Genomic DNA, 53,889 nt, shown 5'->3' on the forward strand with positions numbered 1-53,889 from the left:
AAACCTACTGGCGATGTATCCGAATCGAAATCTTGAATTGTGCGATACGTTGAATCAAATACCATTATCTTTCTGATCTATACGACGCGAAATGAACTGTTGTGGATGTGACATTCACAATTACAAACTCGAATCACAAACAACACCATAGCTATCCACATAGCACGTTCTGTGTAGTACCGGTGATAAAATGTATGCTTGTAGCGCAACGTTATGTTACCGCCGAATACTTTGAGAATTGAGAAGTCGATAAGCATTTAGATTTTCGGAATCAGTATGACAGTCTCATTCGATTAATATCAGTTATAATAAATCCTAAGCTACTTACGATGAATTAAGCTACTTACGATGAATTGCGTTATCATTGGTGAGGCTTGGCCCGTCCGCGTCTTATCTCTCGTTTCGAGCTTTATATTTGGACAATAAATACAAGCTTTTACAAAGGAAATGTGGCGCACACGAGGAATCCAATGTAATGAGTTCGAATAAGTACTACCATGACGTCACGAATTTCCAATTGTGACGTAACAGTTGTTCGGCATGTATGGCTCTTTTGGAGTTGAGATGGAAAAAATAGGGTCAATATGGCTCTTCGGACAATAAAGGTTCCCGACCACTGTTGTATGTATTTTAGTGGTATTGCGTTCCGTTCCGTCAGGCAATATATCTTTAGAACCCACAAGCTACGCTCTGGTTCAACACTAAAAGATATCCCGTCAACATACCCTTTGTAATTGAACACGCCCGTTAGTCCTATTTGCTAGGAAATAAAGTAAATACATATCCAACCAAGAAGTATTATATATATGAACTCGACTTCATTTATTATGACCAGCACGCAATATCTGGCAACGTTTCGCAGCAGCCAAGGATTATATATTACGCCTGATTGATGGTTGGTTTCTTGCTGCCAATATCTCTTCCATACATGCTCGTCTGACAGTCGCAACCGTGAAGCAGATTTATGTGTTTTCATTCACGTATGTATCATTTTCAAATCACCACCCAGTTAAGTTCGAGACCAAGTCAGGGTGCAAAGGGCAGCACAGTGCAGAGCAGTGATTCCCAAACTGTGTGCCGTCACAGATTCTCATGTGTGTCCCGAATATATTTGTATTTTTTGGAAATTAACTTCGTTCATTTTTTAATGAGGCATATATGCTAGCAAATGCGACTTAAACGCGCTCCAACTGCTTCGCAGCTCATAAATAAGCTAAGGTTACCAGACGTCCTCTTTTAAGAGGATTTGTCCTCTTTTTTGACATTTTTGAAAGTGTCCTCGGAGGACGTCCAAATATCCTCTTTTTTGAGAAGTTGTCCTCATTTTGATATTTTCGGTTAAATGTATGTTCAAATTCAACTGAGATATAGGAAATCAGTACTCAAGTAAAGTTCCGGCGGGAATTTCTGGAGTTGAGCCAGAAAATTGACCTTTTTATTTTGATTTAGTCAACCAACGGAGAATTAAAAAAAAAGTCTAGGCTATATTTCAGGAGTCGAGTCGAAATAATGACCTATTTTTAGTCAACGAACTACAAACTCCCAATAAAGTTACCAATTTCCGGTATTGTAAGTCAGGAAATTTTTAAGAAGTGTCCTCTTTTCGGATGTCCAAAATATGGTAACCCTAAATAAGCACATGTGACCATTATAGTGGAAAGAGTCGTGGCATTGCCGATGAGTTGGGTAATTGTACCGTCGTAATTGGGCTCTTATGTTTCGAAGATAGTCTTTAGTTCGTTTCACGCTCCTGATGAATAAGCTCATAAGCAAATAATTACTTTGCATAACGTCCTGAGCACATCTGCCTGGACTTCAACTTGTGATGCAATATTACTTCTCACGATTTGTTGTAGGCTACACAACTTCAGATAGGTAGTTAATCCGTTAAGAAGCAGTGAATAAAAAACCGTCTTGTAGAAAAACAGCAGATTGGTTTACGAAACGCCCGTTTTTAAAAATGCTATTCCCACAAAAATGAATGAGTTATGACTCTCCTTCCAGATCCCATATCATGCTATCAGACTTATATTGCCATTTTCATCTCCATGACTATGTGAATATTATAGACTTTTAATGTTTTCATTGAAATTAAAAAGTTGCGCATGAGACAGACTATAGTTATGGAATTGACGACGAAATGAGGGTATGTTTGTCAACAATGCAACATCGTTTAGTCCTATATATGTTCGTATAAATAACCATACACATCGCAATTTAGTTTTCAAAGAGTAACGTCCTTGTGCTGCGAGTGTTTTATTACTTTTCTATTCTACCACAAGCCAAAAACGTTTGAAACCTACTGGTTCCAATGGTTCCAAGTCATAGTGCTCACTATTCAGTTTCTGGCCCAATTTTTCAAGCTCCGGTTCTGATTGATAAACGAGATACCACAATTTGGTAACTTTACTATTCTTCGTAGTCACAATGAATTGCCTGTATTGGCCGTATAATATATCACCGATTTAGGAAAAGTTAATTTGTAATGTCTATTTCAGTCTATCAGTTAATTTGTAGACAGTATACAAATACATTGCTTTTATCATTGGTCGCCAACTCAAAATGGGAACTTGATTTGATGCCGCGGCCTAAATATTTCAATATCACTTCAGCAGAGTCACAAAGATTTAACGTCAACTCACCCTTTAATGTTAGTTAAAACGTGCGATAGTGCTATATGTGCTATGGATGAAAGGAAATAAGAATTCAACAAAAGAAGCAGTATAAATGTGTTGCTGGCGGCCAAACTTTTGAGCTCGCGGGCCGCATTCAACATATGAATCCATTGGCGGGCCGCACTATATAAAATTGCGATTATAAACCGAAACGCAATATTGGTATTTGATTATATAGTGAGGACATGGATATGATATATATGCTTATTTGCAACAAACCAAACATTGCCTTGATGATATCATACACGCGTCAGAAACAGTGGCGAGATTTCATAGGCTGGACGTCCCTCAATAACCAATTTGTTAAAGCTATAGAGCTGAGAGTCGGTTTTCCCGATTTTTAGAACAGAATTGAAATTGAAATCTGTGAGCAGCTATCTCTTCATAGATTTACTAATTCCACTTTTGATTCAGTTTCAGGACACACAATGCTGACAGCATCGTAGCCATGTTAGCTTCAAATACGCTTCTACTGTTATGTGTAGATAAAATATAAATACCCTAATTATATGCATACAGAGAACGAATCTACAAGACACGCGCGAATCGCTTTTATATGCACATCACTGAAATAATTAAAACTGGAGTGGCCAATCTGAAATCAGACGCGTGATCCGAATTATGTCAATCACGTTCAGTGTTTTTGTGATGTTTAGCAGCTGAACCCTATCAAACTGCGCGGGGCTTGATATCGGGCTGTCGCGCCAGAAATTAAACATAAAAATCAATCGGAAGTATTGACCTTGGAACAGTGGTTCTCAAACTATTCAAGTCACGCCCCCTTATGATGGCGAAAGTGTTCGCCCCCCTCATCGTCATATCACAAAACCCACCCAGGATGCTAGTAAACCTAACGGTTGTTTGATGGTATTGAAGGTTACGAGTGTGGATGAAAGATGTTTTTAAATATGAAATTCAGACTAAATACAGAGCAATAATTCCTAATTGAACGTAAATCGCGCGAAGAGCGAAAAAATTCTCAGTAGAGCTCCGCTTTGCACCCAACAGTTTGAGAACCACTGCCTTAGAATTGTCACGGTGAAATATACCAAGAAAATGTTTTTAAGAAAATGAAGTCCCTGCATTAATTCGATTTTTAGTACGCATTTCATCAATATTTAAAATAATTTCCTTTAGTCTCTCGCGGGCCGCATGCGGCCCGCGGGCCGTAGTTTGCCCACCCCTGGCCTATGGTCTATGAGCAAAGCTTTGCTAGTGTGACATCATATTGACAGACAATGTGCTCATAACCCATTTTAAGTCCACTAGTGGGCGTTAAAGGGTGTCTGTAATTTGGGTCACAGAAATATGGTAACCCTATATTAGGCCATACATTGCAAAAATATTCATTGAAGTAATTTGCGATGGCCACAAGATCCGTCAGATTATCGCCGGTAGTCGAGTTCGTGAATTGCGAGACAGGCCTGGGGCGATTTTTCTTCTGCAAGAGTAATTTAGGTTTTGTGAGCAAACTGCAACAGCTCTTTTGCCATTTTCAACCATATATGGATTTTCAACTCAGACGATGATCAAAGGACTTATCGCAATAGACTTCAACCGTAAGATGACATCAGATATAGGCCATGACAACCATAATCCCGGAATTCGATAAACTTGCCAAGCAAGTTCAAGAACAGGGCTCTCATTGAGTGTGTGTAGACTGTAGAGTGAAAAACAGTGCTTGCGTTTTTCGTTGATACCGTATTAAGCTCTTTAGGATAGAAATCAAAAAACCTGTTTTTCGATAATATCTAGCTTGAGTCCGCGGAAATATAGATAAGCTTGAGAAGAGTCCGTGGGTAAAAAAAGTTGAGAACCACTGGTTTAATAGATAGAATGTTTTTGTGTCCGAGCGGAATAAAGTTTATATTGTCGCAATCAGTACCACGGTAGCTTTCGTTTGCTACTCGTTTTTATCAATTTTCGCGGTCGACAAGCTGGTCAAATATTACCGTTAAATTGCCTTTAGTCAAATGGGAAGTGTGGCGTGGACTACTTTCAATGGGCCGTGAGATTTGCTTGTGTCCACACCATATAGGACACTATGGTCACAGACGGTGGTTGCTATAACAAAAAGTCACGTGACTTTCGAGTCCATATTAGTCACTGAGCTATATAATGACGGTATTGTGTTCCATTCCGGGTGGCGAAATCCCTTTAGTATCCACAAGCTAGGCCCAGCACAACACTCCAAGAAAAATGTCAACACACTCTTTGTTTGAACACGAGCGAATAATAGTCCTAGTTGCTAGTGACAAAGGAAATACAATCCAACAAAGAAGTGTTATGTGAACTCAGGGATATGGAGAAGTTCTTTAGAGGTAGTTCTATATATCCCTGTATGATCTTGACTTTACTTAGTATGACCAGCACCCACAGACATGGGGTGATTACTTCATGAATTTAATCCATTACGATTACGATTATTCTGAACCACGCGATTACGGTTACGATTACGATTACAGCAAAATCAGGAAGTAGTCGATTACGATTACATTGTAAATGTAATGGCGATTACTCACGATTACATGGTATTGGAAGACAATATAAGGATTGCGACGAAAAGGCCTAACGGGATAACAACTTAATTTATAGATGATACGTCATTTGCTTGTTACATCATAATGTTCCGACTGCCCATTGTCCAACTTAGCGGACGATTTTTCGCATCACTAACCGATTTGCATTCTTGCCAGATCCGCAACCACCACACCCCAAATTCTCCAATAGGGTGGGGAGCGAGCCCGAAGGGGACTAAAAAGTATTTCGTAAATCAACATAAATTATCGAGTATATTTTCGAGAGATATAATTAATTTGAAAGTTTTTGCCGAACTTCGTGATTTAATATCTCTAGATAGCTTGATTTTGAAATGCATATACGTCTCCCCCTCAAGAAAAAAGCACTCCTAATTTATAGGAATAGGCATTTCGGTATCGCGCGGTCATTACCGCTCCACGAAACACCATAAGACATATGCAGTTTCGGCCAGCATGCGACTCCACGAATTGTGCTACCAAAAAGACGTAGGCCGAAACTTTAGGTATGAGTCCTATGTCAATAGCCAGGCTGGATTGGCGTGAAGGGTAGTCTTGTCATTACAATTGGAGCCCCTTAATACAAATGCCACCTGGGTCACACACAAAGGGATGAAGACAGGATAGTTTGTGTGTGCGTCTCACGAAAGTTTTAGTCTGTTACGTTTGAGCGACTACAGTATCTATTGATTATATAACAGACGGGGAGGCCACGAATTAACTATATACAACAAAGTAATTATAACAAAATATCAGATAATGAATTACGTGCTCCCAGCGCTACACCAGTAAATCTGAGCATCGGCGGCTGAGAAAGGATTAAAAATGAATAATTATATAATGCAATTACCAATATTACTGATGAAATTCAGTCATCAGCCTGAAAATGCACCACCCTATCGGGCCCAAGAACAACGTTTTGAGTGGGGGACGAATTGATGTTTTGGTCCTGATTCTAGCAGCAACCCGAGCTAACATGGTATAAAGCGGGGTGCTATAGCGGAAGGTCCAAATGTTAAGTAAAGAATTGCGAAATAACGATTGGCGCCCGTTTCAAGTACAGTCATATGAGAAAATATAAAGTGAACATAAAACTCTGCCTTACAGATACTGCAACCTGCGGTTACAAGAAATGACAAAAATGGCTTGGTTATGATATATATATATGTCATCAGCTGTTGGTTTTAATGCTTCATTGTGGAAATCGTAATATTTCATTTAACGAGTACAAAATTTTAAATCCCTGTCTGGTGTACTTACATACGTATATAGGCCTACTGTTCACCAAGCAACAAGGGTCGAACTGTATTTTACTAAGCATAACCAAACATCAATACATAAGGTACTCTTTAAAACCAGGCAGAGTAGTGATTATTATCCTGCTGTGAGGTAGTGGCGGCTGGATTGTATTGATAACCTGATATACAGCATGACGGGTGTTCTTACAATCACACTACAATGTACATCGAATATCTATTTACTAAGTGTGAATACTTCTTACACAATGACGAGATAAGCTGATACTTCTGACTTAATTAAGAGCAGTGGCGTTTGAAATTCAATAAACATGGTATAATATATCTTCCTTGTTCACGAATCTTCATTGTTCAGCTTATGTCATAGTCCTTTTACAAATAAAAAGTAATGGTTATTTCACAAAGAAATCGTTTAGATATGTGAAGTAGTCGATTACGATTACTTGAAAACGCGGTAATCGTCGTAATCGATTACGATTACTAAGCGCGATTACCCCATGTCTGGCACCCAATGTTTGGAAACGCTTTGCAGCAACCAAGGATTATACAATTGAGCTTGATTGATGGTAAACGGTTTCCTAGTGACGAACGGTATGAGTAGGGCTGGGCAAAATCGAGTACATGACTGATTCGATTCTGAATCATGTATTTTGCTTCGAGTCAAATAATCGAGTATCACTCATTACATTACATTTTTTCGGTACACAGCAAGAACATGGCGCAATGTGGAAATGATTTTCCCCAAAAGAGTCAAACAGCATATAGCGATAATCAGCCTGGTCTCTCCCCTAAAACCAGGTAAATACTACTTTCCAAACCCCCTAGGTCTGCAAACTTCACCCGAGGAATTGCAGAAAAACTCACTTTTGGTGACTTTCACAAAATCAATAGCCTGAAAAAGGTGACTCAGTGAAAATGTAATTTTCGTCGGTCTCGCCTGGGCATTCCTGAAATGGGAAACTGTTTCAAATTTATACGACAGAATTAATGAAGCGATCATTTACATATTGTTTGGGAACGGTCGTGCTTGACAGGGTTAGTGGGACGTATTGCTTGCAAGCCATTCTGTCACAGATAACGATGAGATACAGCTAACGAATTATATATCTCTTTGTTATGCAAATAGAAGAGAATAGAACCGAACTAGAAATAAATAGTTTATAGCATGTTTTTTTAAATCACTTCTTTCCATTTTTACGCAATATTTTATAAAAATTGCAGTAAAAATTGGCATGGAAATAGAGAAAAGTTGCAAAAAGTTGAACTATAAAATTCTTCCAATCATCTTAAAACATGACAGTACATAGATTCTGAGTATTGTGGAAGCTGTCTGAAGCTGTAAAAAAAGTTGCAAAAGTTACAAAAACTTGCCCTAGTTATTACCCTTCTATGCTTTTCCTTATCTGTAGGTTTGTTATTGCGGTTCGCGACTCAGTGTGCTTTGTCATTATTACACCACAAAGACAAAATTATTTATATATGTCAAATTTCGTTTACCTCATTTACTGACGTTGGATCCCCAAGAGAGTTAGTGGAATAAATATGACATTTTGAATATATTGCTTACTGCTATATTTAATTCGAAATATAATAATACATACTGAATATACTAATAAATAATGTCAAGTGCACGAGAGTCGCGAACCGTAGAAAACAACACGTATATACGGTATAACAGACACAAATACGGAATATGAACAGGGTATAGAGATGTTCTTTCTGGCAGAAGACGATCGGCTTTGGCAGCTTTATCATGGTAGATTCAAGGACCTTTAAATGAAAAGAGAACAACCACAAGCAACTGTGGAAAACTGATTGCTATTATAATGTTGCAAGATATGCTGCCCGATGGCGGAATTACATACAAAAAGAACAAGGATGAACTGTACAAAAATGAAAAAACCGAAAATATCAATATCAAACAAATTAGCATCCTATCTGTTCATTACATCACATTGTGTCTTGTGTATCGCATTGTATATTGTGTACGTATTGATCAGATGAATTTATAATCTAACGATTATTGATATTACGTGACGGATATTTTATTTTCTAAATATGAGCTGAGCTTTAACACGGCGTAAACTAAATTTCTGAGATTTGCCACGTTTCAATTTGTCGCAGGGAGTGTAGCAACGTAAACAATATTCAAAGTAATTTACCCGTGAAATTTCATTAAGAACGAGATCACGTAGTCGATACAATGGCAAGTTGTAAGGGCGTCGTGGCAATAGGTTGCTAAAATTATGGGTGACTATGAGGTAGCCTATACACGACACACATCCATTGACTGTCACCATGACGTACCGAATATTACACGGGGTGGGCATGAATAGCTTAATTACTCCGCAAATACTTCTGTAAAATTATCTGAGAAATTGCTAGAAGGAGAATTAGCGGACCAAGTCAGGGTACAAAGGGTAGAGTCAGAGTCACAGTGTTGAGACCGCAGTCCAAGTCATGTGATAGTGCTCACTAATCAGCTTCTGTCACTATTTTTCGAGCTCAGATACATATATAGGATGGCTACTGCTGTGTTGCTGAATCCTCCTCGGAATCATACCAAACGTCAAGAGCCGCCACAAACGTATTTTCACAGCTCATCTTCTGAAACAGCCGAAGAAGATGTGACTGCAGTTGACATGCCGAGAAGTAAGAAACGAAAAACAGGTACAAATTACGTATTAGTCAGCGAGCCTTTGTCTTCGTAAACGCACCTACAACACATATATGGAAATACTGTGATGGCACAGGTTGAACGAATCAGGAGGCAACCGAAGCCGATGAGTATCTTAATGGGGAAAAGTGGGGCACATTAGATACATGGGCACTATTAGGGTTGCATTTAAAGCAAGTGGTGGTATAAATACTTCGTTTAAAACATGTCCCGCGGACGGAAATGTTTTAATCAAATGCCACATGAAAGTTCAATAATTATGAAATGAAATATTGTGCAATTACTTTCTAAAACCATACATTAATGGGTTGAGTAAGAACCTTCTTACGACCTGCATTAACTTTGGTCGAAAGTGCTGCTTTTGAGAACGTCCTGATGTCGGTGTCGTTCCGTAACGTAACGATTAAAAAAAGGTCATCACTTCGGATTTTTTGTGCGCAACTTAGATTTTCTGTGCGCAGAGACCGTGCGCAGCTTAGACGGAACATTGCTTGCAACCCAGGTGGAGATGCATTGTATCACCACACAATAATAAACTTCATTCGACTGCCCATACATTTCATTGTGACGTCATAAATTCGTATTTTTGAATTTTTTGTTATGGCTCTTTTAAAGCTAAGAATTTTTGATATGCGGCTCGTGAAGGAAGCAGGTCTGCGATCACTGTTAACTATACCAATCAACTGGTGCGTATCAATGAACGATTCTTGACGTCATTGTTGCACAAAGTCGAAATTCACTACATGGAATTCGTCGTGTGTGGCATGTTTTTTACGTGAATGTTGGGCATGCTCTTGACAATTATTCCTATGCGCTTGGAATTAGCTCACTTGATTCAGAAATCGCAAGACTTCCTAATGAACTTGAATCGAAATATTGCTGAGGAGAGATGAGCTGGTGAAATCGGTGCCAATGAAGACCAATGTTCCCTTCAATTCTCCAAATTGTTCGATTTAAGCGGAGTCGACTGTATATTCAAATATTCCCATGAAGCGCACAATAGATCTGTTTTTTCATTAATATCTCGAGAACATATTTTAAGTGACTCCTCAGTGAAATCATGCGTTTTCTGTCGACCTTGAAGCCGTGAAAATCTCGTAGCCTGATCCTGACTCCCAATCACTCAGACTTTGATGACACATATGTAACTGAAGTATCTGTTTTCAGATGATAGAATGAATTCCCCAATATATCGGAAAGTTCGTAAGTTTTCGGTAAACCCTGGATCCACTGTATTGGATTTGTCATATCTGCCACTGGATGAGAAATATTTGAAAGATATTACAGAAACACTGATAAAAAAAGGAGAAACGGAATCATTGATTCTGCGAGGCTGTCTGACGCCAGGATCGATTTCGCAATGGTATCCACAGTTTGAACACGAACGGCCTGTAAAGGTGTGTTCACTACAGTAATAACTTTATTTAGCGGCCAATCTTTAACAAGATATATTTTGTTATTTTATAGAACGCAGTAAGAATTAATCGAGTTGATGTGAGCTTAAATCGTAACATTGGCATTGATGATGCGAGATCACTGGGCATGTTGCTGAAAATGTGGAACACGAAGTACCTGGATTTGAGCGATTGTTCGTTGCAAAATCTGGAAATAATTGATCTCAAAAAATGCTTGAAGGAAAATTTTCAGGTACGGTTACCCTTCTCACAGTGACGTGCGGCGAGGTTCAACACTGGGAATGCATATTCTCTTATAATCAGATTCACAAATACATAGAACTCAAAATGTCACCTATGATTCAGTTGGTGACTTGTTTGTTATAACATTATCACTCTTAAATAGCTGGTTCGTGGTACAGAGCTTGAATATAGCTTTCAATACAACATCCATTGTAGCAGTATATTTATTAAACTCGAAGACTTTTCGGGTGCCTCTTTTCAAGAATTATCGGCACACTGAAGGGATTTGAACAGATTTAAAAGCAAAACCAAAAAGGCAAAGTATGACGCAACAATCAAAATCACAGAGCATGAAATTCGCATTGTATCAATGGCAACAATAACAAACTACGAAGTATTAGTATACGGACATACGGTACTATGGTTGCCAGTAAACTCGCCCCAAAGTAAATTCGGCCCAGGCAAATTCGGCCATTACATCAGTAAATTCGGCCCACCGAGAATATTGTATTAAAATGTATTACCAACCGTTAACATGAATTAATTACATAATTATACTATTATTAAGTGATTTGGATGTCAGGGTATGCGTAGATCGCGTAATCACGGGTCGCGTAATCACGATCATATGCGCATGTTTTTGACCGAATCAATTTTGGGATATGCTGCTTAATACGCTCAAACAATCTTTGAGATGTACGTCCTACAAACCTATTATCACAGTGGCACTTGTATTGGTAAACAACATTACTTGCATCAAAGGCAGGAAGTACATCTTTTCGAGAGTTGGGTAACAAGGGTTTCGTCGTGTACACTACATGCGTGTTAACGCTGTAATAGCAACGGTGAACAGCCGATTTAATAAGCTTTTCAAATCGGCTAGACACGTTACCTAGCCAAGGTAAGTGTAAAAATGCCGGGCATTTTTCTGGGCCATATTTTGGAGTTGTATCCGATTTTTCCAATACCCTAGAGATAGAGCATTTTAATATGTGGTCCGGATAGCCATTTTTGGAGAGAATCAAGTGGATATCATCCAATTCGCGTGACAGTTTTTCCGGTGAGCAGAGGCGCAAGGCGCGATTAACGAGAGATGAAATGAGGTTTAATTTACGCCGCTTCGGGCAGAATGAATCCCAACGAATATAATGACCAGTGAAAGTTGGTTTTCTGTACACCGACGTTAAAAACGTTTGTCCTGATCTCTCTACTAAGACGTCTAAAAAGGGAAGAGCAGCATCAGTTTCCTTTTCCACGGTAAATTGTAGAGCTGGATGGAGACAATTCAATTTGTTTAAGAAATTATTACACTCTCGCTCATTTTTAAAGGCAACAAAGGTGTCATCGACATATCTAAAATAGAGGAGAGGTTTTGCGACGTTTTCAAACAATTATTCAACCTATTTTATGTAGACAGAAAGATTTCCTCTATAACCTACAAATTTCTCATTAGTGCGTGTTGTTCCGTGCGTGTAATTGTTTATTTACAAATTGTGCTGCTACTATAGTACCGTATGTCCGTATGCTTCGTAGTTTGTTATTGTTGCCATTGATACAATGCGAATTTCATGCTCTGTGATTTTGATTGTTGCGTCATACTTTGCCTTTTTGGTTTTGCTTTTAAATCTGTTCAAATCCCTTCAGTGTGCCGATAACTCTTGAAAAGAGGCACCCGAAAAGTCTTCGAGTTTAATAAATATACTGCTACAATGGATGTTGTATTGAAAATTATCACTCTTCACACGCCAGCGACGTAAGACGGTGTAGGGGAGATGTGGTACCGATGGATCGCTGGGACCGAAAATACTTGAAAAATTCTCTATGATAATTCCATGATTACACTCCGTGAATTTGTCTACAATTGCATGCTGACAGAATCTTTCCTCACATGCAAAAAAAAAATCAACCTGCGTGAGTTATGGGGTCTGTGACGAATGATTTACGTTTTAGGGGGTGTTAAGTAAATTTGGATCGACATTTCCATTTTTCTATATCACCTTTCAGACTAACAGTCCCGCCATAATTTTTGATGTGAAGTATAGGGCTTGTATCAGGGTGTATAATGGCACATATTTTTCGAATCAATAACATCCTCGAGTGGACGATTTTCAAGTCAATTACAATATTTATTGGGTGGGGGACCTATGGTACCATAGCCAAATCAAGCAAAATAGATAGAACAACTAATCACTTAACAACACAAACTATTCTACGTGTATATAGGCTGTAAATCAGTGGTTCTTAACCTTGCCCCCAGCGCCCCCCAGGGGGCGCTGGCGATTTTGAAAGGGGGCGGAAACGCTCAGGGGGCGATATGGGGGGCGCTGGGCTCAGGGGGGCGGTATGGGGGCGCTGGAGAAAAATGGCTTCGCAGTAGATTATGTGGTGATGGGACATATCCTTAATGAGTATTCAGAGCAAATTAACACCGAAAACTTCGTTACATATAGCCTTCATTCGAGCATTTGGCGAGCTACCGTGCGGACGTGTCTGATTACGCTCACGGGACTGACAATCAAAGGCGTGTTCTCTATCAAGAACTGTTAGAGTATGTCTCGCTCAGGAAAGGTCGTATTGAATGAGGAAGAAATGATAAAGAAGATATTGCCTTCGCTGCTAGAAAAGCTAACAGGAGAGATCAACAACATGCTGCAAAAAAACCAAGATCGGCTGTTAGAGGAGATTGCCACCATCAAGAGCAATACCTCCGAGATATCTGCTAAAATGGACAAACTTAATACGAGACTAGATGCGCTAGAAGAACAGGTTCAGAAGAACCTAACAGATGTGGAAGCCAATCGAGAAAGTATCGAGACTGCATTTAGTCGCATTGACGAGCTCGACCGCATATCTCGCCTCGATTTACTAGAATTTCAAGGCATTGTGAAGAAAGAAAACGAGGATACAAAGAAAGTTGTTATGGATATCTGTAAAGCGATCGGGGTAAGTCTGGATGAAGAGGACCTATCATTATGCTATCGTAAACCTCTCCGAGATGCTACAAAAACAGCCCCTATCATGGTCAAATTCTTCGATCGAACTATCCGAGATGAGATCTACTTTGCAAGATTGAAACTTCGCGACGTTTCGAGCGCAAAGTTGGAAAATTGCAGCTCAATCTTCATCGTGGAAAATCTCACCGAGAGGACCCACAAGTTATTGTATGACGCCCGTCAACTGAAAAAGAAGCAAAAATTTGATTTCCTTTGGACCAGACATGGGAAGATCTGGGCAAAAAAGAACGTTGACTCATCAGCATTTCTAATCGAAAAACATAGTGACCTAAAGAAGATCCTGTGAGTAACTATTCTCCCTCACGTAATCTATTCATATTAAGCGCATTATTTTTCATTCTTTCATTCATTATTATGCCTTTGCCCCACTATTCCTTTGATCTTGCTAGTAGGCGACATGACAAACACAATATCAATGCCTCGGACTGTTTGCAATCTCAATCAGACCTCCATGAAGGTGCTGATTTGTCCCCAGAAAGCTTCAACTTTAACAATGTCAAGAAATGTGAATATGTTTGCCTAGATAAATTGACTGATATCTTATCGGGATCCTCCAACCAAGATCGATTCACAATATCTCATTTTAATATGAGATCCCTCCAGAAGAACCATGATGATCTTTCTGAAATTATAACGTCGCTGAATAGTATGCCTACTCTCATCGCTATTTCTGAGACCAAACTCAAATCTGATCCGACTTCTAATATAGCATTGGAAGGATATACGTTCCTGCACTCACCGACCCGTTCCAATGCGGGCGGGGTAGGCCTCTATATCAAATCTAATCTGCGATTCACTGTGCTAACGGCCTATAATCTTGCGTATCGAGACTGTGAGCAGCTATGGGTCAATTTGGAAGATTTCCAGCATAACAGGTCCCTAATCATTGCGATCATATATAGACACCCTAGATCTAGCGTGGATGATGTCACCGAATTCACAGAAGAAATGAATCGAGCCTTATGTAAAATTAACGAAAAGTCGAACGATTGTTTCATCATTGGAGATTTTAATGTTAACCTCAAAGCAAAAAATAGCCCGACTGTGAACCGATATATCAATATGTTACGATGCTGTAACTTCGTACCATTAATTTCCCAACCGACTAGGTATTCGGACAGTTCTAGTACTCTTCTTGACCATATATGCACGAATTTAACCACCCGAGAAATCCAACCGTGTGTTTGCTCATGTGTAATATCTGACCACTTGCCTGTTTTTGCGATAGTTGATTTGAAAACTAGCAAATGCAAACCCTTGCGTTATTATAAACGTGACCTCGATGGTATCGATCCTTCCCGTCTAGCAACCGAATCTCAATATGTGTTCTCTAGATTATTTGACAAACCCTTAACCTTGAGCAATTTTGAAGCATACTTCGATGCTTTCAAGAATGCCATTGACGAGTTATTGAACAGTCATGCTCCTCCGATCACACTCAGCAGGCGCGACCGTAAATTACTCCGCAAACCTTGGATATCGAAAGGTATTCTGATCTCTATCAGACGGCGTAACACAATGCATTATCCTCTTTTTGTTAAGGGCAATGCTGAGCAGAGAAAATTTTATAAAACTTACTCGAATAAGTTAACTCGTATCAAAAAAAGGGCTAAAGAAAACTATTTCTTGAAAGCTTTCGTAGAGAATAGAAATAATCCGAAAAGGAGGTGGAAAATGATCAACAGTATCATTCATAGGGATTCTAAAACCTCGAGTAAGCAATTGAGTATCACTGATTTGACTGGCGAGATGATGATTACCCCGGGTGAGATTGCTGAATCGTTTAATGACTATTTTTGCACGTTAGGTCCATCGCTAGCGCGCGAATTGCCATCGCCGACTGAGCGCCAGTCATTTGCCTCGACTTCCTCGAAATCCATTTATTTGAGATCCACATCGCAAAGAGAAATTGTACAGACTATAGCTGGCCTTCGCAGCAATAAGGCTAACGGTGTAGACGGCATCCCTGCAGCTTTTCTGAAATTAATTTGTCCGTACATCTCTCCACTAGTTTGCAAGATATTCAACTTCTGTATAAATAATGGAATCTTTCCGAACCCCCTAAAAATAGCGAGAGTAGTCCCAATCTTCAAGCAAGGAGATGACACCAACAGAAGTAACTACAGACCAATTTCTATACTACCAACCATGGCTAAAGTGTTCGAAAAGCTAGTCCATATGAGGTTGATGGATTTCCTTGATAAAGAAGAAATTCTGTCGAAACAGCAATTTGGTTTCCGGGAAGGATTCAATACCTCCCAGGCAATTCTCGATGTGACGGAGAAATACTATAAGGTAATTGAGCAAAACAAAGTGGCATGCAGTATATTCCTTGATCTCAAGAAAGCCTTTGATACCGTTGATCACGACATCCTTCTTGCCAAGTTATCGGCCTGCGGTATCAGGGGTGTCGCCAATGACCTTTTCAGATCTTACTTGAGCAATAGATCTCAATGTGTCGATATCGGTGGCATCAACTCGTCGCCTGGCGCCATACGATGCGGTGTCCCTCAAGGGTCTGTTCTTGGTCCGACATTGTTCTTGATATATATCAACGACCTAGCTAAATCCACATCGATGGAAACCACCCTATTTGCTGATGACACGCACCTCTTCGCCTCGTCAGATTACGTTGATGAGCTCAATGCGAAGCTTAATAGGGAAATGACTTTGGTATCCAAATGGATGATATGTAATAAATTAACGCTGAATGCTGCCAAAACCCAGATTATATTCATTAGTAACGTCTTAAGTACTAAAGAATATCGCACTGTTAGTGTAATGGTAAATGATAAGACGATAAACCCTTCTAGGGTTGCAAAATATCTTGGCATATTCATTGATGGCGATCTATCCTGGAAGGACCATACCCAGAAGCTAGCGGTTAAACTCTCCCGTGGTGTTGGCATCTTACGGCGCCTTAGACATCTAGTTCCGAAGACGGTGCTCCGAGAAGTGTATTTTGCAATGGTTCACAGTCACTTGCAATATGGAATTTTGAGTTGGGGCTTCTGCAACAAAAGTACTTTGCATCCAATACAGGTGATTCAAAACGACGCCATTCGTGCCCTTACGGGGTCATTTCGATGTAATCTTGGGAAGTCATATCGGGAGTGGAGAATATTGAGAGTTGAAGAAATTAAATATCTGGAAGTAGCTAAATTCATGTATCGTTTTCACAATAAACAGCTTGCCTTTAGTTTGGGGGATAAATTACAACTATCAACATCCACCCATAGTCACAATACCAGATTTTCAGCCGCACCAAATTATCGCCACAATTTAGTAAGGAAGGAATTCTGCAAACGATCTCTTTTGATAGCCGGTCCTATCATCTGGAATAATGTACCCATTACAATTCGTGAACGAAGCTTCAACGGTTTTAAAAAATCACTGATAGACTATTTGCTGGACCCTTCTAATCAACCTATTGGTCTGTAATTGATGCACTGTTGTTGTTGCTGTTCGAACATGGCTTTCTTATGTGTATGTTGTTCGTTTATACCGATCTCTTTTATTTTTGTGTTTTCGAAATTTATCATTGTGTTCGTCTGTCTCGTGAGTTATAATTTGTATGCTCTATAGGGAAGGGATTGACTAGATGACTTCTTGGTCGTATCGTCCCTTCCCTGTCCATACCGATTATTTGAATGTTTCAAATTTTCCTGGTGAGACGAATTTAATAAATGATCTATCTATCTATCTATCTTCAAAATACATATAGGTTTAATTGTCCATGGGCGCCTAAATGACTGACACCGAATGTTCCTGTCTTAGCAATCTGAACCCCAGAAGACGAATTCCATCTGGCAGGGAAAAATTATATGGCAGGTAAATACCAATCTGAAATCGTGTGCATCTTTTAGTTTAGTACGATTGGGCGACAGGGATATTCCTGTTGGGCGATATCCCCGTTGAGCGATTCTATATTTTTTGATATTGCAGACAGGGGGTCACGAAATAACATCATGCAACGAAGTCATACCAACGGGTTCGCCCGCCCGAAAATGTTTAATTATTAGTAACGGGCCCTACAGTTTCCAAGAAACCTCACAATGTTCGCTTTAAGTTTTGATGAGTCTGCGCACAGTCAACAAGTCCCTGCGCTGACCCTTGGACAAAAGTGCGTAACGATTAAAAAAAGGTAATAACTCAGGATTTATTGTGCGCAACGTAGATTTTCAGTGCGCAGAGACCGTGTCAGTACTGCGCACGCGTGCGCAGCTTAGAGGGCACATTGCACCTTACTCAGCTCTACCGGTAAATGTGTTTACGTGAGCAGAGAGAGGATAAAAATTGATCTCAACTTACATGCAATTCCCGATAATATTGACCAATTCAATCATCAATTAGTGAAATTTTCCGCACTTCACGCGACTAGGCGAGAATAGCTGCCTCAGTAAATAAACACCCAATGTAGATACCTAATGGGGATCTGGGAGTGAAGTCTCCCGGAAGTTTGGTTTATCACCCGATGGGGGCCCAGGACCAACTTTTTTCGTTTTTTTTTTTGGGGGGGGGGGTAGGGGGCTGACGAAGTGCTGTTACGGCCCTGGTAACGAATAATTGTATCTGCAGGCACGCACGAATATGCTCAATTATTAATTACGTGCCCTTTATTTTCCTATACAACAGCTCACTCAGAGCTACTGGTAAATCTGATTACGTGGGCTGAGAGGATAAGAAGTTTATAGCGATGTGATTACCACCTATTCATTTATCCATTATAGAAAATTTTGGTACCTAGGGCGACCAGGCCACACAAACTTTGCTGACCATCGAAGTCACGCCATGTGATTCATGGGGGCGAAGCCCTCAACAGTTTGGTTTATAACGCGTTGGGTGCGCAAGGCAATCGTTTTTACGGGGGTTGACGAAGTGCTGTTACGGCCCTCCCTCTTACTCATTGTCTTCATTACATTCCTGACAATATGAAGTTTGGGGGCGCTGTAGCACAATAAGTTTTGAAAGGGGGCGCTGGAAGAAAAAAGGTTAAGAACCACTGGTCTATACCGATCGCATCTCGCCTGTATTGATTTGAAGTTTGTTCTCGTGCGTGTATGTCTACCAGTAATCTATACCAGTATGTCACCATGTACACGGATTTATTGTGACGTCACAGATTGTCGCACAATGTTACGATTCGACGTCTGTAGTACTTGCGGTTACAGGCGAGGCGCCCATTTGTGTTGCTACAAGTGTTTTGGCTAGCTGCTTACCTATGTGGCCAACGTTGAGTGAATACTCATTAATTCTGCTTAGCACTGTTTATTCTGACCACTTTTATTAATAGAGAAACGAATGGGTAGTTTCTCATCCACGGACCAAGCCAAATTGACAAAAGTGCGATTCGTTTAACATGGAATGGTTGTCGGAGCATGTGAAAACGGAAGACAAAACTATAAAATTAGATGAGATTTGGTCTGCTGCGCAAAATGTGTCGAGAAGCCAAAATAGTATACGAATTTTCGGAGGGTCAAATGTGGACAGGAGGTCACGAAATAGCATCCTGTATTGAAGTCATTATACCAACGGGTACGCCCGAAGGTACGAAATCTGATTACGTGAGCAGAGAGAGCATAAAAATTGATAGCAATATACCGATACAATCATGAATTACATCAATTTTTCGCGCTTCGCGCGTTTATATGATACAATCGCTAACTGGACACCCAAGTGGATGATAAGCATAGGCAAAAAGTGCACGGGCGCAGGGGGTCTGGGGGCTTCGCCCCCAGAACTTTGGGTTATCACCCTATGGGGGGGTTTGGCTGCGCACTGTTGTCTAAGGGCCTGCGCAGTGAGTTGACGTGTTTGCGTAGACTCGTGAAAAATTAGAGGGAACGTTGATCCCGAGGCCCACGTAACGAAGAATCGCTCGAAATATGGAAATAGTTATGCCTTATAGTTAGATAACACTGGGCAACAATTCTGAACGAAATTTTTTTTGACTTTAATTGTTGCACTTGATTTAGGCTAATGTTGGCGTGCTGATTCCAAACATGCCGCCGGTTTCCTTCTATGACGTCATCTACGACATACGCCGAAAATATACAAATTTTCACGGATTTAGCCATATTACCTTTCCGCACCGCACCACACTTTTATCACATAATAATTTACATAGCCACGGGGTCAATTGAATTAATAGGAAAAAAGTACTGGTATCGATCTAGGCCGATACTTTCACTCATTTTTGGTTACAGGATTCAATCATCCGAGGATATTTCAGACACATTTGATACAAACTGCGGTATATGGCAATACAAATAAACATTACATTTACTATCAGCTATAGGTCCATTGCCCCATTCAGCTTATCCAGTGTAACTTGAGACTCCAATACGCTAAACAATTTGGATCGAAATGAAAATATTAGGGATAGCAGGCCCAATGGTGAAGATTTTGAAATCGAGGATGATTCAAAACGTAGAGTAGTTCATCAACATAAGGTATGAACTGGCATAGGCGTTGGGACTTGGGAGATAAATATTCGGAGCTTTTAGCATCATCGCGAATTGAGAAAAGATTACTTTGCAAGAGAGAGAAGATATCTCACTTTCAATCATGGGAAACGGATTTTCATCGAAGGACAACTTTCGGCAGCTTTGTGTATATTGCCGGGATACTGGCATTGGCATAACACTGTTACCATGGATTGCACGAGGAGTTAGGCATCCCGATTTATAACTCAGGTGAATGAAAAATGTCAATAGGTAGCTCAAAAAATATCCCAACGAGCGACATTCACCAAAATGGCAACGTTTTAGGTGCAGTAACAAATGCACACTCAGTTAGTCTTCGTGAATAATACATAACCATTGAGAATAATACAGTAACAGTCTGACAACATTATTATTATTATTATAGGTAAAAACATTGGCATGAGTGGCGCTTATCACAACTGAAGGCTTTTTGCGCCACGGACAGAAACAAGTTAAACGCTACAGAAAGTAGCCTACATGATATATGGATGGGATAGGTACACATGTGCACATAAAAAGGTTTTACAATATTCCTCGAGTCGATCTAACATATTCAACAACATATCGCAGTATTGTGGATCAGTCAGTAGGGTTCGCATGTCGAAATTTACATTCTTCGATTCTGCATGGCGTCGTAAGCATTCTCTTTGATAGCGGTATTTTCTGCAATTCATGAGATAATGCTCTACGGCAGGGGTCACCAACCCGGTGCCCGCGGGCACCAGGTAGCCAGCGAGGACTAGATGAGTAGCCCGCGAGCCCATTCTAAAAAAGGTGGAAAAGCAGCATTTAACAATATTCGTCTGATTATTACCAGCGAGGTTTTAAATATATAGATTGATTGATTCAGCTATTCTTGTAACTTACATATATAAACACTTAAAAGTATCTTCAATTACAATTAATAATATATAGATGTATGTGATAGAATCACCGGAAATTCAAGATACGGCGGATTGCCTATACAGGTGACTTGATGGAATGCCGTCCACGGTCTTCTTGAAATGGTGGGGGGTTCCGTTACGATAGCTCGACAACCAGGACAATGCCAAAGTAGTAAACAATATTACTATTCGGAATCAGAAAGCCGTGAAGTATAGCATACTAACAGATTTTCAATATCTGTATACCGGCCATTGCGTATTGATTCTTTTGGCACAGCTTGTTTCTGTTACACTCAACGCAGTTTATTATACCATGTTTCTAACTTTCTGTAATCGTTGCTGATGTCCGGTATAATGAAATCTTGTCAATTCTGGATGCTGAATAGTAGGAGATTGAAATTGTAACATTGCAAAATGACCCCCACATCACTCTGCAGCAAACGTTTCGTGCATTGTTGATACGGAAAAGTACAGTGGTGTAGGTGCACTGCGCAGCAGCTATGAAGGTTGCAAGCGTCTGTGGTTCAACTTGTCGTTGTGAATCAGCCTTTTCGGACATGAGCTTCATCAAAAACAAACACAAAACACGCCTAATAATTGCACATCTGGAACACTCACTCAGAATGGCAGTGTAAAGTTAAATACCAGAGTAGAGCGCACTAGTTGATATCCTTCAATAACAGGCTTCCCACTGACTGTCATAGAAACAGATGACATGATGTCTAGTCCTGCCCAGTGCTAGTGCTATAAATATCAAAGTGGAAATTCAGTGTGGTACGGGTAAACGGCGGGAGTAAGTGGTAGCCCGCCGCTTCAATCATTACGCAAAAGTAGCCCTCGGTTGCAAAAAGGTTGGTGACCCCTGCTCTACGGTTTCCTCAATACCACATGCTTCGCACAGTTGCGAGTCGATGCATCCAATCTTGTTGAGATGGTGGCTTAGTCTGCAATGCGTCGTTCTTAACCGCAGCATAATTGAGTTTCCCAACCTTGTATCCACTTCAGATAGTCTGTCATGTACCGAGGGTTGCAGATCTTTGTACGCTCTCCCAGTATCTGTGGATTGGTAGATGCGGTCCCATTCATCTTTGCAGCTCTTTAGCAAGTACGACCATACGTCGGCGAGTGGGATGGCATGATTTCGGCGTATGTGTGTATTAGCAGCTCCCGCCCTTGCTAAATAATCTGCAGATTCATTACCGCGTATTCCGGAGTGTCCAGGCACCCATACAAACGATGTGGTAATTTCTGCTGTCCGCAACTGATGATTCAGCTCAATAATTCCATTCACCAGTTCCGTGTGATATAGTCCAGAATGTTTGATCGCGTCCAATGCACTCAAGGAATCGCTGAATATTGAAACTTTCGTAGTAACTTGACTTTGCCGTACCCAAGTCTGACAACAAGGATGCACATGTAACCCTGATACAGATGTGCCGCTGCCATATGTTTATGTCGGACAGCAGATATTAAAATAAGCTAAAATTCCAAACAATTTCCCGGGAATCCTTGGCATAGTAAGCAATGGGCAAACAGAAAGTACCCTCCAATATCTGAAGATGATGGGGGTGAGATACCAGCAGTGTTGGGATCAAGTCACTACCTTCGAGTCACGAGTCATTTCGAGTCATTGCACATTTTGACTCGAGTCAAGCCAAGTCAATCGATTTTCGAAGGTGACTCGAGTCAAGTCAAGTCACTAAAATTTTGGAGATGACTCGAGTCAAGTCTATTCAAGTCAAGTCAAGTCACGAGTCAAGTCACAATTCAAGTCAAGTTGCCTTTTGGAAGTATGAGGCACGATTACGTCATTGCATTTTGATGGGTGTCTGAAATACAGATGGAATGGTCATTGATTTTGAGCCGATGAACGAATATAGAGTTGGGTATACACGCAAGAAGGCGCTGTATTGCTAACCTACGTGAGTAATTGCATAGCCTCAGTTTAAAGTTACCGGCCAAACTAGAGAATAGAGAATCAAATTGATAAGATGCAATACATTATCCATTTACAAATTGACATGGTACAATTCCAGCCTGCGCCAATGGTTGAGGACTATAATAAACAATATTCGAATACAATATCAATAAAACAATAGGTTTGGTTGAGGTAAGAACAGAGTACACAAATAGACATTTTGCTATTAAATTACTTTACTATACTTGTTTACGACAACGTAAGCTGTAGGCATCGATCACTTCGTTTGCAGGAATTTATTTGTGAGAGAACGATGGAGGCTCACTAAAACGCACGATCATTGAGTGATTTGTCGCTCTCACGGGTTACACCAGCGTTTCGCGAACAATCCGAACACATGCAAGATACAGTGATTTTTATCGACACTGATTACTTGATGACTTGAAATTGACTCGTGAATTTTGCTCCGAGTCACGAGTCAATCCGCATTTCTGATACGCCGAGTCAAGTCAAGTCAAGTCATTTTAGAAAAGTGACTCGAGTCAAGTCAAGTCATACGAAAAAGGTGACTCGAGTCTGACTCGAGTCAAGTCACGACTCGAGGCATCCCAACACTGGATACCAGAGTATATTGCAGCTTAAATACGTTAGCGGACTATTGTTCGAGCATATCAAAACGAGACAACCCACAGAATGATGGGTTATTAGAGTTAATTAGGACCATGTAAGTAGCATTTTATTGGTCCTGCAGAAGCAATATCAGTTTAAATCAAACAAATTAAGCAGTGCAAATGGTTATTTGCGTCTATTGATTTACTTTCGACTGCTTGTTGTTTTTGAAACGTTTTTTTACAATAAACACAAAATAATAAAAGTAGTACTTTTACGTTGGTTAAGACAATGTGGTGGGTACCTAACCCCAAAATTGGATGTGATAGCGAATAACAAATAACATTTTTGAATTCAGCGCCCAAAAGTTAGTCGAAATCGATTGTCTGATCAAAGTCTACAAAAATTGTGTTTGCCATTGATAATAGGGGTAATCAAACAATGACAAATATACCACATGGGATATTTCGTTACTGCTGTGTAGTTTTCCGGTCATTTGGTAATTGTTGAAGCAAATTTCGAAACTTTTTCGATAGAAATACCATAGTTAAAGAACGCTACAAATTAGCAGCGATCAGTCATGTTTCTTTTAATGCGCTCTGGTTAGGGCGGCATTTAAAACAAACGGTGTTTTAAAACATTTTGTTTAAAACATGTTTTAAACAGTGTTTTAAACAGAGGCCCTTTTAAAAAGGACAAACTTGTGTTTTTTTTTCTAGTTGTAAAATTATGCCATAATTTTGTAAATATTTTCCAGAAACATGTTGTATTAGCCAACGGACAATTACCACCCGATAAAGCGGACGTACATCGATATGGAATGCCTGGAACCCTCAAAATAGTCGGTTCAACAGCAGATATTTTTTGAAAGGAGCTATATTTACCCTATATTTTCAATTGGTGAACACAATCCATTATGACGTCACAACTGAATATTCGTGACGTCCTGGCTTTAAAAAAAACGTTACAAACATGTTTCAAACAAGGCCCTTGTTTAAAACATGTTTGTCTTAAATTGATTTTTGTTTTATATGCAACCTTAGCTATGGTAGGCTAGTGTTTAGGCCGTTGTTGTTGTTGTTGTTCATGGTATTAATAGTGCTTGTCGACTACAATGGCCATTTACACCAGTCCGATATTCCTTATTTTTGATTCCGAAGCTGCCGGACTCGAACCCACCACCCATTGCTGTTGCACCTGTGGAGTATACCACTACCCTAACTCGCCTCTCCTGATTAGGCCGTTCGGGGATACCCATGTATGCGGGTGACGAAGTCTCCCCATCCTTATGCCACTCAACCCATCGCCTTGATAATATAATCAGCCACACGCTTATTTGCCCAATTCAGTGAAGAATTATGGTTCCCCTCTCGCTCTCTCTCGTGAGCGCGGTCTATTCGGAACTTTCCTAACATGAGTCAGGGGACTAGCAACGATGAATGGTTGGACGAGTAACAGTGCTGCTACACCATCGATCATCATCATCATCATCATATAGGGCAGCCCTGATCCGGTTCAGGTCGGATATCCAATCCGGCTCAGGTACATGCTCTGTTCTAATAAGGGCAGTACGCGAGTGAATCGACACTGACTGGGTATTATCGAATATCACTTTGAGACGTTATAACTGTATAACAGACGTGGGAAGTTCAATCATGCAACTTATGTGCTCCTATAAAGAATATGTTGCTAGCTCTATACTTTATGTAAAGGAATATTTGATATTGTGCGGCCATGTCTATTTCATTGCATTTTGTGACAATGCTGTGGATTGATCAGGATTTCGCGGATGTCGTTTCCGCTGACGCTCGCAGCCGTGTACTGCATGTTTCGTATGCCGTGATACGATCAGCCGAAGCCTTCCACAGTTGAAAATACTATCGGTACTACAATTTTCGTTGATTAGTAAACCCTCCGTGGCAAGGAGCGGTATTCGAAAGAATCATCTCTCACGTTACTCAACTCGAATCACTAGAAATAATACCGGATTCAGATTGGAGTACTCCTATCATTGTGCCCAGCTCTAATATGTCATTCATGAGGCGGTATACTTACTATCAGGGCTTTGGAGCCGGAGCCGGAGCCTGGATCCGGAGCCGGAGTCCGGAGCCGGAGTCCGGAGCCGGAGTCCGGAGCCGGAGCCGGAGCCGGAGCCGGAGCCGGAGCCGGAGCCCCGGAGCCGTGCATTTTCACCGGAGCTGGAGCCGGAGCCGGAGCTCTACGTAAAATTCAGCCGGAGCCGGAGCCGGAGCCGGAGCCCGTTATTTGAGGAGTGGCTCCGGCTCCGACGTACGTCATAAGATGCTATTATATATGCAACAACCACATCTGCTGATTTATGATAATTGAACGGCAGGCCTGAATTTTAATGCTGTGTACAACAGCAATGGCAGCCTGTGTGCGTTCTAGTGCAACTATGATGTTATCGACCATTGACAAGTATTCATTATGGCGTCACAAGCGGTTACGTCGGCACCTATGTCTTCGTTGCTACATCGGATGTTACTGTCGGTTGACAAACTCTAGATTACTATTGATAACTAACCTATGGGTAGATAAGTAATCTATATAGACCAGAAATGGCCAATCTTTTCGGCTAAAGGGGCACATGCAATTGACGAGCGAGTGCGCGGTACACTAGCCGCGCCAAGCGGGTAACATTTCCAAAGTTTATAAATAAACTAGGTCAATAATATTATTACTTGAGTATATTGCGGGTCTACTGTATACCACCCGCTAGGCTCAGTTTGCAAGGACACGACTATTCGGCATCTGGCCAAATCGATATCGAAGGTCTCCGATAACAGGCGACAATGATTTTGTGCCCACATTTCATCGTCGACGATCTTTATGCGAGCGCAAACGCGAGAAGATTTTCTCCCGTAATTGCGAATACAGTTATATTAGACTCAATCGGGTAAATTTGGCGTTGTTTTGTCGTTTTGGGTAGGGGGTAGGCTACCAAGCAAGAAATCGCGAAGCGTGAAGAAAAATTTCACTACTATTTAGTTTATTGTAATGTACGACGATTTACTGAAAATGTGACTGTACCATGGATCTGCCAATGCGTCGGAACTGATATTTTAGTCATCAACATCTTAAGTGTCGCAGTCATACTTGTAATTTTTGGTAGGCATTGCAAGTTCACAATCTGAGCAATTCATTTTCGATAATATAATAGGAAATTACCTTGCGGGCCACGCAAAACCCCCCACATTTGGCCCGCGGGTTGGCGCCCCCTGATATAGACAGGCCCATTCGATAATTTCAGAGCCGGAGCCGGAGCTGGAGCCGGAGCAGTGGTAATAATGCGGCTCCGGAGCTGGAGCCGGAGCTAATGTATGATAGAAGAAAGCTCCGGAGCCGGAGCTGGAGCAGTTTAAATTTACGGCTGCTCCAAATCCCTGCTTACTATCCTTACGTCGAATCGACGATATTCTTCAGTATTTCGTATTCGGCTCGTGGCATTTGCTGACGTTCGCTCCAAATGAGAGTCAAGGAATACCTTGAGTAGATTAATTTTGACAAACTGGATTTGTTTTGCTGCGACAATCATAAACCAAACTGTACCCTTCACCAACTTTATAATGTTTCAAAATAGTTTTGTGACTCTCATCAAAATGCTCGACCACCGGTTGAAAACCACCGGTATAGGGCCTGGTAGAACGGAATTTCGGATGGAAATGAACTGTCATGTAATTACGTCAGTACAAGATGTACTATTCTATATGGTTTTCCAGAAAATTAGATCAGCAGCGTAGTAGAAGTGACATTGTGTCGATTTCACACTTGAGCGATCATGCGAGATCTAGCAGATTTTACAGCTGCAAGCGGAATAAATGAGTTCTTTCCGGACCGATGTTTTTTTAAGTGGAAAAATCACCTCCCTCATGCAGAAGGAAAATATTGTAAGGCTGGAGCGAAGCCTTCTAGGAGTAATGCAACATTCTGGATCTATAGAAATGTAGTGAACTTCAATTTCGGGCCACCACTGTGCCACAAATCTTTGATTACGACGACATAGATGCGTGACATTGTTATATGGCTGGTTCGTACTACAGAATTGTAATATGGGGCCAATGTGAATCCATTGGGGAAGGTTCCCGATCCTAGCTCTACATCCCGGGTTGACGATGACATACCACAACAAAAAATGATGAGTGGTGATTCGATCAAGATTTTGAATATGTGATTGGTATCAACTGTGATTCGATTTTACCCTTCCGTAATCGCGACTGTAGATATGGCTGGCCAATTTTCACATGTTATTATTACGTCAATGTGAAGTAAGATTTTCTATGGGATCCATTTCACTACCACACTGCTGTTCGCGTTTGACAAATATATTAATTTAATACAATGGTTAGCAGCAGTTCTTGAGTTCCGTACTCCGGATGCCGAACGCAAAGGTACTCGATAATACACTAGGGTTGCCATACGTCCGGAATTTCACCGTTTAAACTGCGTCCTGGAGGAAATGTTGAAATATGCTGAAATGTCCGGAACTTAGAAGGCTTGAAGGGAGATCAATTTTAACAATATTTTATTCTGGAGAAGATTTATGCAACTTGAAATTTTTTTTCGTGCTACGCGCGATTTAGTGTCACATATATTGATTTTCATAAGGGTAGGCTACCCCTGTTCCCGCAAACACTACAATTAAAATAAATTAGCATTACCATCATTTACTGTAAATGACTTGTTGTAATCGCAATTGTACGAGAACTGTATATTCCTAGTGTCGGTAAGGCTGTTTGGATGCTTTAGGCAAGTATAGTGGTTCTCAATGGGGGGTCGTCTGTCCTTTTATAGAAATCACGACTTTTCTCTGGGGATGGCGAGGATGTTACAATTAACTAACTTCCAACATCATAGGCCGTGAGTAAGTCTGAGCAAAGGTGCTGATCCTATTTTAAGTATTTTAGTTATCAGCTTACCATCCTTTGACGTGGGCCACGGAACATTTTCAAATTAGGAATGGAGTAGCGACCATAAAAGGTTGGAAACCCCCCGGATGTGCAACCGATCGTGCGCACTGACCTCTTGGCTCATAAATAGTCATATCCGTGCGACAGTGACATGAACGTGACTTAGCGATGTGCAATTACGTTTTGTGCATTTTCGCAATCTTCACCTCCACCGCTAACTTTGATCACGTCGGCTTAGAGAAGATAAAACTTTTGTAATGATATATGGAAGAACATATTTTATTGACAGAATTAAATAAATTAAGCAACAAGATGGACAGAAAAACCAGATGCATGTGTATATCTACTAAGCCCCCAAAAGTTGCATCGATCTCCCTATGGTGGGCTTCAGACCAGTATTTTTTTGCCGGGAGTTGGCTCAAAAGTGTTGGTTCGGTCCTGGTTACAACACACAACCACTTATCTACACTGACCTAACACTATAGCAGGGATGTCACATGGTCGGCGGAGCAGACAATTTCATCCGGCTCGTGTTGCAGACAAAATGAGAATACCGAGTCTAGCAAAATTTTACTAGAGCTCAAATTTTAGAGATGGCGCAATAGCCTAGTTAATTCAGGACACACGTTAAAAAATCCACTCCCGCATACAATCGATAGGCAAAGCATTGCTAGTGTGCCGTCATATTGTACATACCTCATTTTAAAATCCGCCATATGGCGCCAAATTGTGTCAAGAATTTGAGTCACGAAAATATGGTAACCCTATAGATCACACGCATTTTCAACAAAAACGGTACCTGGATATAGCCTCAAACTTTCGACAAGGCAGGCCGGAAACCCTAAACTGTGTCCAGTGATCCACATTGCGAAGTTAAGAGTTTATATTTCAAAAACTCGGGACACCAGAAATATCCAGTCGTCCCCATAAACTGCAATATCGATTCATAACGTTGGAGACACTTGGTATATTAAACAAAATAAGAAATCTGACGAATAATTTCATGTTAAGTCTATATCGGAAATTAGGAGGTAACGAAGCTAACTCAGTAGTTGATGACCATGACCACTGGAAAGAATTTCGGTTAATACACCAACAAGGCACAGAAATTCATTAGGTATAAAGTTGGAACGCTGATGAGACGTGCATTTAGTGAAGGTCCGGCATTAAGACTATCTAACAGCTATTAGTTGAATTAAAATTCCATCACTAATCCAATTCTTCATACATTTGCGCAACGACGTCTTTGTACCGTTGGTAGAGCTGCGGTCTACGTGATTCGAAGGTCGGTGTAAGTAGGCTGTTCTCAACAGAGAACATTTCTGAGGAAAGGTGAACTTTCTTTGCCTGTTATTCAGTATACACAGAATATATTTTACGACTGCGACCTGTTGTGAAATAGAAAAACTCACCAGTTCAAACGGAAACAACCCATTCTTTCCTCCAATGGCATTCATATCTTCTAAAATCAACTTGGCGGCAGTTTCATTACCACATATTTCTTCGAAGGAACCTTTGATGCCTCGAGCTGTGCACCACGAAATAACCGTCTCCACATCAGGGACAACGATAGCGACGAGGCTATAGACTTCAAGCTGTCGCCATGAACAAAAACCTGGAGACAAACTTGCATTAAACTCAATAAAGTCCATTCGATTGCTGCAGGAAACCGACCTGAGCGACAGGTGATGACTGAACTTATATCTGCTCAATCTTCTCAGGAGCGATATATTCCCCTTGTGAGAGTTTGAAGATGTGCTTGCTGCGGTCAAAGATTTTCAAAGATCCGTTCTAACGAAGGAAACTGTATTTAATTGGTAATTGATAACAGATCGACAGTGAGCGCCGAATCAAGTGCTCTACGCAGACGTGTGCACACAGGCGTGAATTTAAAACTAAAATAAATTATAACAAACATGTTTAACACAAATTACGTCGCGAAACTTGAAGTGTGACGTCACAGAGAGGTGACGTTGTTATATGATAAGGTGGTAGAACACGAAAATGGAAATCCTCTGCAAAAGACACTGATGTTAATGAAATTACCGTGCTGGGTGCAAATGAATGTCGTGAATACAACAAACAATATTAAGGTTTCTTAGGATTATAATTGAAACTTTTGGGTCAATATGACTGCATTGAAGAAAATGGTTTCCGATCGCTGTCTCCAACTGAATAAAAAAGATCTTTGACCGGGGATGTAATCGTCGTGCGGTCATCAGCAAAATATCCATTCCGTTCCACATATATATAACTATTTAAATGCTATACCTGTTGAACCGACTATGATTCCGAGGGTTCCAACCATTCCATATCGTATATGCCGACAATATCTAGTGCAAGTCGTGCCAAGGCCGATACTACGATTTACAGAAGTAAACTTTAGAAAAAAAGTTTGAAGTTATATTTGTTTAAAGCAATATTTAGAACATGTTTGACAAGAAGAGTTTTAAAACACCCGTTGTTATAGATGCAACATTATGCACACACAACGACATAGTTAGTTGACGTTCAAATACCTACCGTTTTTTAGTAGTTCTAGCGCTAGTTATTAATCATACCTATATTAAAATAAAATGCTAAGTTTTTTAGAAATTGACTTTCAGAAAGCGAGTAGCTCTAGTTGCGCGCAAAACCAGTAGTTTGTACAAATCAGACTTAATGACAATGACTGAAATGTCAGACAGTTGAAATTTGGAACGAACCGGAAGCCATTGACCGATATCTCCGGTGTGAAGCCAACCGTCTTCGTCGACAGCTTCCTTAGTTTTTTCTTCGTCCTTGAAGTATCCTTTAAACACGGGGGTGCCCTGCAAAAACGTTCTGCGATGAGCTCCCATCACATGGCCATTTACCGTAACTATCAGACCCGAAACTTCAAAAGAAATTTCGATGAATCGAATCTTACCTTCAAACAAACCTCTCCTTGATTGTCTTTTGCGAAATAGTTTTTCTCGGGGACATCCACAAGCTTCGCGAATGCACATGGCAAAATCGAGCCAACGTTTCCACCTGCATAGGCACCAGGCAGGGTGACAGTAAGCGCAGCGCCACACTCTGTTTGTCCATATCCTGATACAAATGAATGTCTCTGTTATAAAAAGTCAATCGCAATGATATCTTGTACACGTTAATTGCATGTATCGCGACGGATTTCAATGCAGTCACTGTGACAGTAAAACTAACCTTCAGTTAGTGGTATTCCCAGGGCACAACGCATGAAGCTAAGTACCGTTTGTGAAATGGGGGCTGCACCCGTTACGCATATCCGAATACGTCCTCCTAACATGTTTTGAACTTTCCTGTAACATAGAGGATTGTTATAGTTGAAATATCACCCTGAAACAGTGGGTCCCAAACTGTTATGACACACCGCCTCCTTGTCAAGCTGAACATCTCTTTATCGCCCCACTAAAAGCTGCGGGTCATCAGTAACAAATTTGTTCTACTTTTCCGAGAAACACAAGTAGGATTTAGCAACTTTTTACACTAACTCAAGTTGTTTTCCAGAGTACTTCCAGAGATTTTTGATGATCAAATCTTATCTTTACCTACTTAACATCATCAAGAGCAAACACAACTAACTTGAATACAATCTTATCCCAAATGGTATTCCTCGTCACAACCCCTTTCTTGAGGAGAGCAAGTTTCTTCTTCAATGCCAGATCAAGCACGAATTTTTTCATCTTGGACGCACTGACACCTGCATTAATCTGGAACAATCCGAGGCGAGTCAAGGGCTGGACGCCACACAAACACACGGTATCACGCACCTTGTCATAGAATTTATTCAGAAGTCGCGGGACAATCGGGAAGAAAGTAGGACGCAGCGTTTGCAGATCGTCAGTCAGGAGCTTGAGGTCTCCCTGATAGAATCCGATACTGGAAAATATAATTGGCCATAATATTTTGGATGATCGTACACCTCCTCCGCTCATAGTACTGCACACGACATATCACGACAGAAGACATAATTTGGATAGGTGTAACTGCCCTATCACTATACGTACCTCCACAACAGTTACAATTCGAATAATGATCGCACCTAATTGCCTGCAAACAATGACGGTCAGGAGCGGCGTGTCACTACAAATCGTATGTCTGTGTTGATCTACAGCAGTGGTTCCCAAACCTTTTTGAGCTACCACCCCCTGGACAACGAATAAAGTACTAACGCCCCCGACCGACATTTGGAGGTATTTAGTATAGGGTAGCAAGTAACAAAGTCGCAGTTTTCACAACATACATTTCATAAATTTAAGTCCCACCTCCCTCCCTGCATGAAAAACAGCGTCTGCACAATCTTTTCGAAGGAGTGAGCAAGAGGAAGGTAGGAATAATGAACATCGTTAGCACGAACATTACAGGCATCCTGAACGCGTTGCACATTGGACAAGTCAATAAGAGTACATTATCCACCTACCCGAACCCCAGTACAGTATATCCCCGAGGCGTTGGCAATTAGTGAGCCGTGCGTTTGCATGACACCTTTTGGATTGCCGGTGGTTCCGCTTGTGTAGCAGATGGTATGGAGGTCATCTGGATTCGGAGGCTGGAAAACAGGGTGGAATATAGTATAGTGAGAATATGTAAAAGAAATGAATATTATTGACCACTTACAATTGGTTTATTGATAAAATTACGGTTTTTTATTCACATTGAAACCGGCACTTTCCCAGGTTGTGATATCGATTACGAGTAATATTGCTCTACTATACAATATTTTCGGCTAAGCTTAACGTTGTAAAAGTTTGTAGCTTCTCGTAAATCACTATTGTAATTGAACAGAAATGTATTGCCCTCTGCTGGAGTAGCAACTCTTACTGACGACTTCGATCACCTCTGTGTTACAATCACTCTGTCTACATATAGGACACACTAAATTTAAAACAAACTTATTTAAAACATAGCCCTTCTTTAAAACATGCTTTTATTTGTTTTTGATTTTGCCATGACGTCACGAATCGTTGACTGTGACGTCTCATGGGACTATCAAAAATATAGGATAAATATGACTCCTTCGACGAAAAGGGCTTCCGGTCACTGTCATAAACAGACCAAAATACCTTCAACAAGGACTACATCGTTATGCAGCATTTTCACGGTCGGCGGTCATCACCATTGAAACACCCATCCTGTACCAACGATCCATATCTACTTGCTATAACTGTTGAACCGACGACGATCTAGATTCTAGAGTCTAGATTCTAGACCTAGAGGGTTCCAGTCACTCTATATCGTTTACGTCGACTATATTGGGTGCAAAGGGAAAGTATTTGAACAATTATGGTCTTTTTTATCGTTTTAAAACACCGTTTGTATATCAAATGCAGCTTTACCTAGAGAAAATTCTATGTACTTTTATATGATAGTTCCATATATACGATTACTATTATATTTTAATGCTGTATCATGTATATTATGCTATGTACAGTGCGTACCCAAACCGGTGGCTACTGTGTTTCAATAAAGACCCACGTCTTCTCTTCGACCGGTCCGTACCGGCTTATCACCGGTTTGATGAAATAAATGGAACGATCTATCGATACACCAAATACTGACCACAAATTCTTTTCTGTGAGATTTCCCCAGCTCTTCGATTTCGGCGAATGTAACAACATCAATGTTCCGCTCTGCCGCCTTTTCCTTCACTGAATCAGAAACCTCTTCTACGAGGATGACCTTCTTCACAAAAGTGTCCGAACACTTCAAAATGTTCAAGGCTTTCTCACACTTGTCGACAATCACATACTCTAATAATTCACCTGTAAAGCGAAATATCATTCACTAACAGTGGTGGTCAGCAACGCAGCACTCCTACATTTTCGGGACACCTAAAGTTTTGCCCGCACTTCTACTGCTTACTTACATTAGACTAATTTCACGACGTTTCAATGAAATATATGCAGGGTTGTAATTTTCTGATGACTCGACTTGACACGAGTCATTTTCTCAAAATACGGAAATTACCAGACTCGACTCGAGTCACTCTGTGTATTGACTCGACTTGGACTAGAATCATTGTGCATGACTCGAACTAAGTCATATGGCTCGAGACACAGGCGGCCAAGACCATATTTCGTTGTAATTTCGAAGAAAAACAAAGTAACCACCCTATTGGGATTTCGTCTATTGCTACTAGTACTTGAAAATGCGACCAGAAACTGCTAAAAGTGAGGAAAATTAGTATATTATAAACGCGAATCATTAAATATCACCAAACAGAGTTATAAAATGCGAGTTTAACAGGATCATAATTGAAAACTGGGCAGACAACACATTGACTTGGACTCGGACTCGAGTCATAATACGATGACTCGGACTCGACCCTATGCTCGATGACTTGGACTCAGACTTGACTCGGTGGTGATTTGAAAATGACTCGACTTGACTCGAGTCAAAACTATAAAAGTGAGATTGACTTGTGACTCGGAGCCTTGTGACTTGGTTACAACCCTGAATGTATGTCTTTGCCGTCCTATAGTCTCGAGTCATATCACTTGATTCGACGCGACTTTTCATACCTTCATTTTTCAACTTCCAATTGAAGTAGTTTTGACAGGTCTTGGGAAAGAGATCAGATATATTTTAGCCTGTACCATAGAAATGCTTGGACGTTACGATTTTTAAATAAAGTCATCTGGTTTGTACCACCATTTTCTCCTCCATGTTATCCGTGAATGCTGAGCGCCTACAGCGGTATAGCCGCGGATATCAGTTTTCAAGTATTTGGTCTGACCCGATCGGGGATTGAACCCACGACCTACCGATGAAGAAGCCTGGCGCATCACCATTGCGCTGTTCTGCCGGAAATTCGCTACAACTTGTTATTGAGTAGAAATTTACTTCTACATCGTAGTGCCGAAGCGGGCTACTTTGACCATTTCCGACTGATAACGCCGATCAAAACTAAATTTACACATAGTGCTGAAGGAATCGTGTACTAACATTGTTGAAGTATCCACTTTATGGCTTGCGGACCAAGCGTATCGTACAATGGCACAACAACCATCGAGTAGCCATTACACGCTTTCTCAGCTAACGTCCACTCGACACGATTTTGTGAGTAAATTCCGATTCGCTGATCTGTATTAGTCCGAGCTCCTTTTTCGACAAGGCCCGACCCAAAGTTTTGAGCGCGATCAAGAACCTGTATCACAAACAAAGAGGTATTTTGTATTTTCAAGAACTGCCAAGAAAATGATTCAATGTGCCTATTGCACTGATACCGATATTTGCCTGCTTACCTCTTGATATGAAAGCCACTTGTAAGGTTGTCCAGGTCCAGGCCGGTAACCAAGGCAGTGGCCATTATCTTAAGGCGGGAGCAAGATTATGGCACGGTTTTGTTCGCAGTCACATGCACTTTTACTCACTAGACGATTTGAGACCTTTCAGTAAAGCTTCATGCTGCGTCCGTACATCTTCGTACAAGGATTTTCCTGCAATTTCCGACATTATGTTCAGGAAATGCATACTCACCTATCTAATAGTCGCTATGAGAAGATTCCCGCAGGTCTCCAGACTTGAGAGATATTTGATCGAATATAGACGATTAGACCAATTTTCACGAACATCAAATTAGTACCAGATTAAAAAATCAAGCCTATTAGGCATATAGCAAAGCAAGCCGTAACAATTGAAGTTATACTTCACAGTTTTCATACTGAAGGTCATATCTTGTTTGTTGCCATTGTTACATAACTGTCATACGTTTCCAAATCCCAATTCGTATAATAATTCAATCAGTGCATGTTATTAGCTGTCATCCTCGCTCATAAACGATGGTATTTGAAACAATGGAAGGTGCAGACTTGAGACCAACATACAAGATTTGGAGCTCTTTTTAGTTTATGAGGAGCACCGAGCACGTCTCCGTATTTAAGGAATATAATTTGAGTCAGCATTATGTTAAAAATCATGCAGTGCATTTTGAATTTCAAAACGAACACTTGATATGTGGTGCCAAATATCAAAAAAATAATTTCCCCAATCATTTTGGTCTCGTGCACCCTCTAGTGGTCGTGCAATTTCACCGAACTTAATATGTAAGTGACGGCCGCTTATACCAGTCCACAAGCCTGCGGATAACCCCGAATGTTCACCGAACTACAAAATCAAAACTATATCACATTACACGTTGCTGTACAATACAAGTGAACAAAATGAACTGTGCAGCAGTGTTAAAGAAGCCACTGATAAAGCATGATTTTCAAACAAAACAAGAAAATTAGAAAGAAGATTTACTGCATATCAGTGAGACTTCTGTTATTTGGTGTGTCTTTTGACCTCCGGACTGAACCATTGAGACTGAATCGATGAACCCCGGTCAAGAACCAGGAGATTCAGTACCCTCACTAATCGCTAGATCAGACAATAGTCTGTACAATTGTACAGTAGGCCTACATGTCTGTTTTTCTGGCCAAATAAACTGTTGATATAATTCTAATACTCACGTCATAAATAACGCTCTGCTCTTCTACGTAGTCATCGTGGTCTTGATCCATCAGAAAAGCACTCCATTTATAATCCGAGCTTGGTTAATTTTCCGTAGCCTTTCCAGATAAACCACTGGACTCCAGATCATCATGCGTTTTCTGCTCAATGGCAGCCGGATCTGCAACTTCGCAGACGTCACTTTGCTCCATAATAAATCGAAACAATACTCGGATAACACGTTATAAAGATTGGCCTACAAGGCACTGGAACGGACTGAAAACGAAAATAAGGAATTTCTGAAAGTTTGTCAGAGCTCAGCAACCCTGGCGTAACTGCATGACTCTTAGCGAAAAGGGCGTGTATTTTCACCCAATGGGCCGACAAGAATGGTAGACACGAAAATAGAACTAAACTCAGAATTATATCGCGGTCATAAATTCCACGTGCCAAATGTACCGATGCTCTCCAATTTGGATATCGATATGCACCGTAAGATAATGAAAAAGCATTACTTCGGGACCAGGGTCATCCTCCAATCATTCTACTCTTCGCAGCAGAAATGTTACCTTCCCTGAACTACGAGTCGGCGCCAAAAGCGCTACGTGGCAAATTTCTGCTCATTACCATTAGCCCAAATTATGGAAATAAATTTCTATAGTAATTAGGTCTAGGCCAGTGGTTTTCAGCCGGGGGTTCGCGAAGCATCTATATTTACAAAATGATTGATAACCGAATCTTTATTTTATTTTAAAAATAGAGAAGTTGCAAGGCAGTTTCGCTTCATTACTGCTACGATTTCATGGCTCACATCAACCGCAGGGCCGTGTGAGATGAAATATCCTACTTTGCAAACTTATTTTAATTCCCAAATTACCAATAGCCTACTGATACAAACATATAACTGCTCAGAGATGTTTTGTTGGGGTTTGTGGAACAAATAAAATAGAAAGAATACTAAGGTTTATCAGCGTGATTCAAATATCTGCAAAAATCCATTTTTCCTGTGATATACATAACCACTAGGGATGGTGTGAACGCGAGGTTTAAAGGTTCCCGTTCACCAACGAACCTTGGTAGGTTCTGCACTGTGAACTTAAATGTATATTAATATATGCTATGACTTCACTGAAATGTAGGGTTGAAATTAGCAATATAACGTCATGAGGTTCACGTTCTACATAATTTTACTAACCTCAATATAACGACTCATAGTCAAGTATAATTTTCAATAAGTCCAATAATACTCAGCGTATAATCCCCCGCAAACTTATGCTGGAATGTATGAAGAGCTGTCACATAACGACATATTAGTATGTACTAGTAACGTTATGCATTTCATTTCAATATATAGAGCTCGCCAATCTGCGTCTATTAACGCTAAAATTTTCGATAGATAATTTATAGTAGGGAATGTGCTTGTGCATATGCAATTGTGCAGGCTTTCGAATTAGCTGGATGGTGAGGTCCATTGGTAGGCTAGCTGAGTGTTTTAATGCTACTCCACACGTAATCTCAAGTTTGAAATGCGGCTCTGATATTCAAAAAGGTTGGGAACCACTGGTCAACACCAAGTCCGTGCCCTTTCAAATTCTAAGAGGACTGAATTTCAAAGCCGAAGTCTTGTCTGCTATAGGCGATCAGGCTGTAGTTTACTCGTGTCACTGGCTAATCACACGGTCTCCTCGCCACTGCCTAGCTGTAAACAATTATGCATCTGATTTCCTATTACTTCAACCGAATGCTTTTAAAGACCGATCAATAAACTCGACTATGCGTATGGCTTCGCATGAATTACCATGATACCGATACGCCAGCTTGCGTCAAACTGCCATCTCGTTGACAAAATTCTACAAGAGACGGAGTCCGAGACATCACAGAACGCAAACGTTACCGTTTTATAAACATGACTTTTAACGACACCGGTGCGAGGTACATCAACGTTTAATGACGGAGTTTATTTACGGTACTGCAATGGATCGGTCGCCTTTAATTATTACAACAAAGGACGCGAACACACACACAATACCTCCTTGGTTTGATTGATACAATGACTTGTGATGTAGATTTATACTATTCGTTACATCTTTTCACGCAATACGGATCGCTGTCTCATTTTAGCTGCCGTGGAAAGTGATCTTTTCTATCCACTGCCATCTGTAATAGTTATGCGATTAACTTCGACAGGGTTGCAATAATTTAGTTTACCGACTATCTTTGCAATTCTCGAATTCTTCAGCTGTAACAAAACGTTTCGCTTCGAACTTACATGCTAACGCAAGCTACCCAGCAATCAGGAATGTGGGTGGATATAAGTTTGTAATATGAATCCAGAGGAGTTCAAAATGTGGATTCGATCACTGGATTGTCAATCCAAGATTTCAGGGTATTGGTTGCCGGCGCGACAGCAACTTTGTTTTTGCAATTACATGTACACAAACTCAGTATGGGACTCTACGTATTACATTTGTCCGATGTAGACCCCTGCATAACTTGGAGGTACCGTATTTGCCCTATAATAGAACGAACTATTATATTGGATTGGTAAATTGGCAATTACCAGCAGGCAATTTTCGACATAACTTTCTGAATGTTGAACGGCGGTTCCAAGGCCGTAACGACATGGATACCACTCTATCTTGATCTCAAATAGGCCTACACTGACAGTAAGCTACTGCCAGAGAGCCCTCCCTATATGGTTCGCGAGCCATAGCCTCCCGGCCTCTGATATAAGACATTGTCATAGTAGACATTATTGAAAGTGCGCTTGGTGCAACTCGGACGATGTCACTCATAAAATTATGTGACTGGGCATTTCCCATCGCTTGAATTGTACTTCATGACAAGCTCACTGTATGTGGTCACTGGTCACATTGTCCCAGTAAAAGCGCCGCATTAGCACCCAATAGTGTAGGGCAGGGGTTGGCAATTATTTTACTCTGTGAGACAAATGAGAAACGGAAAATACGTTGGCGGACTGAGTCAAAAATTTTAGCTGTGTTCTCAAGTGTACTGGTTTTATTTCTAAACTGAAAGCAGTGAATTACGATTCTTCCTACTAAATGTTGGTATTAGGGAATGAAAAAGTGACGGTTAATTACCAAAAAATAATATTTATTTGCCGTCATATTTCAAAACAAAGGTAATCATGATACATTTTGCACTCTCTTTAAACCCTTATGCGTGTTTTTCTATCAAGACATGAAAATATCTGCTTCCGATCAGTGTGCATTGTGGAGATTGGTGAAATAGCCTTGCTGTTGAGCGACGCTTACAGTTCTTCTGAATTTCGCCCGCCCTTGACCGAGTGCATGACGCATGTCTTCATGCTTTTCTCCTAAGACCGACTTAAATTATACTCCTTGAACACGGCGATCTGCTCGGCATTAACTACTAAAAAGACGGGTTCACCCCTTACTCCAGTAAACAACAATTTTGTCCTCCAAACCATCTTTGAATTTCGGCTTTTCTTACATGCCCGTTCATCCTTTATAGGTGAGGATGATGTTTGACTTGTTTTATGAAGTAGGGATTTGGAAACGTGTCCCGTAACAATTTGAAGCACAGAGACGGTGTGGGTATAGCCTAATGTGACATGGCAATAACGAAGGTTTCGTGACTTCTTGTAACTTCAATTGTTATGGCATAATTTTCTTCGCCAACTTCATTTTTTATCTGGATTACGCTTACACATGGGAGGTACGTGGGCTGGGTAATCGCAGCATGTTAATGAACCGTCTTGAAAGTAAACAAGTTTTCGGTTCAGTTTATACAGCCTATGGTTTTAGTTCGCGCAGCAAGATTAAAAAGTAGGTTTTATGTTTAGAATTCCCAGCAACTTTTCGCAGGCCGCTCAGAATAGCTCCGCGGGCCGCAGTTGGCCCAGGCATGGCGGAGGGCATGGCTGGTCCACTATTTTTAGCAAACGTTCAGTTACTAAACTTTGAAATTTGCCGAGTTCCGTTCTATCTCTCATGAAAAAAATTACAGTCATACAGATGCAATACGTTATGACTATATAAAAAAAATCCGGCCAATCGGTATTAGCAAAAGCAGTAAACGAAGTGCATTTATGGTTCAGTAAGTCACGGCTAGTAGGTGAATTAGCATTTTTTAGCATTTTTTTTAAATCAACGATAATTGACTTGGATTTTACCAAAATATTCTGTGACAGATAAGGTCCGGATTACACACCAAAAAGGTTTGCATTCGGACCGCGGACCGCCAGTTGTGTTTCTCTCTAGATATCGGCCAATATAGTATGAACAGTAAAGCTAGTTGGTAAAGGGACTTTGCATACTTTACCCGCAAAGTCACACAGAACACGAGGGTATTCAATATTTTCATGCAATCTATAGGGCTATACGCTCTGCCCACGACGAAAATAGCAATTTGCACACTCCAAATCGGTCGGAATGTTGATACTTGAGATAAGGCAGTCATCAATCGTAATACGCGGCGCCAGCAGCATTTTACTCATTGCAAAAAGCAGTTCGCCAGCCACATCTTTCGGGGACAACGTATAATATATCTAAACCGTGAATGCACGTATTAATTTCGAATTGCGGCATTTTAACGCCGTAGTCGTCAGCGTGAAGCAGCACGACTACGCGCGCTTATACTCTATATAGTCTATACATAATGCCGATGTTCTGTCACGAAACATGAGCGGTATGATTGGCTTGCCATGACATCTTGCCAATTATTGCACGAATTGGACGTAATGCCGAAGTCAATGCTGACAAGGCCAATCCCATACCATGATATGCGTCGTAAGCATTATTATCATTATTATCGAAATTGCAGAACATCCCAATATATCTATCTCTATCTCCTGGCGAAACTGTAATAACATTCAATGCGTTTACTTCACCCTGTGGAAAAACTATTCAGGTCACTAGCTATCGTTATACCGATGATATAACGTAAACATAATTCAACTGCGGTGACCTGTCCTGAGAATAGTATTCGGTATTTAGGCAACAATGAGCAATAAGCATTTACAAAGCTGTCATCATTAGTATCAGAATATTCCTGGCTCAACGACGTGCTACGTTTTTATTTTTTTTATCATCATGCGCATTTAGACTATTTCTACTCACAACTTTAAAACAGTAATTGCGGAGCTATCGTAACTACTACTTTTGAATTTTCAAAATTATTACACAGTCCAAGCATACATTATGATAATTTGCAAATAATCATCCATGTATTCACAGTTCACACTGTAGACAGATAACCTACATCGTTTTAGCGGTACATATATGCAATACATATTGCTCTAAAGACTAACAGTTTATACTCAAACTCGCCGTACGCATCTTCTATAATACATCTTGGTGTTGTTCTGAAATGCACGTTTTCATATTGAAATGAGCCCGAAAATTTTCTGCAGACACTCGTCAAGAGTAATCGTCGGCATCTCGTAGTGAATTGTAAAGAACATTGTATATCAACAATCGTATCACAAAACATGGCAATGGCTTGAAATTTCAAATAATCTGTACTAGTTGCGGACAATTACACCATATGACGACTGCCAGTCGAAAATATTCGGGTTCATTCCAATATGAATATACTATTCAATAATATATTGAAGTTCTGTATCTCCAAGAAGCTCTTCAAAGACATATTTTGGAAGCAGTACTTCTATTTGCACATTCGAAAACTAAAATCTTTCACTGATCATATCAACTATATCTTGCTAACTAACACGTTCCTATGGAACTCGCAAGGAAATATAAATATCCAGATATCCCAGGAATTCCGTAGCGTTGCTGCCCGTCGGCAGTATGCAATCTTGCGAACCGTAAACATGATCTCTTCCTCGCTCATCCATTCGGAACATTAGTGATTTACCATGTGTGAGAGATCTTGGAATGTGAGTAATGCGACTTGGATTGAGTACCACTACCACATCGGTGTTAATCCGATATGCTGTATGCGATAAAAATCACTCGAATAAGAACTTATTATTAAACTTACGCTTCGTTATATTGAAATATATTCACCGGAATCTTCTTGCATCACCAACCTCAATATTGAATAATATTCAATACTATACTATCCAATTGTAGATCAAAGATCTGTACCTCCAAGAGGCTCTTCAATATCTATATTTGTATAACAATAGTAAATATGACTTTACTTTCGGGTGCAATGTTGAGCTGCAAATTCCTTTGTTAATCCGTTGCACTTTTTGTAAATGGGGTAATGACGTAACTCCCCTGACAATAGGCACGAAAACTGATCGAACTCTTCGGACGCACAACATGTGGGGTCGGCGGGGTATTTTATTCTCCTTAATTGATCAATCAGCAGTCACCACTGTGCAACACCTGTCCACTTTTAGCGCGTGAGCCGAATTCACATACTTGACGCTGAACACTAACTCGACTATCGATTGGGTACGGTTTAAAATTTAGATAACTCCTCCACATTTTGAATGTATGTATCTGATATATAGGCATGTACTGTACATGCTTTTCATATTACAAGTAAATCTACTATCCAATAACGACGGGTAAATATGTAGTTGCATTCGCATAACATATAATCGGAGGTTATCGCTAAGTTTTATGCAGCAAATTCAGCAGTTGGTCGTGGCGATTTTTCATGTTGAAATTGTTGTCCTTCACGAGCCAAATGTGGTCACATTGCGAAAAAAGGGTGATGCGGTGATTTGCCTGAAACATAATTATTGAAGAACAATTTGTAATCTAAATATGATTTCCTTGCGGAAACTAGAATCCATGCAAAGCGTGTGGTAAACTGCATGGTAGGTGAGCCTATATCAAGAATTGGTAGCCTACTATACGTACGCTGTCGCCCTTGACACGCAAACAACAAACAATCAACCGCTTGCATGGTAATGACTTTTATGTGACTTCATTGCCGACTAACATGTGACTCAAAATCGCAACTCCGACTGCAACTTGTCGAGCTATTTGAACAGAATAGGCTATCTGCAAGGTAGCAGAATAGCAAGATTATTGTCAAGGCAGATAAGAAAGATCCATTCATTCGATTGTTCGACGACAGGAAGTGAGCTGATAGCTCCCGAGAAAATGCCTTCATGAACTGTAATTCGCTTTATCATTGCGATTTCTAGATTTTTCGCAGGCCCTAGTGCTAACCAAGTGGTTCTAAACCTTGACCCTGTGGAACACTTGCGCTGGTCTGCAAGCCTTCGCGGAACTCCAAATTCGCGACCAGTCATTAAAACAGAAATCTATACCACAATACGCACAACTACGTCTAATACAATACTATAGATAACCGGTGCACAAAATGAACTATGTGGTAACTATGGCTGTTAGAGAGCACAGTGTTGTTCTGACGTAAAGTATTAAAGTCTGTGGCCTATTTTGTCTCTATATGCTCTTCTTGCGGCCCGCGTACTCTAAGAAATTTGAAAAGTGGCTCGCGACCCGTTTCAAGTAGGCGACCCCTGTTTTAGATATGATTTACACCAGTGGTTCTCAACCTTTTTCACCTCGCGGACCGGTAAAATTTCAGAATATATTTGGCGGACAGGTGGACCTTTAATAAATTGAAATCAACCCAAAATATAATGTATGCAGCCGTTTTTCTGCAAGTATGGTACTAGAGCAGGGTTGGCCAACCGTTTTTCTTTTCACAGCCGCATTTCGAATACCTATATGGCCTACGGACGTTTCTGGTGAATTCCGGGCTAATCTGATTTTTCATATCGTCTTACTATACGCACCGAAATCGCCACATTAGTGATCATGTCATGACTAAGTACTGGGGATGTAATGGTCGCGCAAAGTGCGATAAATTTTTCCGATTCACGGATGAATTTCGCCATTAATATTCGTAGTTTCTCATATTAATATCAAATATCCTTTCTTAGCCAGTGCGATCAGATTCATCGGTAAACTTGATGGTGAGAGTGTTTTCGAAAATTTAGGGCAAGTTATAAATGATGATGCATCTTCGGGTGGGCCAATTGTTATTATATAGTCACTTTGTGGCGTGCTGATTTTTCTTGACCACCCATCAGGATTGTCGGTATAGTGGAAAGATATTGGAATCTCCCAAACGTACCAGAAACAATTTTTTTTCGTGAGGAGTGCACGATTCCAAGTTGGTATTTCTATATGCGGTGCATCATTTTCCCTCGCTGTTCGCGTCTGTATTGTGGGGCTTACAAGATTACAAAGGGCGCTACGGCTATATTAAAATCAAAAAATGAAGTCTCATTGAATCTCGCCTAGCGCGGAGAAAAGTTCAAGAATGAGGGCCATTCCAAACCTGGACAACAAAAGTTGAAACCACCACATTCCCGAATCTTTTGAAATTTCTCACTGATTTACACAATGAACAAAAACATGATAATAAATATTTCCTGCAAATCAGCGGGATTTCTGCTGTTCCCTTTCAGATGATGCGAGGCTTCATCTTGGAAGGCGAGGCGGTCAAGTGCCGAAGTAGGCTACTTTTACTTTTTCAGAGTAATAGAGTAGGTTTCACATACTTGCACCAATTACTCAAGTGGTTATAATTTAAACAATTTGTAGTTGTAGGCAAAACTATGCCTAGAATACTCCTTTGCGTACTTAGAAATCGTTATACTTGTACTTGAGTGCCAACAATACCTTTAACTACGTCTGCCTCCAAGCAGGTGGTTCCCAACCTTTTTCGGTGTCAGAGCCAAATTTAGAATTTCAGAGTACGGTCGGGGCCGCACGAATACCAGGGCAATGAAACGGACCCAAAATAGTCATCAAAATATGAAAATTGGCATTGATCCGATCGATAGCTCGACGCCATTGGCCATTGTTATGGTGATTGTGTGGCCGCGGTCCCTTTGTTCAGAACAATCGACCTTTGGTGGCTATTTCGGACTAGTTTTATTGACCTGGCGAGATTTCAATTCGTATTTTTGGAATCAGTGCAACACTACCTTTGAAGACAGGACCTATCAAATTATTCGGGTGCTTGGATCGCGAGCTATAGGATTATATGTAGGGTTGTAACCAAGTCACAACTCACAAGGCTCCGAGTCACAAGTCAATCTCACTTCTATAGTTCAGCCTCGAGTAAAGTCGAGTCATTTTCAATTCACCACGGAGTCAAGTCCGAGTCCAAGTCATCGAGCAGAGGGTCGAGTCCGATAGTCATGGTATTATTACCCGTGCGTGGGGCCGCGGTTGGGAATCACGGCTCCAAGCTATCGCATATTAGATCGCATATTACAATTCTCTGACTATTACCGAGCTATGACGTCACGAGAATTGCCAATACATTTTTACCTCTAATGGCCGATACCCGATACCGATATTTCTTTCAAAGTGCGGAAGACTTGATATTATCGGCGAACCCTAATAATAATAAAGGGTATAGTGTTTTAATTGCGCGCACAGGGATTGACGTGGTCGTAATCAAAAATTTCTCCCCTAAATTTTTCCGGGTTACGCCCTTACTCAATACATACATTTCAGCGTGGGCTAATGCTTGACATTCGAACGTATGAAAAGCCTATCATGTGGTTCACATGCTCACTCAAAGTCGAAAGATTGCTTCTTCCTTTCATAAGCATAGAGATTCACATAGTTGCGAAAGAATGCTTTTTGCTGTGAATAGGTTTCATCAAAAGAGCCACTTCGAAACACAATCGACTTGCACGTCGAGGTTTCTAAAGTGAGGAGTCAGCAATATTTGCCAGTTGTTCTGTAGGAATAATAGAACAGAGCAGCAGAGAGGAAGGATTCATTCATTTCGTTATTATTCAACACTATAGGAACTAGGAAGTGAGCTGATAGTGCTTCAAAGAAAATACGTTTGTGAACTGTGATTCGCTTTGTCAAAGTGATTTTGAAAATAGGACATAAATGTTGACGCCCGCTTTCGATATCACAGACCACACGAGATTGCTATTGCATGAGGATATGAGTGTACACTGTACAGTGTAGACCCACGTACAGTGATAAGTCTAGTAGCTGAAAACTCTTCAATTTGACGGCGGTTACAGCCGGGATATTGTTAATATCCCTGGGTAATAGTCTATTTGTTGGAGGTAAACCTGGATTAGCGTTAATCGCGCCTTACTATTTAGTATTGATCATTATTTTATTTTAGCGTCGCTGCTGAATTTACGACAAAGCGACATCTCATACTTTATGAAAATGTTGCCGAAAATTTGGAGTCTTTTTCTGTTTGGACACATGATCAACCCCCTTTTGTTAGGTACGAAGAATTGGCGTTTGAATTTGAATCATAGTTGGAAACTTCTCATTTATAGCGAAAATTTGTTCGAAAAGTTACGTCAATGGTAAATGGATCACGGAGGGAGATTGCGGGGTCGGTATGCAAATAGTCTTACGTCACTATTCAAAGATTATATTATGTGTATGTTCTACGAAGGATACAGAAAGTATGTCGCGGATCATGAAAGAAATTCAACTGAAATCAGAAGATGAGAAGAAAGGGACTGTAAGTAGAATCTGTGTCTAATAGAAACTATGTCTTATACAGTAAATTACACCAAACAGAAGGATCAACCCGATGTAGCACACAAGAAACGGATTCCAGATAAGAAATGGACTGTGAGTAGAATTTAACTTTTTTCAAAGATCGAGTGTTCGCAAGCTCTTTTTTAAGTTCAAGGGTTCAAAAATCGATAACTTCGAATTCAGAGAACAGAATTAGTGATATCGCCTATACTTTGATTGTTTGCCGAAATCCGTTGCAGGTTTTCCAGCGAAGAAAATACGGAAACGTGGATTTTTCTCGGGGTTGGGACGATTACGTGAAAGGATTCGGGAATCGTGATGGAGATTTCTGGCTCGGTAAGACTTTTTAAATTCTTGGACAGGCTATATCTCTTGAATTCCACCCAGTGAAGTTTTGTGGTATATTATTGATCTGCTTTATTCCAGGTCTCGAAACATTGCATCAATTGACGAAGGGAGCGAACATGGAGTTGAAAATCGAAATGAGAAAAGGAAATTATTGGATTGCTAAATACAGGTGAATATATCAATCGTGTATATTGAGGTGCATTCAATACTTCGAACTTCATAACCATTGTCCTTTTACAGCAACTTCCGCATCGGCCCCGGATCCGACTTCTACAGACTACACGCATCCGGATACTCCGGGAATACGACCAGAGATGCTCTCTCAGATCACAACAATTATCAATTCTCAACGAAGGACGCAGATCACGATACTTGGTGGAATGGGAATTGCGCTTCTAACCAAGAAGGAGGCTGGTGGTATCGTAACTGCGGCTACACGAATCTGAATGGAAACTTCACACTTTATTGGGACATCTCCAGCCTGCGCTTCTCGGAGATGAAGTTTCGCAAAAGATTGTGAAAAGAAGGGAGATGTGAGTGTGTCGTCACACCCATACTCCCTACCACGCTTTGTGACGTCACGCACGCTCACGTCATGTCCACACTTGTAAATATTGCTCTTTTGTGACCCTCACAATAAAGTGCGAACTGTCCGTTTTTATATTTTACATTTTTAGTAATCAGCTTAGCTGAATAATCCGCGAATGGCGATAATTTTTTGACTTTTCCAAAACAAAATCGTCGAAATTGCTAAAGTAGACAGTAGCAACTAGCAAGTATGTTTTTCCTACTTGCAATGCTTAGTGGTTCTGATTTTAGACTACTTCACATTTTGATCATTTTAAAAAATTGTCAAAATTGTTTGTAAAATCCATTATTTTGCAAGCATTGTTTTGGCCCCACATAAAAGTTGCGCACCGTCTTTGAATTTCTCATTTTACATTTTACACCTTTTAAGACTACATCATACTCGACCAATCTAATTTTTGCGGATATATTATTTTCGAAGTGGTCTGGTGCACAAGACCATAGTAGTCAAGCACCATTAAGTCTACATAAAACAAAAACAACTACATTATACTGTTGCAATCGGACATGAGGTGATAACTTCATAAATGAAATCGATTACGATTACGATTACGATTACTATTACTATTGATGCACACACTGAAAATAATATAGGTGGATTTAGGGGCTGGAACTGGGGTGGAAATGATGTTTTCATCTAAATTTTTTTTTTTTTTTTAATAATTAATTTTACTTAAGAAGGTGTAATCTCATTTCCACTGTAAAACTTCAACGTTAAACGTGGATCCACCCCTATAGGTAACGCTCACCACAAATGCTAGTATTGACCCAGACAGCCCTATATATAACTGTGGAACGCACATTGATAGCTAAGTGGCATATACTCCATAATAACGCAATGACTTACATGTAACCTGATCACAGTTATATAATTAGAATTTATGCTATGACGGTTGTCTGGGTTTAGTAGGCTCGACTGCCTATCCAACGCATGTACCATACATACATATTGTGATGGTATGCATCAAGGTATGGTGAATACTTGATCTGGGTGAAGGTATACGCATTGGTATTTTTCATGGGAACAAAACACGGGTTGTGAAATGTTTATTTGAATATTGTTCGTTGGTTTATCGATTCAGAGTGAATATCCGGATCCGGCTACACACTTTCTCATGGTTTTCTGAATTCAAACTGAATGACACGATATGTATTGACCAATAAAGAGTGACACAATATAGTAAACAGGTGCGAGTAAGAAAACTCACAAGCATACAACCAGGAATTGTTAGCACGATGACGAACATAATTTCTTCCGTGTTCCAAAGATCGTCACCGCTATCCATGTACCAACCGGTTACCAGAGTCGAGGAGGTGTTTAATTCTGACATATAGATTTTGGAAAATCCAAAGCATGAATCCGAACATCACACACATATCGAAACCCACATTATTCGCCAATTACGAAAACATACATGTCGATGTACAACAGTGCATTGTTATTGCATGTGGATAACGAATTATTTTGATGGGATGCACCAGGACAAGTAAATATGCGAGTGCGCAAATGCAGTAGGGGTCTCAATTTCCCGTGGCCACTTACAGGCCACAGTGAATTTCATGGCCAGCCATACGAATTCATCGTGGCCGGCCACGAGTACATGGCCAGTTCGTGATTTTGCCACATCTAGTTGGATCAAAATCCGCCCTGTGCATCCAGTTTGACTATGGTCCAGTAGATCTTCTTTTGCACTACGAACTTGCTGGCGGCTAGGTTTGTAGACTACTTCCACTAATATTGCACGTACTTAAGTTAGATTACCACTTTATTGGGTAGTTCGGGGATGGGTTCAAAATTACCACGGCTTTACACATGTTTATCTTCTGTGTTCGCTGTAGAAATGGATTTAATTTCCTCTGATTATTGAAAAATTGCTCTGGGGCGGTGTGTTGTAAACTAACACCTAAACACATGTGCTCCTTGAACTTCCTAGATAGTTGATGGAGTAATGTTAAAGCGTACATCTTATTGCTCGGTCAGACAAACCACTCTACATTAAAACTGGTACCCACAGCTTCCACGCCAGGCGCTCAACGCACTTGGATTGCGTGGAGAGATGGAACCGTGGTGCAGACTCGATAGCCTTGCAGTTTTTTCGCATCTCCAACGCCCGGGCCCTTTAGTGATGCAAACGTAGATATAATCTGACTCCCTGCCCCTCCTTCCATTTTTTACATTAGGAAACCAACATATTTTGCTTCAAAAAGTTCGATCGTTTATTCCGTTACCAATTTCACAAAATCGAAAGCAATTGTAGATATGATTACAATCATTCCTATACAAGTAGTTGAATGCAATGTGTCGAATACATGCTTTTCACAGAAAACACCCAGGGGCACGAAAGATCAGATTCATATTACACGACGATAAATATTTGAACTGCATTCGGATGTTGAACTATAATGAACGTTTGGAACTTGCCTGTGTCATCAAGATTGTTCCATGAACATTGACTGGGGAAACGTTCTATTGCTCCTCGCATCAACCCAATAGGCAGGGTTGGCATAAGCATTTTTTCATCGATCGATGGTGCTGCATTTGATGACGCAAAGTATCTGGAGTCATATATTATTTTAACAGTAATTTGATTATATAGCTGGCACATATGCACGTCGTATGTCCAGATTGTCCACCACGTCGGTTAGCAGGTTGATCTGACAACGACATGCGATACAAAACGATCGCATCCTTGAACCCAAGTAATCAAGTATCGTTTGGCATACACTCAATCGATAGTGACTGCGACATCCATTTCATTCGTACATGATTTATTTCAACCTGGGAGAATGGCACCTATATGGATATGTAATTATATATATACAAATTATATGAGATCGGAAACGTGATCAAAATCGAATTTCTGGGACGAAAGCCCCACTTTTAGCAACAGTACCGGTAGTTTAGGCTACATCGTTGCATTTTTTCACATATGCAGCATATCTGCAGTGTGTCAAGTCAAGTGCTGCTGCAGCATGGAAATATTCATAAATTCATCGACACAATTCTCATCGTCCAGCAATATGAGTGTAAGCTCCATTGATGTTCAGGATAGCGAAAGTCGTATGCATGGCAGTACTATAATCAAATATGTTGTATGTAACCGTATATCGCGGACTTATCGTAGACCTGATACAGAAAGGAAGGATTGTATCAGCTTAGTATTATTAAATTCACAGCTACTCAGCTATACGAAAGATAACAAACTATGGACTTGTTCGCAAGTACATATCCTATACCATTGGTTCCCAACCGGGGAGGAATTCCCCCCTTAGGGGGAATTTTGAAATTTTTAGGGGGGAATTTGGCTTTGGCGTTGTATCGGAAGATACATTGGGTTCACAAAGTTTTTACATTTTTATGGTATATAACTGCTAAACGTAAATCGAACAAATCTGCAGTGAATTAAGACAAATTTCCAGTACAGTATTATACAATTCATATATTCATCAGGACAATTCAGGAAAGATTTTAAACTGCCGCTACATCCTTAAACAGTTTCATTTGTTCTAGTTTTCTGTTCATACATTCTTTTCTTGCAATTATCGCTCAACATTTCTTGACCAAACTCCGCATTTATTGCTAGCATTTACAATACAAATAGAAAAGCCGTATTTACCTGATTAATTATCAAGTTCATTGTTGAAATATAGATTACTAACCTACGGTGGGAACGCGGATGAGAACCTATGACGTCATATTGCTAATTCCAACCCTACATTTCAGTGAAGTGATATATTAATGTAAATCGTACACGATGCCTCACGTTCACATCATCCCTAATCTATGGTTGAGATTTTTGCATTTCTAGGACCACTCTTAGCATAAAAACATTCAACATTAAACGAGCATGCACCTTGACAATCTCAAAAATTTTACTTACTTTGTTACAAATGTTTGCTCGAAATATTCGGCTTTCCGTTTGTGAGTATTTAGCGACTCTCTGTTGTGAGTTCGGCCCACAATAACACAACCTCCTCGCCATATCATCCGTGTAAGCGGTGTCTTATTAAAGCCTAGAAGTGGGCCGTGCTACGAGTCGGCAGATACGGATTAAAAATACAGAAATTCGCCTGATGTAAATGACCATAGTGGCATAGTAGTCGAGAAACACCATGAATACCTCAAACAAACAAACATTACATGTAGGTGGTCAGCGAATTGTACCGTTTCAACCAATCAATGAAATCGATGTAAAGAATACCTAGTTGTCTTATGTAAACAATCTAGCAGGCATACGGTAGCCGTCTTGATTTGATGAGTTTATTGTATCATAAAAAACAAATCCGTGCGGTTGGTTGTTGGGTATAATTTCTTTATGAGGACAAATCGGTCGCAAAGAAACCCCTTTTACACTTTGATCCAGGGATGGGCATTCAACATCCGAATCCGTTTGCGGGCCACACAATAGTCAAATTAGAATTATTGAGAAAACAAATAATTTATTTGACTGTATAATGACCAATGACATGAACAATAAACATGATATATATATATATGTTTACAACAAACCAAATACTTATTTAATAATAATGCACACGCGCCAGCAACATTCCCCTGTTTCAGAAGTAACTTATGTAGGACACCATCTGTGCAGCATATCAAACATCGTACATAATATTATCTTTTCGGGAAAATGCGAAATACCTTGGGGTTTTACTAGACTCAAACATGTCTTGGAAGAGTCACATTCAGTCGCAAGAAAAACAATTACCACGAAACTGTGGTCTGCTTTGTTCTACAGCCTTAGAGACTACATGTCTGGGTCCTTCTGATACTCTTAAAATCATTTTCCTATCGAAGTTACAATATGGCATCATCTGTTGGGGGCTGCCAGTAAAACGGCACTTAAGCCGCTACAAAAACTACAACATTGGGTCCTACGTATTGTAGCCAGGGACCAGGATGTGTGTCCAACAAATCACTGCTCAAAGAATTCGGTGTCTTGAACATAAAAGATATGCGGAAACTAGAAATTGAAAAGTTTATGTATCAGTTCCACTGCGGCCACTGCCTCGAAAACTTCAATGACTTCTTTACCTCAGTATCAAAATTGCATAAGTAGGTCTACGACACACGCGCGTCCACGTCGTCCAACTATCATATGGTTGACAGAAAAGATCATCGCTCAATCAAATATGGTGGACCTGAAGTGTGGAACAGTATCTCACCGGCTATCCGACAGTCATCGAGCATGTCAACATTTAAGTCCAAATACAAGCAATTTATGCTGAGTGGATATACTAGTCAGCCCTCACCATTTACCGGACCACGACCTGACATATCGATCTCGCCTTCCATCACATGCCACTTTATATTAGCTTTCTTTTACTTTCATTCAGTGTGCATGCCTCCTCTTTACATCGCCTAGGCCCAGGTGGTTGTCTGATCTTAGGACTACTCCTAGTCGTTTCGGCATCT

The 53,889-nt window shown here is 40.4% G+C and overlaps 3 protein-coding genes across 5 annotated transcripts; 2 read left to right on the forward strand and 1 right to left on the reverse strand.

Annotated features, from left to right (window-relative positions):
* The first annotated feature begins 4,010 nt into the window (after window positions 1–4,010).
* On the forward strand, window positions 4,011–28,376 carry LOC145449014 (uncharacterized). Of its 2 annotated transcripts, none has more exons than XM_080327478.1 (4): window positions 4,011–9,120; window positions 10,313–10,542; window positions 10,613–10,792; window positions 24,450–28,376. In XM_080327478.1, the coding sequence occupies exons 1-4, from the start codon at window positions 8,991–8,993 to the stop codon at window positions 24,558–24,560; spliced, it is 651 nt and encodes a 216-aa protein (XP_080183604.1). In that variant the 5' UTR covers window positions 4,011–8,990; the 3' UTR covers window positions 24,561–28,376. The 2 variants fall into 2 exon arrangements, with proteins under 2 accessions (XP_080183604.1, XP_080183603.1); XM_080327477.1 differs by having other exon boundaries at window positions 4,015–9,138.
* A 1,698-nt stretch (window positions 28,377–30,074) lies between these two features.
* On the reverse strand, window positions 30,075–36,078 carry LOC145448714 (long-chain-fatty-acid--CoA ligase 6-like). The gene is made up of 12 exons (XM_080327178.1): window positions 35,997–36,078; window positions 35,868–35,935; window positions 35,569–35,770; window positions 34,183–34,385; window positions 33,044–33,172; window positions 32,889–32,992; window positions 32,206–32,502; window positions 31,807–31,922; window positions 31,529–31,692; window positions 31,326–31,430; window positions 30,295–30,411; window positions 30,075–30,235 (listed from the first exon to the last, which is right to left on the reverse strand). The coding sequence occupies exons 1-11, from the start codon at window positions 36,076–36,078 to the stop codon at window positions 30,319–30,321; spliced, it is 1,563 nt and encodes a 520-aa protein (XP_080183304.1). The 3' UTR covers window positions 30,075–30,235; window positions 30,295–30,318.
* Window positions 36,079–36,418: 340 nt separating this feature from the next.
* LOC145449013 (ficolin-1-A-like) lies at window positions 36,419–49,655 on the forward strand. Of its 2 annotated transcripts, XM_080327476.1 has the most exons (8): window positions 36,419–47,098; window positions 47,161–47,268; window positions 47,324–47,382; window positions 47,446–47,514; window positions 47,574–47,627; window positions 47,774–47,870; window positions 47,961–48,051; window positions 48,123–49,655. In XM_080327476.1, exons 2-8 carry the CDS (start codon window positions 47,202–47,204, stop codon window positions 48,400–48,402), a joined length of 717 nt encoding a protein of 238 aa, XP_080183602.1. In that variant the 5' UTR covers window positions 36,419–47,098; window positions 47,161–47,201; the 3' UTR covers window positions 48,403–49,655. The 2 variants fall into 2 exon arrangements, with proteins under 2 accessions (XP_080183602.1, XP_080183601.1); XM_080327475.1 differs by having other exon boundaries at window positions 36,419–47,268.
* The last annotated feature ends 4,234 nt before the right edge of the window (window positions 49,656–53,889 follow it).

This window comes from Botryllus schlosseri, chromosome 10 (assembly GCF_051294905.1).
Source record: "Botryllus schlosseri isolate E-star chromosome 10, Bs_hap1, whole genome shotgun sequence".
Lineage (NCBI taxonomy): Eukaryota > Metazoa > Chordata > Ascidiacea > Stolidobranchia > Styelidae > Botryllus > Botryllus schlosseri.

Coding starts and splice junctions, on each gene's coding strand:
- LOC145449014 (XM_080327477.1), top strand. CDS start 8,991: ATGGCTACTGCTGTGTTGCTGAATCCTCCTCGGAATCATACCAAACGT. Junction 9,139..10,312: donor AAGTAAGAAACGAAAAACAG/GTACAAATTACG, acceptor ATCTGTTTTCAG/ATGATAGAATGAATTCCCCA. Junction 10,543..10,612: donor AACACGAACGGCCTGTAAAG/GTGTGTTCACTA, acceptor GTTATTTTATAG/AACGCAGTAAGAATTAATCG.
- LOC145448714 (XM_080327178.1), bottom strand. CDS start 36,078: ATGTCGGAAATTGCAGGAAAATCCTTGTACGAAGATGTACGGACGCAG. Junction 32,503..32,888: donor TTTTTCATGCAGGGAGGGAG/GTGGGACTTAAA, acceptor TATATTTTCCAG/TATCGGATTCTATCAGGGAG. Junction 30,412..31,325: donor ATATCGGTCAATGGCTTCCG/GTTCGTTCCAAA, acceptor TTCCTTCGTTAG/AACGGATCTTTGAAAATCTT.
- LOC145449013 (XM_080327475.1), top strand. CDS start 47,202: ATGAAAATGTTGCCGAAAATTTGGAGTCTTTTTCTGTTTGGACACATG. Junction 47,383..47,445: donor TCACGGAGGGAGATTGCGGG/GTCGGTATGCAA, acceptor TGTTCTACGAAG/GATACAGAAAGTATGTCGCG. Junction 47,871..47,960: donor TGATGGAGATTTCTGGCTCG/GTAAGACTTTTT, acceptor GCTTTATTCCAG/GTCTCGAAACATTGCATCAA.